This window comes from Mesoplodon bidens, assembly GCF_964165515.1.
Source record: "Mesoplodon bidens genome assembly, chromosome: 7".
NCBI classification, from domain to species: domain Eukaryota; kingdom Metazoa; phylum Chordata; class Mammalia; order Artiodactyla; family Ziphiidae; genus Mesoplodon; species Mesoplodon bidens.
This window is the reverse complement of record NC_138164.1, coordinates 49,033,934-49,106,022: the sequence shown is the minus strand read 5'-3', so window position 1 is coordinate 49,106,022 and position 72,089 is coordinate 49,033,934.

Sequence of the window (72,089 nt, the reverse complement as noted above, 5' to 3'; positions counted from 1 at the left end):
TGCAGCCCGCCACTGCCGGGGTCCCGGGATCCAGGGGCGGCTTCCCTGGGAGAACGCACGGCGCGCCTCGGGCTGGTGCAACGTCACGCCGACTTCTGCCACTGCAGGCTCGCCCCGCACTCCGTGCCCCTCCCTCCCGCCCGGCCTGAGTGAGCAAGAGTCCCCGAAGCGGCTGCTCCTTTAACCCTGTCCTGTCTGAGCGAAGAACAGACGCCCTCCGGCGACCTACACGCAGAGGCGGGGCCAAATCCAAAGCTGAGACCCAGGAGCTGTGAGAACAAAGAAGAGAAAAGGAAACCTCTCCCAGCAGCCTCAGAAGCAGCGGATTAAAGCTCCACAATCAACTTGATGTACCCTGCATCTGTGGAATACATGAATAGACAACAAATCATCCCAAATTGAGGAGCCAGGAGTCAGTGCTGTGCCTCTGAGGTGGGAGAGCCAACTTCAGGACACTGGTCCACAAGAGACCTCCCAGCTCCACATAATATCAAACGGCGAAAATCTTCCAGAGATCTCCATCTCAACAGCAGCACCCAGCTTCACTCAACGACCAGCAAGCTACAGTGCTGGACACCCTATGCCAAACAACTAGCAAGACAGGAACACAACGCCACCCATTAGCAGAGAGGCGGCCTAAAATCATAAAAAGTCCGCAGACACCCCAAAACACACCACCAGACGTGGACCTGCCCACCAGAAAGACAAGATCCAGCCTCATCCACCAGAACACAGGCACTAGTCCCCTCCACCAGGAAGCCTACACAACCCACTAAACCAACCTTAGCCACTGGGGACAGACACCAAAAACAATGGGAACTACGAACCTGCAGCCTGCAAAAAGGAGACCCCAAACATAGTAACATAAGCAAAATGAGAAGACAGAAAAACACACAGCAGGAGAAGGAGCAAGATAAAAACCCACCAGACCTAACAAATGAAGAGGTAATAGGCAGTCTACCTGAAAAAGAATTCAGAATAATGATGGTAAAGATGATCCAAGATTCTATTTCCAAGATCCAAAATCTTGGAAATAGAATAGACAAAATGCAAGAAACAGTTAACAAGGATCTAGAAGAACTAAAGATGAATCAAGCATCGATTAAAAACACAATAAATGAAATAAAAAATACTCTAGATGGGATCAATAGCAGAATAACTGAGGCAGAAGAACGGATAAGTGAGGTGGAAGATAAAATAGTGGAAATAACTGCTGCAGAGCAAAATAAAGAAAAAAGAATGAAAAGAACAGAGGACAGTCTCAGAGACCTCTGGGACAACATTAAACGCACCAACATTCGAATTATAGGGGTTCCAGAAGAAGAAGAGAAAAAGAAAGGGACTGAGAAAATATTTGAAGAGATTATAGTTGAAAACTTCCCTAATATGGGAAAGGAAATAGTTAATCAAGTCCAGGAGGCACAGAGAGTCCCATACAGAATAAATCCAAGGAGAAATACGCCAAGACACATATTAATCAAACTGTCAAAAATTAAACACAAAGAAATCATATTAAAAGCAGCAAGGGAAAAACAACAAATAACACACAAGGGAATCCCCATCAGGATAACAGCTGATCTCTCAGAAGAAACTCTACAAGCCAGAAGGGAGTGGCAGGACATAATTAAAGTGATGAAAGAGAAAAACCTGCAACCAAGATTACTCTACCCAGCAAGGATCTCATTCAGATTTGATGGAGAAATTAAAACATTTACAGACAAGCAAAAGCTGAGAGAGTTCAGCACCACCAAACCAGCTTTAAAACAAATGCTAAAGGAACTTCTCTAGGCAAGAAACACAACGAAGGAAAAGACCTACAATAACGAACCCAAAACAATTAAGAAAATGGGAATAGGAACATACATATCGATAATTACCTTAAATGTAAATGGACTAAATGCTCCCACCAAAAGACACAGATTGGCTGAATGGATACAAAAACAAGACCCATATATATGCTGTCTACAAGAGACCCACTTCAGACCTAGAGACACATACAGACTGAAAGTAAGGGGATGGAAAAAGATATTCCATGCAAATGGAAACCAAAAGAAAGCTGGAGTAGCAATTCTCATATCAGACAAAATAGACTTTAAAATAAAGACTACTAGAAGAGACAAAGAAGGACACTACATAATGATCAAGGGATCGATCCAAGAAGAAGACATAACAATTGTAAATATTTATGCACCCAACATAGGAGCACCTCAATACATAAGGCAAATACTAACAGCCATAAAAGGGGAAATCGACAGTAACACAATCATAGTAGGGGACTTTAACACCCCACTTTCACCAATGGACAGATCTTCCAAAATGAAAATAAATAAGGAAACACAAGCTTTAAATGATACATTAAACAAGATGGACTTAATTGATATTTATAGGACATTCCATCCAAAAACAACAGAATACACATTTTTCTCAAGTGCTCATGGAACATTCTCCAGGATAGATCATATCTTGGGTCACAAATCAAGCCTTGGTAAATTTAAGAAAATTGAAATTGTATCAAGTATCTTTTCTGACCACAATGCTGTGAGACTAGATATCAATTACAGGAAAAAAAAACTGTAAAAAATACAAACACATGGAGGCTAAACAATACACTACTTAATAACGAAGTGATAACTGAAGAAATCAAAGAGGAAATTAAAAAATACCTAGAAACAAATGACAATGGAGACACGACGACCCAAAACCTATGGGATGCAGCAAAAGCAGTTCTAAGAGGGAAGTTTATAGCAATACAATCCCACCTTAAGAAACAGGAAGCATCTCGAATAAACAACCTAACCTTGCACCTAAAGCAATTAGAGAAAGAAGAACAAAAACATCCCAAAGTTAGCAGAAGGAAAGAAATCATAAAAATCAGATCAGAAATAAATGAAAAAGAAATGAAGGAAACAATAGCAAAGATCAATAAAACTAAAAGCTGGTTCTTTGAGAAGATAAACAAAATTGATAAACCATTAGCCAGACTCATCAAGAAAAGAAGGGAGAAGACTCAAATCAATAGAATTAGAAATGAAAAAGGAGAAGTAACAACTGACACTGCAGAAATACAAAAGATCATGAGAGATTACTATAAGCAACTCTATGCCCATAAAATGGACAACCTGGAAGAGATGGACAAATTCTTAGAAATGCACAACCTGCCAAGACTGACTCAGGAAGAAATAGAAAATATGAATAGACCTATCACAAGCACTGAAATTGAAACTGTGATTAAAAATCTTCCATCAAACAAAAGCCCAGGACCAGATGGCTTCACAGGTGAATTCTATCAAACATTTAGAGAAGAGCTAACACCCATCCTTCTCAAACTCTTCCAAGCAATATCAGAGGAAGGAACACTCCCAAACTCATTCTACGAGACCACCATCACCTTGATACCAAAACCAGGCAAGGATGTCACAAAGAAAGAAAACTACAGGCCAATATCACTGATGAACATAGATGCAAAAATCCTCAACAAAATACTAGCAAACAGAATCCAACAGCACATTAAAAGGATCATACACCATGATCAAGTGGGGTTTATTCCAGGAATGCAAGGATTCTTCAATATACGCAAATCAATCAATGTGATACACCATATTAACAAGTTGAAGGAGAAAAACCATATGATCATCTCAATAGATGCAGAGAAAGCTTTCGACAAAATTCAACACCCATTTATGATAAAAACCCTGCAGAAAGTAGGCATAGAGGGAACTTTCCTCAACATAATAAAGGCCATATATGACAAACCCACAGCGAACATCGTCCTCAATGGTGAAAAACTGAAACCATTTCCACTAAGATCAGGAACAAGACAAGGCTGCCCACTCTCACCACTCTTATTCAACCTAGTTTTGGAAGTTTTAGCCACAGCAATCAGAGAAGAAAAGGAAATAAAAGGAATCCAAATTGGAAAAGAAGAAGTAAAGCTGTCACTGTTTGCAGATGACATGATACTATACATAGAGAATCCTAAAGATGCTACCGAAAAACTACTAGAGCTAATCAATGAATTTGGTAAAGTAGCAGGATACAAAATTAATGTACAGAAATCTCTGGCATTCCTGTACACTAATGATGAAAAATCTGAAAATGAAATCAAGAAAACACTCCCATTTACCATTGCAACAAAAAGAATAAAATATCTAGGAATAAACGTACCTAAGGAGACAAAAGACCTGTATGCAGAAAATTATAAGACACTGATGAAAGAAATTAAAGATGATACAAATAGATGGAGAGATATACCATGCTCCTGGATTGGAAGAATCAATATTGTGAAAATGACTCTACTACCCAAAGCAATCTACATATTCAATGCAATCCCTATCAAACTACCACTGGCATTTTTCACAGAACTAGAACAAAAAATTTCAAAATTTGTTTGGAAAAACAAAAGACCCCGAATAGCCAAAGCAATCTTGAGAACGAAAAACGGAGCTGGAGGAATCAGGCTCCCTGACTTCAGACTATACTACAAAACTACAGTAATCAAGACAGTGTGGTACTGGCATAAAAACAGAAAGATAGATCAGTGGATCAGGATAGAAAGCCCAGAGATAAACCCACGCACATATGGCCAACTTATCTTTGATAAAGGAGGCAGGAATGTACAGTGGAGAAAGGACAGTCTCTTCAATAAGTGGTGCTGGGAAAACTGGACAGGGACATGTAAAAGTTTGAGATTAGATCATTCCCTAACACCATACACAAAAATAAGCTCAAAATGGATTAAAGACTTAAATGTAAGGCCAGAAACTATCAAACTCTTAGAGGAAAACATAGGTAGAATACTCTATGACATAAATCACAGCAAGATCCTTTTGGACCCACCTCCTAGAGAAATGGAAATAAAAACAAAGATAAACAAATGGGACCTAATGAAACTTCAAAGCTTTTGCACAGCAAAGGAAACCATAAACAAGACCAAAAGACAACCCTCAGAATGGGAGAAAATATTTGCAAATGAAGCAACTGACAAAGGATTAATCTCCAAAATTTATAAACAGCTCATGCAGCTCAATAGCAAAAAAACAAACAACCCAATCCAAAAATGGGCAGAAGACTTAAATAGGCATTTCTCCAAAGAAGATATACAGACTGCCAATAAACACATGAAAGAATGCTCAACATCATTAATCATTAGAGAAATGCAAATCAAAACTACAATGAGATATCATCTCACACCAGCCAGAATGGCCATCATCAAGAAATCTAGAAACAATAAATGCTGGAGAGGGTGTGGAGAAAAGGGAACACTCTTGCACTGCTGGTGGGAATGTGAATTGGTACAGCCACTATGGAGAACAGTATGGAGGTTCCTTAAAAAACTACAAATAGAACTACCATATGACCCAGCAATCCCACTACTAGGCATATACCCTGAGAAAACCATAATTCCAAAAGAGACATGTACCAAAATGTTCATTGCAGCTCTATTCACAATAGCCCAGAGCTGGAAACAACCTAAGTGTCCATCATCGGATGAATGGATAAAGAAGATGTGGCACCTATATACAATGGAATATTACTCAGCCATAAAAAGAAACGAAACTGAGCTATTTGTAATGAGATGGATAGACCTAGAGTCTGTCATACAGAGTGACGTAAGTCAGAAAGAGAAAGACAAATACCATATGCTAACACATATATACGGAATTTAAAAAAAAAATGTCATGAAGAACCTAGGGGTAAAACAGGAATAAAGACACAGACCTACTTGAGAATGGACTTGTGGATATGGGGAGGGGGAAGGGTAAGCTGTGACAAAGCGAAAGAGAGGCATGGACATATATACACTACCAAACGTAAGGTAGATAGATAGTGGGAAGCAGCCGCAGAGCACAGGGAGATCAGCTCGGTGCTTTGTGACCGCCTGGAGGGGTGGGATGGGGAGGGGGGGAGGGAGGGAGATGCATGAGGGAAGGGATGTGGGAACAGATGTATATGTATGACTGATTCACTTTGTTATAAAGCAGAAACTAATAAAAAATAATAATATTTACGAAAAAAAAAATTTGGTATCATCCTTGCTTTTCTGTAGAGAAATGAGATGGCCTGCCATGTCCAATTTGTTAAGTTCTGCAAGTTTTCTTTTCTTTTCTTTCTTTTTTTTTTTTTTTTTTTGCTGTACGCGGGCCTCTCACTGTTGTGGCCTCTCCCGCTGCGGAACACATGTTCCGAACGCACAGGCCCAGCGGCCATGGCTCACGGGCCCAGCCGCTCCGCGGCATGTGGGATCCTCCCAGACCGGGGCACGAACCCGTGTCCCCTTCATTGGCAGGCAGTCTCTCAACCACTGCACCACCAGGGAAGCCCTCTGCAACTTTTCTTGATTAACTTTTTCAGGTTTATGTCATGACCACATCATGTTCTCAATAATTAAAAAAAATTCATCTGGGTTATTTTAGGAAAGATTTCATTCAACTTTACAAATATATTGCATTTTCCAATGTGTTAGTAATTAGGAGACTGGATAGGCTGAAATTTGATGGAAATTATTTTGGCCCCACTAAGGATGTTTGGGCCACAAATCCTGTACCCTGATCCCTCATTCTAACTGCAGACTACAAGTGAATGTTTGAATATTGCCTCTGAAATAACCAGAACTTCCAAATCCCAAGTCAGGACACAGAGTCTAAAAGGAACACTTTGTTTTTCCTTGTTTTTACAGTTATTTTTATTGAAACAAGTTATATTTATTGAACACTTAGTGATATTTCTTAATTAAAAATAATTAATTGCTGTATAAAATTGAAGCCCTCCTGGGAAGTTCTTCCTCAGGGTCACACCTGGAGATTCATGGATCACTTCTCCATTTCTGAACACTTATTAATTCTCTCCCTGGCCATGGAATGTTGGAGTTTCTTGAAGCTTTTTCATGTTTCTCTTCTAACCCTATGCTTTACTCTTATATTAAGTAATCTTAACCACACATATGGCTTCAGTTACCATCTATTTACTATATGAGTCATTTATCTTTTATATGAGTCATTTATCTTTTCAAAAATTTTTTAATTTTTCATTATTTCCCTGCATCTTAACACCTTCATATGGCAGGGATTGGGGGTGGAGGGGAAGCATTTCATAGTGTAAGTCTTGATACAATGGAACTTTCGACTTCCACAACCGAAGCTGGATGAGGGCAGTACAGAGTTCTGTACTGTGCAACTCCAAGGGGCTCTTATTCTCATCATAGCATCTACGAATAGCTATATACTGCATAATTCTAAGGAGTACAGTCTATAAATAGCTGAGTTCTGTAAAACTCCAGGACATGCCATTTACTGAAGACTGAATGTTTGTGTCCCCCCCCCAAATTCATCTCTTGAAATCTAATGCTCAATGTTATGGTATTTTGAGATGGAGCCTTTGGGAGGTGATTAATTCATGAGAGTGGAGCCCTCATGAACGGGATTAGTGCCCTTTTAAAAGAGACTCCAGAAGTTCTCTGCACCCTCCTCCATGTGAGGATATGATGAGAATAGAGCCGTCTACGAAGTAGGAAGCAGGCCCTCACTAGACACCAAATCTGCTGGCACATTGATCTTGGACTTCCCAGCCCCCAGAACTGTGAGAAACAAATTTCTATTGTTTATAAGTCACCTGGTCTATGGTATTTTTCTTATAGCAGCCCAAACTGACTAAATTAACATAAAACATGAACATGTACTCCAGATTTGAGCAATTCTGTGGCCCTGAGAAGATACTCCAGCCCACTGGTGGCTGGACTGTAGGTGTGTGACTTAAACTTGGCCAATAGTATACTCTCACCTAATGCTTTGAATCTTAACAAAGCGATGCAAAGATGCAAGGCAGTAGGGAATGTAACAGTAGAATTGTATGGTAACCACACCCAGGGGTGACAGCACTGGTACTCAGGGCCCAGCAGCAGCAGCAACAAGGCCCTGTGGCAGTGTTGTCTCAAAAGGGTGGTAACAGTGTAGCTGTGCCAGTGGTATCTTACCAGACTGATGCTGAAGCACCTTGACTGTGGGTTTTGCTGCTTCTCTCCTTTGCCTCTTACACACTGAGCAAGACCAGTTCTATAGCCTTTCTCTTGATTCTGTGGCCTATCTGGTATGCTTTCAGTGAATTGCTTTATGTTTAAATCAGAATTGCTTTATGTCTAAATTAGAATTGGTTTGCAATTGAGAACCTTGTTATAGAAATTGGTAACAGAAAGAGGCATATGTAGGTGTATTTGATTTCTGTTGTTGCACAACAAATTCCCACAAACTTAGCAGCCTCAAATAACAGATACTTACTATCTCACAGTTTCTGTAGGTCAAAAGTCTGAACGTGGCTTATCTGAATTCTTTGCTTCAGGATTTCATCAGGCTATAATCTAGGTATTGGCCAGGGCTGAGGTTTCATCAGAAGCTTAGCTGGAGAAGAATCTGCTTCCAAACTCATATTCAGGTTGTTTACAGAATTTTATGTCCTTGCAGAGGAACTCATGCAAGATTGCTTCTTCAAGGCCATTGGGGGGGTGGGCGGAGAGAGAGAGGAGAGACTTCTCCAAGTCATATACATACATATATATGTATAATATAGTGTGTATAGTGTATATAGTATATTGTAACAGATTCATGACAGTGAAAGCCCCTGATTTTTGTCATATAAGGTAACCTTATCATGCGAATGGCATCTCATCACCTTTGCATGGTCTATTGGTTAGAAACAAGTCACAGCTCCTGCCCACACTCAAGGTTACACAAAGATGTGAACACCAAGTGATCTCTGGGGTGCCACCTTAGGAGTTGCCACAGAAAGGAAGATGCTTTTGGCTATCTGGCTTGGCTAGGATAGAAGGCATTAAAAACTTTTGTTAGTATTCAAGGACGGAAAACCTGGAGGCTCACCTCACATAGAGGCAGAGCAGTTATTACCTATAGGCATGTGCAGTGATGTGGCCGCCAAGGCTTTGAAGACCATCTTCCTACTGACACACAACAGTACAAAGGAAAATATAAGATATTGGAGTGGAATGGCTACTTCTGAAGACACTGGACTGATTAATGAAGGAGAATGACATACCAAATCCCAAATTTTTGCTCAGATTTTTTGTTTTATGTATAGTCATACAGTGTCTTCAGGTAAATACAATTGGGGTATTGTATGACTGTGCTTTAAAAAAGTTATTATGAAGAGTCACAGGGAAGATAACCAAATTCAAGAGGGCCCTATCAGTTGAATATGGATCAGCTCTTTCATAACAATTAAAGCACTGATCAGTAAAGACTGAGTCTCTAAGACTTGGAAGGGTATATGTAGGAGGATTCAGAAAACATGGCATTGCCTTTATTATCCATGAGCTACTGTCCTCCTCTGACCCATCAAGCATCCCTTCCTCTTTGTCTCATGAGGCTATTTCTTCTTTATTTTTAGATTTTGAAAGAGGGATCAAACTGTCCTCATGTGTCACCACCCTTTATTATAGGCACATAACTAGAGTTAGATCCTAATATAACTCTAAGGTTCAGTTACAAATCAAACCTGTACCCACCACATACACATGAATTAAAGCACAAGATATCATCTCATAAGGAATGCCGAGTCCCATTTTTCTCACTTCCTCTGACCTATTAAGATTTTAAAACATAACTGCCTGATAGTGGTGAGAGTGTGTGTGAATAGACTTTCCCATATACAGGGAAAGAATGTTTAAATTTGCATAAACTTTCTGGATAATTTGGTAAAATACATAAAACAACTTAAAAATGTTTACACCCTTTGAATTAGTAATTCCGTTTCTAAAAATAAATCCTAAGGATATAATAATGCAAATGTGTAGAGATTTAGCTGCAATAATGTTCATCATTCTATTAAAATAGCAGAAAATTGGATAAACTTAGATTTCCAACAGAAGAAGATTAGTTGAATAAATTTTGGTGTATCTGTACAACCTGAGATTCTTTACAGCTGTTAAAACATTATTATGGAAGAATATTTATTGGTGTGGAAAGATTATGATATCTTTAAGGTAATTCAACAGGTTATAAATAGCATGCACATACTTACAGATATGATTTCTCGTGTGTGTGTATATGTGTGTGTTTGTGTGTCTGTGTGACACAGAAGTAAGCTTGAACATACTCACACCAAAATGTTCACAGTGGTTATTTTCAAGAGAGGTATTATGAGTGATTTGGATTTGCTACTTTTTTCCTTATGTTTATTTCTAAATATTTCCAGAGAATTTGTATCACTTTTGTGTAAGAAATAAAAATAATTGTAGCTACCCAAAGTCTCATTCTGCCAGAGAGATGATCAGCCTGTTCTTACTCTGATATTGGGTACAGTGGGAGGAGAGCCTTTCTGCTGCTCATTTCATCCAAGATGCTTATTTTACAAATGAGGAAATATAGGTCCACAGAGGGACTCCCACAGCAAGTCAGAACATATGGAAGAAAGGCAGGTCAGAAACTCTGTGATTTTACAGTTTCCTTTTCTCAGAGATATCTTCTAAAACAAAGGCTCTAGAGTGATAATTTCAGCTTCTTGTTTACAAAGCATGCTTTTAGAACTTGAGGTGACAGGGAAGCTGCCTCAGGAACTGTGGGCATGGGCAGGGGGTGGGTGGAGCCCAGCCCACTTTGATTTCCCAACCGAGCTGCATCAAAAGCAGTTCCATTTTGTATTAGTCAAGGTTCTCCAGACAAAGGAGGCTGAGAAGTCCAAACCCAGGAGAGCTGGTGATTTAGTCCCAGTCTGAGTCCAGAGTCCTGAGAAGCAGAACTGAAGGTGTAAGTTTCAGGCCAGGTCTGAGGCCTGAGAACTAGGAGAGCCAGTGGTATATGTTCCATTCTGAGTCCAAGTCTGAAAGCAGGAAAAGACCAGTCAATGTCCAGGTAGAGGAAGACAGTTAAGCGAGAGAGAGAGAGAATTCTTTCTTTCTCAGCCTTTTATTTTATTTAAGCCATCAGCTGACTGGATGAGGCCCACCCACACTGAAGAATGCAATCTGCTTTACTCAGTCTACTAATTCAAGTTTAAATCTTATCCAAAGCGCCCTGACACACACCCAGAAATATATTTCACCAAATATCCTAGCATTCCATGGCATAGTCAAGTTGACACATAAAATTAACCATCGCACATTTTTAGTGTTTTATTGTTTTTTTTTTAAATTGGGGAAAAACACAGTATTGTTTTCCTTCCATTAGTTAGTTAATATGATCTCTTAACATTAGTACGTGAGGATGCTTTAGGTTGACAGTACTAGTAAATCTAACTCAAAATGATTTATAAAATGGGAGTTTATTTTCTCTCATAATTATGAAGCCATGATTATGATGTGGGGCAGGCTTCAGGCATTGTTTAGTTAGGACTTCTTTCATTTTGGTTTCTCTGATATACTCTAGCTTTTTCCTTCTCTATTTACTGGCTTCTTTCTCAGCCTGGCTTTCCTTATGATTATTTCTTACTTAGGTACAGGGAGAAACAGTGAATTGCCCCTCTATCCCTCCTTCCCTTCTCCAGCACCCCACTCCATGTCAACCATCCAACCATCCAACTAAATTCCTGATATTCACTCTGATTAGACCATTCCAGAGCCAATCATTGTAACCACTGGAATGTAATGCATCATTTGGTTTAGGCATCATTTTGGAAGAGGATGGATGGGGTTACCTTGATTGGCTTAGACCAGCAGTCTATGGCCACAGGCCAAATTCATCTTGCTGTTTGTTTTTGTAAATAAAGTTTTATTGGAACACAGCCTTATTTTACTTATTGCCCAAGACTGCTTGCATGACGCAGCTGCAGAATTGAGTACTATAGTTGTAACCGTCTGGCTCACAAAGCCTAATCTATTTGCTATCTCACCCTTTACAGGAAAATTTGCTGATCCTTGGCTTAGGTTAATCAAGTCCCATTCCTGGAGCTGGGGTAGAGTCAATCCTATCCAGATTTTAAAGCTGCTATAGAACAGGGAGAGTGGATACAGAGGAGAGAACCCCACTCCATAGTCTGTAGAGAATAATTCCTTTTCTGATGTTTGCATTGACAGATAATCCTGCAGGTCCGCCTCACACTGCACTTTCCCACCACAACAGGGTGGTTGTGTTCCAAAGTCCTCTCATTCTACAATCCTACTTGGGGTTCAGTTTATCTCTAGCAAGTCCTGTCCCTATGCCACCTCCACCCCATCCCCTCCACTGTTGTCCTTTTCTTCTCTGGGTCTTCTGTTACTCTAGGCTACTCTGCTCAAGTGCCAGAAGTGCTTACTGAAAGTAAGACAAACACAGCTGGGATCACCCAGCCTTTCTTCCTTGCATAATGGGGCCGTAGACACCAAGCTACCCCAAATGCTCTGGTTGAGCTTTCTCTGCTGAGTTTACCACCACTTTGTTGCCGATGCTCTTAATACATTCAAATGTTGTTTCCTTCTCCAAAACCACTGTACCTGCTCTTATGGAGGTGTCAGTGAAAAAAGGTAATCGATAGTTGATCTAAGAAATAAATGGAACATTTTATTCGAGCCAACCTGAGGATTATAGTCTGGGAGACAGACTTTCCGAATGTTCTGAGGACTGTTAGAGATCAAAGCACAGTTATATAGGTTTTTGAGACAAAGGGTTATATGTCAAAGGAGGTATTGACAGCTTATACAATCTAAGTCTGAACTACACAGTGAGTAGTGGGTCATCCTGACCCTTTACAAGATTAAGAAGGAATGTTATCTCTTAAGGAGGCCTGGTTAATGCAGAGGCACAAGGGAGGGAGGAGACCCAAAAAGGCAAGGAAAAATCTGTTTAAATTTTTCTTGTCTTGTGATAAAATATGAATTTTATTCATCAGAGGTGACAATAGTGACTAACATTTGTTGTATACTAGGCTAAGTGTGTGTATGCCTCATGTCTGCACCTTCCAAATCTCTAGGAAGTAAATCTTATTCACAGATATCCATTTTAGAGATGCAGCAGTTGAGGCCTAACTAGATTTAATAATTTGCCCATTTAGTAATGGATGGGGTGGGAATTTGAAGCCAGGTCTGACTGAATCCACAGTGCTGTGTGCTTAAGCACTATACCATATTGTTTCTTCTTCTTTCCATCCACAAAAACACCTGCCCTCAAGATATTCATCTGGATCCTATCTAGTTTCTTCCCATTTCCAAGTCCCTCAAGTAGCCTAGGAAATTAGACTTGCAGCCATTCCATCCTTTACTATTGAGTTCTAATGTTGTCTTCTTACCAGGATTCAAGGGCACTCAGGCAAATAGGTTAAATCTCTTTGAACTAGAACTAGACTACGCCCTTGGAGATTTAATTTATAGACAACCAAATAAGGGAGAAACAGTTGACCAGAGGTAGTCATTGGGTAACCAAACAACAGGTCCCCTATGTCTATCCTTATTTGCACCCCAATATTCTCATCTTCTAGCAGGAGAGAAGCCCTGCCCAATGAGTCCTCAGTAGGGTTCCAGCATTCAGCCCACAGAGGGCTGAGGCAAGTCAGGTTCTCCAGAGAAACAGAACACATCTGTATCTATCTATCTATATCTATATTGATTATATAGATATAGAATATTTGGATGATATAGAATATTTAGATAGATATAAATATAGAGATATAGATATAAAGATATGGGGATTGAAAGAGGTTTTGAGCAACTGGTTCATGCAATTATAAAGGCTGAGAAATCACACCATCTGCCATCTGCAAACTGGAGACCCAGGAAAGCCAGTGGTGTAATTGCAGTCTGAGTTTAAAGGCCTGAGAGCCAAAGGAGCTGATCATGTATATTCCAATCCAAGGGCAGAAAACCTATGTCCCAGCTCAGAAGGCAGGCAGGAAGGAAACACATCCTCCCTTCCTCCTCTTTTTGTTCTATTCAGGCCCTCAGTGGATTGGGTGATGCAACCCACCTTGGAGAGGGCAGTCTACTTTACTGAGTCCACCAATTCAAATGCTAATCTCACTGGGAAACACCCTCACAGACAGGCTCAAAAATAAGTTTAATCTTGGCACTCCATGGCCCAGTCAAGTTGACACATAAAATTAACCATCACAGACCTGTAGGTTACATAAAACCCAGAAAAATGAAGCTCAGAAAAGCGAAATCTTGCTCTATGGATGCAGTGAGTTAGTGACAAAGCAGGAAAGCAGGATAGCATAATGACTAAGAGCATGGGTATTAAGTTCAGGTCCATATTTGAGTCCCAGTTCTGTTATTCTCTGGCTCTGTAAACTGGCAAGATACCTCAATTCTCTCGATCTCACTTTTCTTTAAAATGGGGATAGCAATAACATCTACCACATGGGGTTACTGGGAAGACTGAGTGAGGTACAACACATAGAGTCATTCCCTTAGTGCCAGGTACATACTGAGTGCTTATTAAATGCTAGCTGCAATTAGAAGCCAAGTACCCTCATCTGCTATTGAGGGTTCTTTCCACTCGCTGGGTACTGTCTTTGGTTGAGGTTGTTCACATCTCTCATTTTCTTCCCCTGGCTCACCATGGGGTGCAGCCTTGTACCACCCCTTAGTGTCTCCTTGAATTTTTTAGCCCTGCCTCTGAGCTTAGTCAGGGATTCTGATGACACCAATTGCCCATCATGGCTTCCATTAACTGTAAGCATTTGCCCTCTCCTCTTTCAGAAAGACCCTGTGACCTGGGAAATGAATGTCAAAACACCAGACTTGTTGCAAATGGCTATTTTTCCCCCAACTTTACATAAGAGTTCTCAGAGGTCAAAAGAGAATAGATTTCAACGTTTCCCAGTCAAGTGCAGCCCTCACAGGGCTCTACACTGGACCCACCGTGGGAGCTTTTTACAACTTTCCCCAGCCTCTATCTGCAAGTTGATCTAATAGTGACTTTGCTGTGAGGGAAGTCACTATGCCTCCAGTCACAGTAGTCAGGAACAGCAGAATGCATCTTCCATTAGTTCTGATTAGTGGTTAAAACTACTTTTTTTTTTTCTTAGAAGGCGAAGGAAAAAAGAGTTTCTCCCTGGAGAAGAGAATTGAGTGGAACATTCAGTCTGTGTCTTTTTTCCATGGGTTTGCAAGGTGTGATTGATGAAGTCAGCTCTCAGTAAAACCCATAACCAAACAGACAGGAACCTAAAAATAAGTTCAAAGAGGGATAGAGAGAAGAAAAGACTTTGGCCATAAATCACTCAGAGGGTTCTTCACACTAGCAGAATAGAAACAAGGCTGCCACTTTCTCAGAATCACAGACCACCACAGTCACAGGCAAAAACCTCTCACCCCTGCTGTTGTGGATGGCTAGACTGAGGCTTGGAGAAGAAGGGCCGGCTGGGCTGTGGACCTCTCTCTGCTCCCAGGCTTGGAGGTTGGTACTGCACTGAACTTTCTCCATCACCCTGGAGACGGTGAATCTGACACGTGGCGTTTACATTTTCTGAAGCTGCTTCCCTCTTAAATAGGTCTAAAACATTGATCTCCCTGGTTTACTGGTAGGATTACTGAAAATACAGATGAAAATGTGCCTGGCAGAATCTGACACCAGCACTTCATAGGTTGACAGAAGATGTGTATTAAATCTAGACCAAGAATGCTTTAGTTGGCAGTACTTCTGGTGGTGAGGGGGATTATCTAATATTTTGGATTACTTCTGGTACCTTTCTCCTCTGTGAAATGCGCCTTCATTTCCCTAATTGGATTTTGAGAACTCAGAGGTGCTGAAAACATTTATGGATTGTTTGAGTCCAGTTGTTTTGTCCCTGCTTCTTCCAGTGCCCACAGCTGACCTAGAGTGTTTCATGGCTTTATCTACTGGCTGATTCAGAGGAGGTAAAAGATACCTTTTAACACTTGGGTTTTCTACTGTCCTAGTTTCCCTACCACAACCCTGTAAGGTGAGTAGGGCAGATAGCATTCTCACTTTTATTTTTGAGGGATGAAACTTGAGATTCAGAAATTTTATTAACTTGTTCATGGTCACACAGCACTTGAATGGAAGAGCCAGGGGCTAAAACCCTAAATTTTCTGAGTGGTTGGCCAGGGATATGTCCACCACAAATGGGTCAAAAAACAGTAGCTTGTGTATGGCCTCCCCTGGCTGGTGATCTGTAGCTCTACTCTGAATGTTACTGCCAATGGACAAATCAAGTGAAATATTAACTGTCAAAATGCAATGTATTTGTAAATAGGAAGGTTAATTAGGTTAATGGAACCTAACATGGAGATGGTATTTTATAGTTTCTGAAATGCTTTCAGATGCATTATCTCACTTGATCTTAGAAACAGGCCTGAGGGTAAGTTTAATTTTTTATTCCCATTTACTGTTGCAAAAAATGAGCCTCAGAGTGGTGAAATGGCTTGTCCAAGAGCACGTAGACAAAAAAATGTTTGAATCTGTATTTGAATACTGTTCTTCCATCAATTCTATCATCTTTCCGCTAAACTAAACGGCATATAGCAGTGTACCTGTAAGTTGTTGTTAGTAATAACCACCAATAAAGTTACCTATTTAGCACATATTTATTGAGTTTCTACCATGTGCCAAATCCTGTGCTGGGTGGAGTGTGATTACATCATTAATGAAATAAACCGATTCACCAAATATGTACATTATGTTGATTAAATAAATAATACATTATGAGGTTATTATTATAAAAATGAGATAAATAACAGCTTGCACATGTCCCCTTTCATTTCCTGGGCTGTATGTTTTCTTGTTCTTTAGCGTCATCTACTGATTCCTTAATGGCTTCCTTCCTGCATGTGCCTGAAGCCAACTGTGCTCAGTGCAAGGAGAGAGGAAAACCCATTGGGGTTCTGCTTCCCCCGACCTCTGCCTCTAACCCTCCCACTTCCCTGTGATTCCCTGGGGAACTCTGGGGGCTCTTCAGCTGTGCTGTTTCTGTCCCATATCTTTGTAATGATGCCGGGCTTTGATTTCACATCTCCTCAGTATGCTGGCTCCTGATCAGCCCTGTTGACTCTATGTGCTAGTTACCTGGCTCTATGCCCAAGTTACCTAAACTCTCCCAAACTCAGTGTTCTTCAGCTCTACATTGGGGGTAATAATACCTACCTCTTAGGATTCTACAGAGGATTAAATGGTTTGATACATATACAGTGCTTAGAATAAATGCTCAATAATTGCTAGCCATTCATATTTCTTTTATAACCTTCATACAAGTGATCTCTTCTTCATGCCTTTCTGGGATCTTAGACCCAGGCTGGGTGTAACACACACCCCTGCTTTTCTGTGAAAGAATCTGAACAGGATCCATGAGTAGCTAATCTTTCCAAAACAGCCTGTGTTGTGAAATTGCATATATACTGGCTAAGTACCACCTGTTAACCTCTTGTTCTCAAAACCCACTAGAACCAACCCTGGGTGCTTATGCTCAGAGCTCTGAGACTAGATCTCATCTTCCTCTTCCACATTAGACAGGTTTCCCGGGATCCTATTTGCTCAGGACTTTGGCTCTTGGGTACAGCCAGCCCGTTATAAACATATAGGACATTCCCTACCTCTGTAAGGCCATTGGGAGTAGAGGGGTAGGGTGGTGGGAGTGGCCAGCTCTGTTTCCTTATATGGATTGCTTTTTGTTACACATCTGAGTTTATAAGGAAATGCAATTGAAGCTGCCATTATGTTTAAAAAAATCAAGACACTCAGTTATGAAACATAGAACATATAATTAACTTTATTGAGCAGAACAAAGCATTTTATAAAAACTCACTCAGACTGAATTAATATAAGGATACTTAGCATAATGTGTATAGTTTAAATTACCGCCTACTAATCATCAAGCAGTTGAGTGGTAAAGTTGTTAGACTTTCAATTTGCAAACAAGTAGAAGAAGGAAAGGCCTATTTTTACTTTCTGATGATTAGAGCATACATTTGTCCAACTGTGGTGTGGGTTCATGTCAGAGAGACAGGTTTCTGCTCTGAGTTTTGACATCTCAGGTTGGTAACATTGTTCTGCATGTGATGTTCATGTCTACTTTGCATTATTAGTCAGTCTGGCTTCCTGTCCCATGCAACCACTATTTCCTTATACCTAATATCACCTAAACCTCACAAGGAGCCAAGCTCCCCTTCCTCCCACCCATATCCTAAGACCAGTTCTGATCCCAGGTGAGAAAGGTTTTAAGAATCATAATTCAGTGGCTCAGGCTAACTGCTTGGACTGAGTTTCAAGTTACTCTTTCTACCTGCTGACATACTTCCTTATATGGCCAGTTCACCCTTGTGGGTTTCCATGTATTTCTGATTCCAGGTGCACCACCCTGAGATTCTTCCTTCTTGATCTCCACTTCTACCTTCTTCATGTGAAAACATTTCCATATCTCTTTTCTCTTCAAGAAGGCACACAAGGGATGAAAGTGTTACATTTTATCTTGTCCTGTTGGAGAGAGATAGGAAAGATTTGGAATCAAGTGGGTATAGACTAAGTTTGGGCACTGATCAGCCAAGTGAACTTGAATAAGTATATCAGAATAGGTGAATCAACTAGGAATCTTGGTTATAAGTGACGGAAAATACTGCCCATACTGGCTTAATCAACAAAAGGGAACTTTTTCATCAACTGGAAAGTCTAAAGGCAGATCTTGGTTAGCTTCAGCTGGGCCCATGTGATGTCATTGGGATTTGACTTCTCTTCATTTTTCCTCTCCGACATATGTTGTGATGACTCTGTTCTTAGGTAGGCTTGTCTCTCATGGATAGCTGAAATTGATTTTCACCTTACATCCTTTCAGCATAAGTTTCTCATTGGTCTAATTTGTTTTCAGGTACCCATCTATGAACCTTGGCCAGACATTTACAGTGCACTGATTGACATAAGCCAATCATGGTCACCTCAGGGCCTTAGTGTCCTAATCTATAAAATAGACATTGGACTTGAACAGATATGGCAAAGTCTTATTCAGGGATCTAGTAGTTCTGCAGACCCCTTTTAGTGACTGCTGAGACAGAGGGATGTGCTCCTGGCTTTTAGGAAGAGGCTGGCCTAAACCCTGTTTCCTTCTTCACTATTTCAATCATCAGGTCTTATTTCACCTGTTTTTGACGTTGAAATTTTCAGTGACTGTATTGGTTAGCTTTTGCTGCATCTTGAAATATGCTAAAGCATGGTGGCTTAAAACAGTAGCAGTTTGTTTAGTTCATGCTTCTAAGGGTCAGCAATTTGTACTGAGCTCAGCTGGGTGGTACTTCTGCTTGTCTCATCTGGGCTCCCTCATGAGCCTGAGGGCAACTGGTGGTCAGTTTATGAGAGCCTTGCCTGGGATGGCTGGGGTGTTTGGACCTCTCTTTATACAGCCTACTTTTCTCCAGGAGATTAGCCTGGGCTTATTTACATGGTGATCTTACGGTTCCCAAATGCAGGAAAATAGGACAAACTACAATGAGCAAATGCTTTCCAAGCATCTGCTTGCATCTTATTTACCAACATTCCACTGGTCAAAACAAAGAAGAGGGCCAAACAGATTTAAGGAGTGGAGACACAGACTCTATCTCTTGATAGGAAAAGCTGCAAAGTCACAATACAAAAGGCATGCATACGGGGATTAATTGGAGGAATATTTGGCCATTTTTGCAACCTACCAAGATAAACTTGAATATTCAAAGAAAGAGTGCCGTATTGTTAAAAAAGTTTGAGAACTCTGACCAGAGCATCTCTGAGAGGCTTTCCGAACTAATTGTCTCTAAATTTGATTACTCTTGTCTAGACCTTACTACTTGCCCGTTTTCCCCAGCCTCCCTCTCTGCTTTTCCCAGAATATGTCACAGCTTGGGGACCCAAAATATCAAGGCCAATTAGTCTGGTCCAGGTCTGTGACCTAATTCAGTATAAGCCTCCAGTTCATGCATACAGTAGGAAACTTGTTAATTTATAACCTGCCCCACTTTAAAAGTTCCAATCTTAACTTGAGCCAGATTTTATGCTTTTTTTAAACTGAGGTCTTTGATCTATAGGCAAGAGCTTCGCATCTTAAATAAATAACAGGTCAAATTCATATTTAGAGACATGAACCAGGAGCAGCTCAGTTTTCATTACTAATGCCTACTTTATGCTGGTTTCTAAATTAGAAACCCTTACAAGGGGCCTGCGGGTTCTTCTTTTTCATGGCTTAGAAAGATGCTACCTGAGTGTCCTCAATGTGCTCATCCATCTCTCAGCCTGACAATCTATAGGTTAGCCACACTGAACTGCTTTAGAGTTCCCTGAATGCCATGTTCTCTTCCCTGTCTCCCAACCTTTGTTGATATTTTTTCCTCTGTCTTCTAAATACTCAACGGGGTTCCCTTCATGTGGATATTTCATTCAGGTTCTCAAGGTCCTAGTTTACATGCTACCTTTTACAATAAGTCTTACTGACTTAACACTCTACCAAGCCATGGTTAAAAGCTCTTTCTCTTTGTAACCTCGACACCTTATACTTAACCAGTCAAAGCAATTGTAAATTGCAGAAGTACTGTACCATAAGTATTGTATACATAAGAGTATTTCCTCTTTTCTTGACTCTATTCCCCTCTAGTCTGTGAGCTCTGAAAGACAGGGATTCATTCACACCTGTTGTGACACAGTTAGACATACAGCAGGCATGCTCACCGCTAAACCAATCAATGGTAGGAAGAATGGGATTACATCTCAAGATTTACCTGGGAACCAGTGATAGGGCCACCAAACAGAAGGGTAGGCATGTAAACAAAATAATGGACTGCCAATAAGAAAATGCAGGGTAGGGAGAATGGAGTTTTGGGTAAACAACTCTCAGAGTCTGTTGAAGTTTGCGAGTGGTGAAGCCAACATTCAAAAAGTAGGCAGTCTGACTTCAAAGTCTGCATTTCTATATAAATTTTAGATTTAGCATGTCAAGTTATCTAAAAATCATGCTAGACTTTTGATTGGGATAACATTGAATCCATAGATTAATTTGGGGAGAACTCACATTTTAACAATATTGAATGGCATATTTATTTTTCCACTTATGTAGGTCTTCTATAATTTCTCAGCATTGTTTTTTGGATTTCTGTCTATTGAATCTGCACATATTTGTGAAATTTAACCCTAAATTTTGGTTTTTGGTGGTATTATAAATAAAATTGTTGGTTTTATTTTTTTAATTTCAAGTTTTAATTATTTCTTTCTAGACTGTAGAAATGCCATTAATTTTTATATTTGAGCTAATAATATCCTGTGACTTTACTAAGGTCACTTATTAGTTCAAATAATTTTTTGAAGATTTCTTGGGATTTTTTATGTAATTATGTCAACTATGAATGAGGACATTTTTATTTTGTTTCCAATCTACATAATTTTTATTTCTTTTTTCTTGTCTATTTCAACATCCAGGATGTCCAGTACAATGTTGAATAGAAGTGATGAAATCAGACACCCTATCTTAGGAGGAAAATATTCAGTTTTTCATTATTAAATATGATATTAGCTGAAGGTCTTATACAGATCCCTTTTTCAGTTTGAGGAAGACTCATTCTATTTTTATTTTACTCAGAATTTTTTGTCATAACTAAGTGTGAAATTTTGTCAAGTGCTTTTATTTATCTATTGAGATAGTCTTAGAAGTTTTCTTTTAGAATCTGTTGACATGGTAAGTTATGTTGATTGATTTTTATTGATAGATGCTGAACCAATCCCACATACTTGAAATAAACCCTACTTAGTCATGATATATTATCTTTTTACAGGATTTGATTTGTTAATACTTTGTTAAGAATTTTTACTTCCCTGTCTGTAAGGATTATTTTTCTGTAGTTTTCTTTTCTTTTAATATCTTTATCGTGTTTTGGTATTGGAGTAAAAGAAGTCAGGAAGTGTTCTTTCCTTTTCCAGTTTCTGGAAAAGTTTGTTTAGGCTTGGCATAATTTCTTCCTTAAAAGTTTCCTGTATGCTGGAATTTGGCAGAGAGGCCATCTGAACCTGAAGGGCTTTTTGGGGGATGGGGTAAGGAGGAAGGATTTTACTATAGATATAAATTTTTAATGGCTATAGAGCTATTCAGATGATCTACTTCTTCTTGAGTGAGCTTTGATAATTTGTGTCTTTCAAGGAATGTGTCCATTTGATCTAAATTCTCAAATTTATTGACAAAGTTTTTCATAACTTATCTTTTTAATATCTGTAGTTGTCCCCTCTTTCCTAACATTGGTCATTGTTGTCTTCTCTCTTTCTCTCTCTCTTTTTTGATAAGTCTGCCAAAAGGTTTAAGATCAATTTAATGATCTTTTCATAGAACCAGTCTTTGGTTTTATTGACTTTCCTCTCTGTAATTTTTCTTCTTTCGATATTGATGATTTTCTTTATTCTTATTATATCCTTTTTGCATGCTTCGAGTTTTACTTTTTTTATTAGCTTCTTGAGATTGAAACATGGATTATTGATTTGAGAATTTTCTTGGTTTCTAATATAAAGTATTTGTTGCTATTCACTTCCCTCTGAGCAAGAGGTTGAGAAATGTTTTATGTAAAAAGCCAGACAGTAAATATTTTAGACCTTATGGGCTATATATGGCCCCTGTTGAATAGTCTCCCCTCCTCCTCCTTCCTCTTTTTCTTTTTACAACCATTTAAAAATGAAAAAAAAAATTAGCTTGAGGGTTATACCACCATAGTTTGTGCACCTCTGCTCTAAACACTGCTTTAACTACATAATACAAATATTGATGTATTTTTATTTTCATTCAATTCAAAATATTTTCTAATTACTCTTGAGACTTCCTCATTGCCCCTTATGTTATTTAGGAATAGGTTGTTTAATTTCCAAATATTTGGATATTATGAAGATATCTCCCTGTTATTTACCTCTAATTTAATTTAAGTTTTTGTTATAAAGCATACTTTGCATGATTTTAATTCTTTTAAATGTGTTAAGGTTTGCTTTAGGGCCCAGAATATGGTCTATCTTGGTGAACATTCATGTGCACTTGAAAAGAATATGTATCCTACTGTTGTTTGGTGAAGTGTTCTATATAAATGTCAATTAGATCAAATTAGTTGATAGAACTGTTCGTGTTTTCTTTATCCTTACAGATTTTATGCCTACTTGTTCTATCTACTACTGAGCAAGTGGTGTTGAAGTCTCTAGCTCTAATTGTAGATTTGGATTTGGCTTTTTATCCTTTCAGTACTATCAGTTGTTTCTTTATATATTCTAAACCCCAGTTGTTAGATGGATACTGATTTGGCATTCTTATAGCTTCTTGGTCAATTCACTCCTTTTTGATTATTTAGTATCCATCTTTATCCCTAATAATATTCTTTGTTCAAAGTCTGCTTTTCCTGGTATTAATATAGCCACTCCAGCTTTCTTTTGATTAGTGTTTGCATGGTATATTTTTTCCCATCCTTTTACTTTTATAGTATCTGTGCTTCTATATTTAAAGTAGACATCATACAGTTGTTCCTTGTTTTTTTATCCAATATTACATTTTTTTGCTTTTTAATTGGAGTATTTTGATCACTTATGTTTAAGGTATTAATATTCTTAAATTAATTTTATCATCCTGCTTATTTCCTGTTTGTCCAGTTTGATATTTGTTATTTGATTCTTTTGTATTATTTTCTGGCCTTTTTTGGGATTGGTTGATTTTTTTTAATGATTTACTTTATCTCCATTATTTGTTTATTGGATATACCTCTTTGTGGTTACTTTAGTATACATAGTGATATATTCTGACCATATTTCTACCTCCACTGTCTGCCTCAGGCATAGGCAGAGCAAACACTCTCATCTGTGTTTCTATTACAGTTTTGGAAGCAACAAATATTAACTTGAATGCCTAGTGACCCTGGTACTAAGAGATGAACAAGAAATAGCTCTTCTCTTTCAAAATAAACTATCTTTATCATAGAATTATTGTAATGTACAATAATTGTTATCTGTCTTCATTACTAGAATATGGCCATCTCAAAATTAGAGACAGTGTCTTTCTCCACATATAATATAGATCCTAGCTGTGATGTAAGACAAAATTTGGTTCAAATTGCAGTACTGCTAACTGTGTCATTTTAGGGATGTTACATATGCCCAATGTCAGTGGAAATAATCAATAACCAATCTATAATAAAAATGGAGAAGAGTTTTATTCTAGCCAAACTGAGGAATGTAGTCAGGAGACAGCCTGTCAGATAACTCTGAGGAACTGTCCCAAAGAAGGATGGTTTTCAGCACAGTTTTATATTTTGTCAGAACAAAGAACATCAAATATCATGGGGGTACTACATTCCTTCAAGATTTCAAAAAAGACAGATCAGCACATACACAGCAAATCATATGGCTTTGGCACCTGGGAAGGAAGCCTTATCATTGCAGGAGTACTAGTATTAATGTCACAGGAAGGGAAGCATTTATTTCTAGCTTCAAAACAGATATTCTTTACTTGTAGACAATGCACCCTTTTCTTTAATGGTTAGAGCATATGTAAAATGTATGTTTGATAGGCTGCTCTATTTAGCATAAAGTTCAAGCCAAATAATGGATAAGCCAGAATGACTTCCTCATACCTCAATAGATTCAATATCCAGAGGTCCAAATTGGACCAGTAGATTCAAGTGGTAACAGAATTCAGCTTTATACTGTCACAGGCTGGTGTCTGTGATTCAAATAAGACATTTGGAAAATGTAGTTCATATTAGGAAACAGTATTAAGCATAACAGATTTTGGAAGAGATGGGTAAGTCTGTACAGTGGCCAGAGTCATGGTGCTATCCAGGCTTAGAATGTTGGTGTTATTCCTTTGTTTAAAGTGGTCTTCCTGATACAGATAAGAAAGCACTGGCTGATGTGTCCTCTGCTCAGAGATGGACAAAGATTGTTAACTAGGTAGGGAACTGAAGGTCAAGGGAGGTTGGAGGCATCACAACACTAGAAGGTTTTCTCTTTACTGAGGGAGCTCTATGACTCTTCCTTCTCAGCCCCGCCTTTCATCTCTTTCCCAGAAGTTTCCTTGACTACTTGCCTGTCATCGTAACCACCTTGCTCTGCTCTATTAATGCTTGTAGCTTTCCAAGGTGATATTTGCATAGTAAATACCTGTCTAGCTCAATCTGTCATTAGTATATAGACAGCAATAACTGAGCCAGACATGAAACCTTTTGAATACTGCTTCACCTGCTCACCAGAAGCCCCTCTGCCTGCTGGATCTGCCTCCTGGTTCTTCCCTCATCCTCTCAGGGTGATCTCATGGCAGCTCCCAGTTCTTTGTTTTTCTGTTGCCCTGAGTTGTTATATGAAAGCATCACTCTTCTATATTATCGTGACTGATACTGTCATGATTGTACTTCAGAAGAAGGTGCTAAGGTCCCAGGAGGCTCAGGAGCAGGAATCAAAAAACAGAAGAAACTGGGTTCAAACTTTGCAAGGGAAGTTGCTTTTGAAACAAGCTAAAAGGGTTGGCAAAGAAATTAGGGCCAAGTATGGTGGGTGAATTATAGGTGATAGTCCAGAATTAGAGGAGGAATGGAGATGACGAATGAGGAGCAGGACTTGAGATGAAATCAGCTGAGTGAGATTTGCCTGCTTCTGTTGTCTGCCCAGATCATTAAGTAAGCATAACCAACCCACACGTCATGTGCTCACTGCCTGTGAGGTAGCATTGCTCAGACCCTGCAACCACCCATCCCAGCCTTGTTGATGTTCGGCTCCAGTTCTGCCCAGTGTTTGTTTATTTCCAGTTCTGTATCTTTCTTGCCAGCATTAAATGATTAGGTACCCCTCCCTTTGTACTTCTTTATGCTGTTTTCTGGTTCTCAATATCTGTATCATACCAGGTCACTGCCCTGTTCTAGCTTTAAGGCTGGATCCAAATCTCCCTGTTGGTCAGCTGATCAGTTGGCTTTGTTGATGCCCTAACCAGTCCTATCCAAGCTTCTTTGAACAGAAGTCCAGACAGCTACTACTGACAATCATTCAGTATTTTTTTATACTTAGTTACAAGCCTGTACTTGACAGATATGACTGTATCATGGGCCCTGAGTGAGGGAGGCTAGGAAGGATGCAGTGGGCAGGTGACACTCATCTTTTCAAATTCTAATTCTTGCAGGAAGGCAGCAGCATAATGGCTAAGCCTGTGCCTCCTAGAATGCACCCCAGAAAGCCTCTAGGATTTCAGCCTCTAGGGTTAAGATTTTAAAGAAGTTGCTGAGTTCTGAGGACATAACCTCTTCATTAATTGTGGTGTCATGATCCAGAGGCTCTAGGGGAGATTCTAGTTTATCTGATTAGTTGTAAATCTGCTCCTAATGAGAGGGGCACATAAGATGATTGAGGGTCATGTGTGCCTTGGGCAGAAATATGATGTGAAGCTAGTTTACAAATTGGAGCTGGCTCCAAATATTTCTTCCTTTCAACTCTGAATTTGTAGAGGAGGTAGCTCACTTTAAAATATGTTGACTATATCTTCTAATTAAACTCTGAAAACTACTTTTTAATATATATTCAAAATGATAAAATAATTGCTAAATTATGTAGATTTTTATGGTGGGCTTAAAACACGCCAATTTTTTTAAATTGGCACCTTTTGCTGATTCAAAAATGTTAATCACGGGGACCCTAATAGGCCTATCAGACTTCCCTAATGTATTCAAATAAAATGAGCAAAATCATTAAATGCCCAAATATTGATTTAAAGTGCTCCAACTGGTAGTGAAATTTGGCTCTCCACTTGAGACAGGGCACACTGGCTGTGTACTTTAATTTCAAGGAAACTGCTGAAGTGTGAGAAGGGTGGAGATGAGTCAGAAAAAGAAGAGAGAGGGGAGAGAAGGAGAGCGAGCGAGCTGAGCTTAAGAAACGTAAGATGCCAGCCATTGGGCTAGAATGAACCATTGGTTTAGACAGAGAGAAGGTAACAGTTGAAAGGATATTATTAGCCCAATAAAATTGCATAAATATCCAAGGTTAGTGCTAAGACAGTAGGCTCAGGTTGCCTTTAAAAAAAGTGATGAAGAGAGAAGAAAATGTCAGACCTTGGGCTCCATCTCTTTCCCTTTCAAGACCAGCATGAAATGAAATTCAAAAAGAATGTCAATCACAGATGAAGCAAGTCCATTCACACCCATGACCCAAACAACCATGTATTAGTTTCCTATTCCTGCCATAACAAATTACTCCAAATACTGTGGCTTAAGACAGCAGACATTTATTCTTACAGAGTTTTGGGGAACATAAGTCTAAAATCAAGGTGTCTCCAGGGTCACACTGTCTCCAGAGGCACTAGAAAAGAATGTGTTCCGCTTCCAGCATTTGGTGGTTGCCAGCTTCCTTGGCTTATGGCTGCACCACACCAGTCTCTGCCTCTGCCCTCTCTTTGTTGTGTCTCTGTCTTCTCCTCTTCTGTCTGTCTTATAAGGACCCTTGTCATTGGATTTAGGGCTGACCTGGATAATCCAGGACGATCTCAAAATCCTCAGCCACATCTGTAAAAAACCCTTTCTCCAAATAAGGTAACATTCATAGTTTCTGGGGATAAGGACATAGACATACCTTTTGAGGGGTCACCATTCAACCTGCTACAATTCCTTTTGCTTTTAGCTCACCTTGGGCAAGTTTTTTAGGAGCCCCATCTATGGGATGAAGAAGAGCTAAGCGGCGTATTTTATGAAAAGTTAAAGGTCAAGGAAGAGCTAGTGCATTCATAAAGATGGATGAGGGAGAGTTTCTGGCAGAGGAAACAGGTTATGACTAGGCCCAGAGGCAAGGGTGACAGATGGTGGACATCTGGGAGAAGAAGGAAGAACAAGGGAGAGCAGAGAGCATGGGGGCTGTGGTGATTGAGAGGCCATGTAAAGCAGGGCCTGGCAGACTATACAGAGTTTGGTTATATCCTGAGGATAAGGGGAAGTCGCCGGCAGTTTTAATCTGAGAAGGGATATAATTTGCATCTTAGGTGTAAGAAGGAGCCATGGAGGTAAGAAGATCAGTTGGGAACCTATTATAGTTGAGGAAACCTGGGCTGGGATTGTGGTGATAAACTGAAAGGGATGAGAGTGTGTTTTTCTCATTGTTTAGGACATGAGATCAATAAGAGCAGGTAATTAGCTGAATGAGGGTAGGAGAGGGAGTGGCAGTAGTCATGGTGACTCCTGTGTTGTAAGCTTTGTAAGAGGTCTGGGGGCCAGCAACGCTGAAAGACCCTGTGCAGGGTGGGGCACCACATGTTCTTCCTGGTTCTTCTCTGCTCGATTCTGCTCTGTCACTGACCCTGACCTAAGGTCCTCTCTCAGATGGTCCAGTTCTTGTTTGGAAACTCACTTAAATCTGACCTATCCTTCTGTCTCTACCTTAAATTGGTCCCTCACTTTTGCCTCCCTGGAATAGGTCTTTAACCCAAGCCAGTTCTGGGCTTTGTTAATTTTTTTTGTCAACATTAAATCCTATCCCCCTCTTCTGCCATGAGTTTGACAGCAAATACCTAGAAACAGCAGCTGGAAATTAGAAGGATTGCAAGATCAGATTATGGCTAGATCATGAGTCAACTCTCCCCTGCCTTCTATGTTCCTATTAAAATTATCAAGAGAATAAATAAAAAACAGAAAAACAAGCATTGCTGCTAGAAATTAGGGAAAGGTTACAGACATACAAAGTGTTAAAGACACAGAGTGGTTTTTAAAAAGTTAATGAATCATTTGTTTGGGCAGTACAAAAAAACCCTCCACATTGTTTCCTTTTAAACAGAAAGTGGAACCTTTTAAATATAGAATTGACCCTTGAACGACATGAGTTTGAACTTTGTGGGTCCACTTCTGTGTGGATTTTTTTCAAAAATTATACTATATAGTACTATACTATCTGGAGTTGGTAGATGCTGTGGATGTGGAACCAGGGGTACGGAGGGCTGACTGTAAAGTTATATGTGAATCATCGACTGTGCCAGGTTGGTGCCCCAATCCTCCTGGTTTTCAAGGGTCAACTGTATTAGTTTTTCTCTTTTTTGACAGAATTCATTCCAATCTGACCCCAGGAACTGGTTCTCATTTTAAGATTCACATTTTAATAATGCATATACACCCATTACAGCCAAAAGAGGGTACTTGAATTCTGGACAGTTATTCATTATTGTGGTGTCCATACCTGCATACGGTAAAAACCCTCTCGCTCTTCACACCAAAGTCCTTCTTTTCAATCCAATTCTGGCCTTTTTTATACAAGCCAGATCATAGATAATCATCAACTTCACTATTATCTCTGTAGAATTTTGACGTCTTCATAATCTTTTTCATGTACTTTGGTTACTCTGTGAACTGTTGGAATGTCTTACCCTTCAGCTTAAAACAAAACAAATTCCCAAAACTATTCTAAATAACAGAGATAGATAAATTTAAGAAAATTATCTGAGAAAAAGAAATAATTGGGGAAGGGGCATGGCAAGCAGATTCTGGAGGTCCAAAATATATAGGGAAATTCAAGAAGGAGAGAATTGTGTAAACAGAAGAACAAGAGAGAAAAAAAAATACTCACGATGTAACAAAATTTGTCTTTAGATTAAAGGGGCCCGCTGTGCACCAAGCAAACTGAATAAAAACAATTAAACATCTGAGTTTATTCTTGTAACTTAAAAAAAATTCAGAAGTAAACAAAGCACAACAGGCATGTGGAGAAACAGTCATCAGAAAAGGAGGTAAACAACACAAGCTAGCCTGACACTTCTGGAAGAACAAGCAAACAAACAAACCCACTAAATTCCAATAGTCAAAAAATTACTTCTACAGAATATAAGGAAAAGAATTAGGATTGTGACTGGAGGATATATAACAAATTAAGAGGTCTTTCCAGGCTTCCCTGGTGGCACAGTGGTTGTGAGTCCGCCTGCCGATTCAGGGGACACGGGTTCATGCCCCGGTCTGGGAAGATCCCACGTGCCGCAGAGCGGCTAGGCCCGTGAGCCATGGCCCCTGAGCCTGCGCGTCCGGAGCCTGTGCTCTGCAACGGGAGAGGGCCGCAACAGTGAGAGGCCCGCGTACTGCAAAAAAAAAAAAAAAGAAAAAAAAGAAGTCTTTCCTATAGGAATGAAAGAAAAATGTATTCTTGGTTCTGGAAGAGCTGAGCTGGTAAACTGCTCTTGAACCCTCTCTGAGGAAAAACAAAATGTGTGTGGTGGTGAAGTGAGGTGATGTTTATGACTTGAGGAAGTGTTTCAGCCAAGATATGAACTATAGTATAAAGAACTCGAACTGAAATATCACAGTATAAAATAACTAATGGTGAACAAAGAAAATCAACAAAGTATAGATTTGTGTAGTATTGTACATAGACTATAGATAGATGTATATTGAGAGGAGATAATTTTAAAATGATATATACTGTCAGTAGTAATCCAATAATAATCAGGGTCTGAAATCCAAGATCAGAGCAGCAAAGGGAAAAGTGTACTCAGTTCTTCATCTATGAATCAAGAGCACATGGAAACAACCTAAATGTCCATCGACAGATGAACGGATAAAGGAGATGTGGTATATATATATACAACGGAATACTACTCAGCCATTAAAGAAAGAATGAAATAATGCCATTTACACCAACATGGATGCAACTAGAGTTGATCATACTAAGTGAAGTAAGTCAGAAAGAGAAAGACAAGTACTATATGATATCACTTATATGTGGAGTTTAAAATACGACACAAATGAACCTATCTATGAAACAGAAACAGAGTCAGGGACATAGAGAATAGACATAGACATAATTGCCAAGGGGGAGTAGGGTGGGAGAGGGTTGGATTGGGAATTTGGGATTAGCAGATGCAAACTGGTAAATATAGAATGGATAAACAACAAGGTCCTATTGTACAGCACAGGGAACTATATTCAATATCCTGTGATAAACCATAATGGAAAAGAATATAAGAAAGAATGTGTATATATATGTATAACTGAGTCACTTTGCTGTACAGCAGTAATTAACATGACATTGTAAATCAACTATGCTTCAATAAAAGACAAATAAAATTTTTAAAAAGAGCACTGATTCATTCTCAACACTGATGAAAAGTCTTAAATAAAATATAACTTGAGATAATTTCTAATAGAATAAAAAGTAATATATTCCTTTTGAAAGAGTAAAAAATAAAACTAAAAAAGACATTATTAGAAACAACAATCATCAATCATAGCTCCCCTCTTAAAGGTTCCCTCTCTGAAAATCTGTACCCTGCTCAGAGCCCCAGCAGCCAGAATGTGCCACTGGACCCACACAACAGGATGAGTACTGAACCAAGGGATGCAGTTCAGAGGCATCAGAGGCCTGAACCCCTCATTCTTCTGCTTGGGAATTACACTCCTGCTGGAGTAGCTCTGTGGGTCACCTAAGCCTCAGGTGAGCTGGTAGGTAATAAGAGGTCAGAAGGCTGTGTGTAAATAGGAAAGGTGGTTTGCCAAAAGAAGCGTAAGAATGGAGCAGGCACCCAGAAGGGAGAGGTGAGTGTTCTGTGGCCATAGATATTGTCTTTCTATACCCGTCAAGTAAACCTACTTCACCTCTTTCACCACACCATTTCCAGCATTTATTGTTTCTAGATTTTTTGATAATGGTCATTCTGACTGGTGTGAGGTGATACCTCATTGTAGTTTTGGTTTGCCTTTCTCTAATAACAGGGCGGGGGGGGGAGGGGGAAGCTGGGGCGAACTGAGAGTAGTATTGACATGTATACACTACTGCACGTAAGATAGAGAGCTAGTGGGAAGTAGCCGCAAAGCACAGGGAGATCAGCTGGGTGCTTTGTGACCACCTAGAGGGGTGGGATAGGGAGGGTGGGAGGGAGGGAGACGCAAGAGGGAGGGGATATGGGGATATATGTATGCATATGACTGATTCACTTTGTTGTACAACAGAAACTAACACAGCATTGTGAAGCAATTATACTCCAATAAAGATCTATTAAAAAACAACAACAAAGTACTACTTCACCTCTGAGAAAGTGTAGTGCTTTCTGTTCCTTATAAATAAGATCCTTAAAACAAGTCATTACCCTTAGCAAAAGAGAAAGCAAGGAAACATAAAAGCAACAAATATTATAACATTAGTGATATAAAACTTAATAGCCCTCATATCAGCTATAAGTGGGTTAAAATTTCCTAATAAAAATAACAACATAAGTAACAACTCTCAGATTGCCCTCTCACTCCCATGAAAGTTGAAGAACCATCTGATTATAAGAAAAAGACAGAGATGACTTTGGAAATTAAATGGCTCCTACACTCTGGGAGAGCTGGTATCTACTTCTATTCTGCTCTCCACCCTCCCTCCACTGTTTGGTACTTTTATTGTTATTAGTGCTTGAGCTCATCTTTTGAAAAACAATGAATATTTTCCTGATATGCTTCCTTCTTCCCATCCCTTAATGAATTTGTGGTTTCCAGTAAATAATACTTTGGTGTAAGGCGATGGATATCATGGTGAAGGCAAGAAGAAGAAACGGAGTCTCTGTAGATGTATTTTATTTTGGAAACACAGTGATGGCTTTTCAATGTGTGTTTGAAAAGTGTCCCCTGGGTCAGCTCAGTGGTTGCCAAGTGAACTTGGATAAGGAAGTAACAATTTACAGAGTGCCTACTAAGCATAGGCTCATTGCTTGGTCTTTTAAATACTTGTAACTATTCAGTATCAGTGATTTTAGGCATCTGATAAAAGGTTGCTGCAGCCTTCTAAACTTTGGCTCAAGGATTGCTAAGGGATTTCTTGCTGTTTGCTTTGAGCCTTTTAAATTTTGTCTTCTCTCCATTTCTGTCTTGTTTGCTTTTATATCTGGTTTCTCTCTCTCTCTCTCACTCTCTCCTTCCCTCCCTCCCTCCCTCCCATTTTCTCTCTCTCTCTCTTTCACTCTCTTGCTTGACTTGACTTGTATTGATGAGCTTTTGAAGGAGCATTTCCCCAGAATTCAAAGAAAAACATATTCCATTCATTGAGCAAGCATGAACAAGCAACTACTACATGCCATGAACATTTGGTGCATTTTTCCCCCCAAAAAGCCCTAAAGCATCAAGCACCACCGCTGTGAATGAGGAAGAAGGCCTCTCCTTCCATATCCTGCCCCAACCTCAGGGTCACTCCCCAGTCTTATCCAGGCCCCTGCTTGCCGGGACAGGGGGATGGCCATCATGGCATCTGCACCTTAGATTTCAGTCCTCATAATATTTAATCCTGAAACTTAGGTTTTAGTATCCCCCCTTTTACCAAGGAGGAACATGTGACCTAGACAAACAAAGTCAATTGCTCATGGTCCCACTGCTATAAAATAGAAGGGTCAGGATTTAAACCCAGATTTGCCTGATTCCAAAGCTTGTATACTTCATACTCTACCACAAAACATTCATTTATTTAAGAAGCCAAGTGAGAGAATCAAATTGAAACAAAGAGTTGTTGGTCCTCCTTGCCAATGGGTGCTGTCGAAGGAGAGCCTTCACAGTAGAACAACGAATGTAAGCATTAGAGTTCAGTGTTTCTGTGTTGTCTTCCTACCAGAAGGTGGTACCAGAAAACCCAGCCCGTGTCTCATTTTCTCTTGTACCCCTGGACTGTGCCTAGCTTCTGGCACTTGATAAATGCTCATGGATTTATATATGCCCTGTGTAGGCACAGTGAGACATGGGGCACACTGAGAAAGAGTGTAGCACCAGGCCCCGGGGTTCCACTTCTCTCCCCTCCAGTTACACACAACGCATGACCTGCCCCTCACCAGGCTGATCACATTCTTCAAGCAATTAATTATCATGGTAGATGCCCCCCTCCCCACTGAGCCTCATATCTGCCCATTGGCATATTGTTGAATTATAATGCATTACTAATTAAAGGTGACCTCACGCTAGGCTGCTGGGTCTCATGTCAGGACCAGGCACAAAACTGGTTATCAGAACGTTTCCTCCTCCCCCAACCTGCCCTGCTCCCCCTTTCAGTTGTGTGTGTGTGTGTGTGTATGTGTGCTAATTTCAAATCCTTTCCCTGCATCAGTGAGCAGATGAGATCCTCAGCCAGCTTTCATCTTTCAGAAAAATGAATGGTGCAAAGAGAACATTATCAAATGAGCTGTTGAAGAAGTCAGTGAATATGTCATTGAGTGTGACTGCTTCCCGAATGAATTTAGATTTATCTCTGTTATCTGCCCATTCCCTTCCACCAGCCCCCCTTGCCAGGCTAGCTAGCCCTCAGGGCAGGCGGGTGCCCACCATGAATCCTTACCGACAGCTGTCTCTCCTGGCTGACAGGTCCAATAGGGCCTCAGAGCTTGTTCAGGAATTTGATTTGTTAACATTAAAAATGAGCTCATTGGGTAGCCCTGTTAAACACCTTGTATCTCCTGCTTCTACAATTTCTTAGAGGATTCCATTTCCATTAGGCAGATGTGGGGACAGGGCCACACTCACTCAAAAATTGTTTTATCATGTCAAGAGCTGCTGAATGGCTGTGACAACACAAGCATCTATTTTCCTCTTACTTGGCTGTTTTATTGAAATTAGGGAACTCCAGTTCTTATACCATTCAGTCATTCATTTGTCAAATATTTTAGAACACCCAGTCATGTGAGGAATCATGTTAAGTATATATATTGTTAAATAGAACAGACATGGTCCTTGCCCTTTTGTAGCATACACTTTAGTTTATGATCTACATCAGGAAGCAATTGCAGTTGATTCCAGGTTCTCAAAGAAATAGACTATGATAACCAAGAAAATATGGTTTTGTTTAGGCAGAATGTCATCATCAGAACATGATCTTTGGGGCCAGGCAGGTCTATATCAATCTTCTTGGATAGGAAAGAGATATTATTGCCTCTGGAACAGGAACAGGATACCATGGATAAGAGTAGTCACGAAAGAAGGAAACTTTAGAAATTAAAGATGTAAGAATAATATAAAAATCCAATAAAAAGGTTGGAAGATAAAAGTAAGAAAGTAAAAAGAAAAGATAAAGAGGTAGAAATTAGAAAAGATAAGAATATTAGAGATTAAAAATAGGGGTCTAGCACTTGCTTAACATAAGTCCCAGAGAAAGAAAACAGAGAAAAGAGAGGAGAGGAAATTATCAGAAAAATCGTACAGGCAAATTTTCTACCATTAAAAAATATGTTTCCAGATTACAGGGGTTTACTGAGAGTTGAGAAATAGAATGAACAAAAGCCCAACTTGAGGGCACACCACTGTGAAATCTCAGGACACAAGGATAGAGAAGATTCTAGAAGCTACAGGGGTTATGGGAGAAGGGGAAGGAAGTCCCATACTGAGGACTGGAAATAAGGGCATCATGTGTCTCAGCAGCAGCCTGGGGAGCTGGAAGACTTGCAGAGATGCTAGAATTTCAGAGAAAAAATAGCTTCAAATTCTGACCAAGCCAAGTGATCATCACATATGAGGAGAGAACAGAGGTATTTTCAGACAAACCAGGTTTCAAAAAAAAATTGTCCTCCATGTGTCCGCTCTCAGGATGCTCCTGCAGAATGTACTTTGCAGAACCAAAGGAGTAAAGCAGAAAAAGAGGAAAATGTAGCATTCAGGAAACAAGGGCTTATAAGAGAAACCATAGGATTCTGAGCAAGGGCTTGGAGAGCCGTGGGTGCAGTATACAAAAAAATAGGCTTAGAATTCTGTCAGTCTGCAGATAAATGAGGGATATTAAGCACTACAGAAATATTTGTTAAATGTAAAAAAGAAAACAAATCACACACATGAAAACTGTACAGCCCACTTTCCAGGTATGGGCTCATCCCAGCAAAATCATCTCATAAAGGGCATATTCTACATGATAGAGTTAAGAAGCATCATCTCTGCATGGCAGTTGGAGACTCTGGGGGACTTAGGCTTCCCATCTGTAGGACTAGAATCCTCTTTTCCCCCAGTACTGCCACCTTTCAGAGTGTAGACCTGAGTGTAGACCCACAAGGGAAATATTACCCTGGAAAAATAGAGCAGGTCTCAGCAAACTATCCTGGGACAGAAAGTGGCAAAGTGACACACAGGGAATGCAGTGGCCTCATTCATTCATTTACCAATTATTGAGTACCTGCTGTGTGCCAGACCTTTTAGACAATATGGTGACCTCAGCTCCATAATGCCTGAATGTCTAGATGGAAAGTGGAGTTCATAGAACACAGCGAGGATGGTGAAAAGTCCCCTGCTTATTTTAGCCAAGCTGTGTGTGATCAGTGAAGATTCACAATGGAGAGATAGAAGGAAGGAATGAGGTAGAAACCCAGAAGCAGAGAGACAAAGACAGTAACAGACTCAGAGAGGGAGGTGGAGAGATATTAAGAAAGAGAGGAGAAAACAAGGATTTCGTCAGCAATGCATTCGGTAGTATAAGAGATAAAAAGGAATCTCCAATTAACACACCATATAATTGCTTGCAGACATTCTTTTTTATTTAAAGATGAAATAGCTAAGAGTTCTAATCAAAACTAGGGTTGCAGCCTACACGTTAAATGAAAGAAATTGATTGGGTTTTTATTATGCCCTGACTACTGCCAATGCGCCTAGATCACAGATTGCCATAAATTTATACTTATAAACTACTAATTGCCCAAGTCATAATGGTAACAATGGGATAATGAAATCATCCTGATCAAGCTGAAGCCAAATTCTGCTTGACAACATGGAGGCTTTGAGAGAGGGGACAGGAACGGAGGAATTGTGTGTGTGAACCCAGAATGCTTTATCATAATAAACACCAGCAGCAAAAGCACAAAGACCTCTGAAGGTCCTGAGTTCTTTGCTAGGGGGGGCTTCCCTTCTGACAAATGACTTAAGAAGGGGGGCGGTTACATTTATAATACAAGCACTCGTATCCTTTATTTGTCTTGAGAAACTAATGACTGACTTAATCGCATTTGATTAAAGGAGATGCGTTGATGTAGTCATGTGTTTCTGATTGCATTAGGCTTGATTGAAAGTGGCAGGGAGAGTATGTAATAGTCTAACTGCCCCCTATATCTTGTCACTGGGGCTTGGCAGGCATGACGTGGGAGAATCCTGAGGGAATCATTGTGGTGAGCAGTGTCATCTTTCAACTTGGGGGAGGGGGTCTGGGGTAGTGAACTTCAACAAAAAGTCAGGGCTCTTGTATCAGAGCTGATGAAGGACTCAAAACTGACCTGCCAACACTTCCATATTTAGAAAAAAAAAATAAGAGGAAGAATGTGCATGTACCCACAAAAACATTCTCTTTCTAGAACATGTGGATACTGAATGACAAGCTGGGAAGATTTTAAAATATTTTTTATATTAATATGCACAAGAAGGCAAGGGCTTAGATTTAGTAATAATAAGCAAATCCAATTTTTAAAATGAATTTATTGAGGACCTAACCTGCCTTGTTCCGAGAAAGATTTACATGGATGCAAAAAAATAATTGATTTGTAAGTCCTACATAAATGCAGATTGCCTTGATAGTTCAGAGGTCTGGGACTATCAGCTCAGCCAAACCCAGATGCTGGTGTGGCTGTACTGGGCTTCTGACAACCACTCTCCTGTGTATACCTTCTGAGGAGCTATGATTCCCACCCAAGGTCAGGCTGTCCTCATATCTCACCTTGACGACTAATGGGGAGGGCTTGTTAAAAATTAGATTTCTGGGTCCCCGACTCCCAGAGTCTTGGATTAAATCTGGTGTGGGACCTGAGAATTTGTGTTTCTAACAAGTCCCCCATGCTGGTGGTCCAGGCACTACATTTTTTTTTTTTTTGGCGGTACGCGGGCCTCTCACTGTTGTGGCCTCTCCCGTTGCGGAGCACAGGCTCCGGACGCGCAGGCTCAGCAGCCATGGCTCACGGGCCCAGTCGCTCCGCGGCATGTGGGATCTTCCCGGACCGGGGCACGAACCCGCGTCCCCTGCATCGGCAGGCGGACTCTCAACCACTGCGCCACCAGAGAAGCCCCAGGCACTACATTTTGAGCGCATTGTGCTAGAGGATATCTATTTATTTTGTTAATGCAGTCATGTTTCACACCTGCTTAAAATTCTTCAGGGTTTCCCAGACATTTACAGAGTTAAGTTTACACGTATTATCATTTCATCTACAGTCATTTTTGGAAGGTGACAGAGTTTGGGAACAGATAGACATGCCAGATACATAACTAACCCCCTTATCCTGCCATCCCAAAGTTCTTTATCGTCTAGCCTCAAATGACTTTTCTAATCAAAGTTTCTTAATATATTATAAAATAAATACTTCGAATGTATGAAGAGTTTGCAATGTATAGAAAAATATAAAGAAGGAAACGAGAGTACATTTCCTGGTCAAGAAAAAAGTGTCTGCGGAGATAGACACTCAACCATTATTTATGATTACCACTCGATGGTGGCATTCTGGATGATTTTCACCATTCTATTTAAACTTTTCTATATTGCTTTTTATGAAAAATGCTATTTTCTATGAAAAAAAAAAAAGAAGAGGAAATCATCTACAACCCCACCATCCAGAACGAAAAACAAAGCTAACTATTTAAACACTAATGCTTGTGCTTTTTCTTTAATGCAGCCAATATTTCCAAGTGAACAATACATAATTACCCAAGTTCAGCTTGACTCTTCTGCCCTTACCCTTCAGCTCTGTCCTGTTGGTCATGAGCATCAGTATCAATAGTGACTCAGCACTAATTGTTGAGGTCCCAGGACTTATTTCCTGAGAAGCTCTGAAAAGGTTTCTGGGCTAGAAGATGAATCTCCAGCCCCAACTCCTCCACAGGCATGCTGCAACACCTCATGGCAGACACAGGCTTTCGACAAGGCTTGATTTCACCTCACTCTCCAGCTGTGTACCAGTTAATTTGTCTGAACCTCAGGTTATAGAACAGTATCATAAATATTTAATGGCAGGGCTGACTATGGATTAAATAACATGTGGAAGTGCCTGGCCCACAGGAAGTATGCACTACACCGCACCCTGTTTCGTCAACCATATACTAGAGATGTTCCCACCTACCTCACTTCTGACAGGGCTGCATGATGTTTGGATGTGCCCTCCTACATTTTTTTTTTTTTTTTAAGAAAAAAGTCTTTGGAAGTGTGATTATTGCACCTGGATTTTCTTGATAATGAACAGAGTCTATGAAGATGAAAATTCTGGTTTCCTATTCTCATCCAAACTCCCTCTGACCCACACCCTGATCTGACCACTCCCTTACAAGATTGTTCGGTGGCCTTCAGCAGGCTGCATCCTCGCCCTAGCCCTCAACTGGCCTCCCCTCCCACCCACCCATCTTTACCATGAGGCAGTTGGATTTGATTTTTTTTTCCAAACCCCCTTCCCCTTTTAACCAGAACTCTCTGAGTTCTAGTATTCTCTGATGCTATGAGCTTGTGAAACTGACGGATGAATTAATATAGAAGGAAGTAGAAGATATGATAATTGAAAGAAGGGAGGGAAGGTGGTCAGTAGGAGAGAAAAATAAGTAAAAGAAATGGAAAGAAACATGGAGCAATGAACAAACAAACCAAAATGCAGCCTTGCACATCAGCAAAAGAAAGAGGCATCAGACGGCCCATCCGCAGAGAACATGGACATATATTTTTCTGTAAAGCTATTTTTCACCCTCCCATACAATGAAGGCAGAGCCATAGTTAGAATTTTTAGGAGCTTCAAGCTAATTTAAACTTCATCGTTCCGTTTGACTAGCATTAACATATCATATAGATTTTTCTCCAGCAGGTTTGTACATTGCCACATAATTGGCACCCTCAATAGCTGCTATTACTCTCTCTTCCACAATAGAGATGGTCAGAAAGTTCAGAGAAAAAAAAAATTCCCCTTCTGCATCTACTTGATTTCACAACACAGAATGAATGTGAGACATGGATCTGGTTTGAAATAAATTATTAGAACCATATAATTTCTTGTCATATAATCGAGGGTACATTTCATGTGGAAAAAAAGTGAGAAAATAATTTGCAAATAGGTTTCAGCATGAAAACATGCAAGAAGAATACCTTAAACAGAACTTTTGGTGATGAAAAATGTTTTATAAGATATGTGTTTGCTTAGTCTTGTCGTTTGTGCACTCTCTCCCCCCCCCTTTTTTTTTTCCTTAGGGAAAAAATCATTTGTGTTGCAGATAACTTCCCTTCACTCTAGTTATTTTTGCCATTCCTTGCATTTGAGGTCTCCACAGTGTATTCATTTCAGTTTTATTTTGCTGTTTGAGAATCAGATACTCGGAGTTAGGAGGAAGGTGTGGGTTCATCAGGGCTGATGTCCTGTCCAAAACTGAACACTTCTACGGCTTCTTGGGCACTTCTTGGCACCCCACTTCTTGGGTCACTCTGCCTCTGATTGCATAGTTCCAGGGACTGGTCACCTACACACTCAGCAGGGAAGCATCTATTGTGGGAGGAGATAGCCTCAGTCTGGCATCTGGGGCTGGACATGGATCCTAGAAATATCATTTACCTGCTGTGTGACCAAGGACAAGTCATTTAACCCCTGTGAGCATTGGATGCCTCATCTGTGAAGTGGGGATAACTTCTCTAATGCGTGGAGGAGGTGTGAGATTTCAAAGAGAAAGTGGCTATGAAGGTCCTAGCACAGTACCTGGCATACAGTAGGTGCTCAATAAAAGTGCAACCTATTCTGCAGCCTGGCACCATCCATTTCCTGCTTGACAGGTTCCCTATTCCCCAGTTAGCCTGAGGATGAGCTGAAATCTGTCCCCAGGGGACTTCTCCCAACTGGTTGTTCCTTCTTTGAAGACTACACATAACGAAGCTGCATTTCTGTTTCTTCCATATGAATGAAATTGTCAGATAAACATCATGTCTCTTTGACTCATCTCATCTCACTGAGCATCCCCAATGATGATTGAATGAGCACACTGAATAACTCAGATTGTGTTAGATATCACCAGAAACTAGCCTTAAAACATATCTAAAAGTTCATCTGTATGTGTATAATGGAAACAGATTGTTGGGGAGGTCTGTGAAGGTATATTCTACAGACATGTCTGGCTTCAGAGGCCCAGTCTAGGAGGTCTGATAGAAACTTCTAGTTGCAAGAAGTATCTGATTCTTTATCCTATCATATTTCTCTTGCATCTGTAACAGCTTCATCCTCCAAGCACTTGCTACTAATGAATTATGCAACATACCTAAAAACAAACAGCTAAGATATACAGTGACTTCTTTAAATGGTTTAATAAATACAGTATTAACCAAATGTTGATAAATAAAAGACTCATTTGGGGTCTTATCTCAAGAAAGGAAGAATCATCTGGAGGGAGTAGTGGTGATTAAAAGGTTGGGACAAATGACCACCCATAATTCAGAAGCTTCTCAGGGACTCGTAAGGGTCTACAGTTCCCCTCCAAGGGGGTTTTGTGAATATACCTGCTGATTTTCCCTCACTCAGATCTTTTATATCTTCTCCAGTCCCATTGTGACTGCTTTTTCTCAGGCCATTATCAAGTCTCTCTGGAAGAATGGAATAGCCAGTCTCTCTCCATCCAGGTGCAGCTGCCTCTAATCCACAGAGCTCCAGGATCACTTCTAAATCCAAGTGCATCACTCTTCTATTTAAAATCCTTTAAGGTCTGATTCCAGCTGATACCCCTGCCACCACCCTCCTTCCATCTAACTTCTTTCTCACTGCACACACCTGGCTTGTTTCTGTCTCTACTGTGCTCATGCCATTTGCTATGGGTGAAAAGCCCCTCCCTCCCCTTCTCCATTTGGAAAAATTCTTTTCCTCCGTACCTCAGTTCAAATGTCACTTCCCCTGGGGACTCTCCATGACCTCTGCAGGTGGCCAAATCTCCCTTCTTGGTACCCCACAGCACCTGGTAGACTTCTGTATTAGAACTCAATACACCATAGCATGTGGCTGTTTCTTCTCTGTTTGACTTTGAGTTCTCAGAGGGCAAATACGGTATTTTGTTCATCTAAATTCCCATCCCTGCTTCTCATTCTTCTAACTTTACATTTGACTACTACAGAACAAAGGATTTATTGGGGAAATTGAGATTAAGTGGCAAAATAGGGATTTAATTTATAGACCATCAGTCCTGGTAGGTACTGTATTTGATGCTTTAGGTTCACATTTCATTTAATTTGCTCCAAGCCCACGAGGTGGGTAACTTAGCACCATTTTACCAAAGAGGCCAGAGGTGGGGGGTGGAGTGAGGGATGTTACAGAGTACATTGGTGGAAAACCTTGTTCAAGAACGTTGAGTCCTGAATTTCCTGCCTTGGTATTCCACCTGGGTTCTATTCCTCTCTCTTGCTCCTAGATTCTCCCTTCTGTCTAGATTCTCTTTTCTGTCTAAACTTACCATTAACTACCCTTCTCTCTTTCTCATTTTTTCCCTCTGCTCTCTTTCTTTCCCAATCTTTCTCTCCACTGATTTTTTTTTCCTTTTGCCTCCATTCCACCTCTTGCTCCAATTCCTATTTCCTCTTCTCCTTCCTTTCCCTTCAGATCTCTATTGTACTTTTTTCAGCCCAGTAGCATTTTCCTAGGAAAACGGACTTAATCTGCTATCAGTCCTTTCTTGCTCTGTGCCCAGTCTTCACCCACTCCCAGTTCTTTGGCTGTGGATGAGCGTCTGGTCAGTGTGCTCTGCAACCTGACTCCCATTTTCAATACACACATGGCCCTCCTGACGTCTGGCTAGGTGGGCAGCTGTCCAAGCTCCACATCAAAGAATTACCCTCAGCAAAGAGAAGAGCTCAAAGACCAGATCATCTCCCTTTACCCAGTCAGTATCCCAATCCACTTGGATTAAGAGACGTATGCTGTGACTTTCCCTTGGGAGCTAAAGTCTCATCAGAGTGGAGAATGATACTTAACACACAGAGTGAATGCCGATCACTACCTAAGCCCCGGAGTAAAATATGATGCAAAGGGTTCCACAGGCCAGATAATCATCAGCTTCGGAGGATGGAAAAGTGATAGCTGCTTTTGGAACTCACTTGCTTGTAAAAACTTTTCTGTGAGGAAAGCTTGAAGTCCTATACGTTTAAAACACACTTGTTACGTGGTCTTTGAAATAAACACTAGAGAACCATTAAATGACACTTTTGGGGAGATGGGTTGATTATTTGACTGCAAACAGTTTTGTTCATTTAACTACTGATTAACATAAAAAGATGAAAAATTCTTGGAATGTATTTTGCATAGATTTGAACTTAAAGAATTTAATCAAAAGTAAATATAAGTTTGGGAAATTAAGCAATTTAATATTAGAGAGCTAAACACTAGACTAGTATGATTAATACTTGTGGGTATTTTTTTTTTCTTGTGGGGTAAGTCCTTGGTGATTAAAACCCTGCAAGATCATTAAGGACATAGCATGGAGGAGCTCAGTGCCCGGTGTCCAAAGGGAAGAGCAGAAGTTAAAGACCTGGTCCTGAAGAGTCTGGCTGGGAGATGTTTGCAGATAGAATTTGGGGATGGGGAAAGCAGAGGACCCCCCCAGAGAAGTAGGGACATGAGAGAAAACTCAGTCATGAGAAAGTATGCGAAGGAACATTCGGGAACTCTAGGAAAGGTATACTCTGTAGCTCTGCTCCTTGGGACTGTGAACTCCTCAAGGGCCAGCCTGTGTCTAATTCATCTTTGCTACCCCAAAGCCTAACACAGTGCCTGGGCGTAGTAGACCTTCAATGAATGTTCCCTGAGTAAATATTAGCTAATATTTCTTGAATGCTTACTATATGTCAGGCTGGCCTAAGTGCTTTATAGACATTAATTTGTTTAATTTTCACCAAATCCCTAAGACAAAGATACTTTCATTATTGCCATTTTAAAAGGAGGAAACAGGCACAAAGAGCTTAAGTAATTTATTCAAGGCTACATGGGTAGTAAGTGGCCCAGCCAGGATTTGAAGCTATAGAGTCTGGTTTTAGTGCTCACATTTTTGGTGATTTGTGGAGACTTGTCACCAAAATGTTAGGGAGTTCATGAACCATTAACCCTCTTGGTTCTTTGCCAGAGAAAGGGGAAATAGAATTCCATGATAATCTCGGGGGGGTGGAATAGGGTCTTCCAGAGGCTATACTTTGTTTTCTGCCAGAAAAACTGCCAATTTAATCTCATTTAATCTTCTTAATAATCCTATGTGATAGGCAATATTATTTTCATTTAGAAAGTTGAGACTCAGCAAGATAAAGAACATGTTCAAAGTCACAAAGCTAGTAAATAGCAGAGTCAGTGTTCTTTTCATTACACCAAGGTTCTATGTCAGGTAGAAACTATAGTTCCTGGATTATCTTTGATCAGAAAATGAGGTTGGACCCCCCGCCCTCCCTCTATGATACCCTCACCATCTGAAACTTGCTCAAGACAGTCCAGTGTGGTAGAAAGTGCAACAAAAGATAGAGGGACATTGCTTTACTGAAGAAAATGAGTTTGTTTAAAATAAATGCCCTAGACACTGAGCCAAATGGTTAGAGAGACATGAAGGTGATTCTAAAAAAGAATTGAGTTGCTGCCTTCTGGGCTGAGCCATCATCCTGTCTGAGAGGTCCAGAGACCAGGATCCCAGCCTGTATTGTAATCACAGAAGAGTTCAGCTTCCCCAAAAGAAGCTCCCAAGAGGAATCCTGGACGCCATTCTCTTTAAGCAGAGTTGCTCTCTGCTTTTACACCTGGGTCTGAGGAAGCCCTTTGCAAGTCTGATTGTCTGAGCCCAGTCACACGACCAAATCCTAGCTCAGAACCTGGGCTCAGCCAGTCTCACAATCCTTGACTTTGAACCTGGAGTGCAGAATGCAAAGAAGCAGGCGTCATGGAGAATTTGCTGAGCATGATTCTTCGGCAGTTTTCTGAGCTCCTCAATATGCTTTCAGTAAGATACTCCCAAAGACAGATGAGGTGGTCAGGCTCATTCTGCAGCCCCATTCTGCAGCCACGTTCAGGTTTTGCCCAGATTGTTGTCAGGAGCCACACAGCCTTTAAAGCCCAAGTTGAGAAACAGGGCTGGCAATTAAACAGGGAAACAAAAGCATCAGCTGAAAGCTGCCTTGGTAGTATGGTACCGTGATTCTCAACACCTGAGTTGACTTCCGTCCGTGTGCTCCTTTTGGAGCCACTAGCCTTCACTCTTGGAACTCATCCCTGGGCCTATATTCATCCAGGATGCTTAGTTTCTGTCCCAGTTTTAGGAAATTGCCCATATTGGTATCTTGAGTCTCCAGCCCTCCGCTCACTCTACCGAATGGACCTTCCAGGGAATCTGACCCTCCCATGCATATCCACTTTCAGCTCACAGACAGCTCTCTTGAGATGGACTAAGCTTAACCACAGGGGAAGAAGGACCATAAACCTTCAAAAGCCAGGAGGAGACTTGGGTAGAAGCTTGCTTTACCTCTTAGTAGTTGTTTGTCTCAATCTCTCCAAATTTCAATATCTGTAAAATGGGAATAGAAATGGGACCTGTCATAGGGTTGTACTTAAGCTTGAATGAGATAGTGTATTAAAAATCTGTTCAATAAATGATCTCTCACTTTCACTTGAATTTGTATCATCCATCTCTTTTCTGTCCATTGTGACACTAAAGAAACATCTTACTAGTGCTCCTTGAATCCCATAACTAATATACTTCATGTATACTAATATATTAGACTACATAATACACAATATACTTAGTTATTTTATACCTATTATTTCATTGGCTCTTAAGACGATTCTTTTGAAGAAAGCAGCAAAGGATTCATGTCTGTTCTACTGAGGTCTGCATCTTTCAGCCTTTAAAATGCAAACAGTCTGCTCATGGGAGTGACCTGTTATTTGCTTAGAGATGTTCCCCGTTGAGCCATTTCCCAAGTTACTCATACTTTGTTGGCTTAAAGGTTTAGTCCACTTTTTGGACTGATGCCTTTGGATTTAGTGAACAAACTTTGAAATATCTACTTGATTCTACTTCTTGGGTAATCCTGTGGATTACTAAATCTCCTTATCAGACCATCAGAATTTCCCTGTTAGAGGCTACCCTGCTGCTCACTGGTTCCACTCACAGCAGTCATGGGTAAGAGGCACCTGCCCCTTGGCAGCCCAGTTTCCAGCCTGACTTGGTGTTTCACCACTGGTGACCTCATTATACAGAAAACTCTTTCAGTTTAGACGGCTTTCCTAAGAGTTAATGCTGCTTCCTTATATTTCCTTATAGCTCTTATACTTTTTGTGTCTTCTAATTCTCTATGGTTAGATCTTATGTATTGCTATGGTACACACACACAATCCTTCCTTTCCTTCTCAGAAAGTAAACACATGGGCTCTGATGGCCTGCAGGCTCTTATCACTCTTGGTAAAATTGGAAGCCCGTCCAAAATATAGGGTCTCTCTTCATTCTCTGGTCTAGATTTCTAGTGGACAGTAGCTGATATTAACAATGGTCCTAGGCTAGTCTGGGTTCTGGTCTAAGCTTTGTCTCTAACTCCATGGAACTTGGGCACGTTATTTCACCTCTGTAGATTTCAGTGTTTTCATCTGTAGCACTAGAATAATTATATCTGCCTTGATTAATTCCCAGGGTAGTTGTGAAGATCCAAAGATATGTGAATATATTTTAAAAAATTATAAAGTAGCATATAAATGTGTGATGTTCATATTATTAAATTTAATGCTAATCAAAGTAATTGGCTAAGAACTAAAATGTACAGAGAAATGAACCATTTTAATTATTGGTCAGATGTTAACATTACCAGTTAATCGCTGAAATTCTGACTTTATGAAAATATTTTGGGAAGACTGGCTGATACTGAGCCAGTATTTACATTTTAGCAGAAATAACTAAGTAGATATTCAAGAAATATGAAATCAGGATTTCCTCTTTAGTGCTCTTTCCTCATCAGACAGGTAAATACAGAATGATGAATTATTACCCAGTTAAGAAATAACATGAAAGATTTTTTTAATAGCTAAGGTTAGGAAGGAGCTTGTCAAATTCCTAATATGTGCCTGTGGTGGGTTGGCTGCATGACATATGTTGCATCATTTAGTTTTGACAACTCTACTGTTCAGTAGTCATTATCGCCCCCATTTTACAGATGAAGAAATTGAGACTTGGAAACAAGTGACTTGCTTCTAGTCTAGTAGATGATAGAACTAGGATTCACACTCATGTCTATACTTCCAAAAATCTCTGGACTTTTCACCACCCCTTAGTTTCCCCCATCAGGTACTGAAGAGTCCAATATGCCACATAAGAAAGGATCTGGAGTGGTAGTAATTTCTGGGAAGGATAAGAAATTAGTGAGGACATCTGAGAAATCAGACAGACAGCTGCACAGACAGGCAGACAGATGGACACACACATACACACACATACACTCTTTTCCTTTCCCTAGTCACAGTTGTTAGTTCCACTTACATTCCAATCCAGTTGAAAGGAAGAAACTTTTGTCTGTATTTTTTACTCAGGCACTCCAAACATCTAGAACAGCATCTAATATATAACAGATCACAATAAATATTCGCTAAATGGATGAATGAAATTCATTAGTTTACTTGGTAAATAGATGGACATGTGAATAGATTGGAAAAATAGGTACCAGTCTCTGGTACTATGTTTGCTTGTTTCTGCGTAAGGAATTTGAAATGGTTAATGCTTGGTGCAGATGTTCCAGTTCAACAATGTACTGGTCCTTTTCACAGCTCTGTAATCCTTCTCCTGAGATTGTTATTGCAAGCTGGAGATAAACATACCACAGTTCAGTTCAGAATTGGGCTCCTCAGTCCCTTTGGTTCATTTCCTCCCAAATTCATGAATTCAGGAAGAGCTTGTCAACCCTCTGAACGAGACGACTGTGGCAGAGCAAATTTATGAATCCAATCAGAAATGAACAGAAGTGATTCCACTGGTTTGATGGATGTGCCTCAACAAATCCCTGCCTCCCCCGGAAGCCGGGCGGTTGAAGGAAGTTTGAAGAGAGGACATGAGAAATCTATTTGTGACGCACTATGCATCCCGACTGAATGGGCCTGGAGGTAAGGAAGGCAGCAGGCTGCATCCATCAGCATCGCCAACATCTGTCCTCCCTTCCAGCCACTCCACTGGGGCCCACTGACCACAGTCTGTCACTAGATCGAGTGCTCAGATGTTCTGCTTGAGCAGAATGTTCACAGCACTAGTATCAGGGTGAACCCAAACATTATAGGGAAAAATGGAACTAGGGCGGAGGAAGGGTACAGGGCAAGGCTTGCAAACTCCCCCAGTAATGGCCACCAGGTTGCTAAAGGCATCAGCGTTCCAGAGGACTGGATTCTGTGATGGAAAGACCTATTCCCACCTCCAACCCCCTTCATATCAGAAGTTGTGTTGACATGTGCCTGAGTTCATTCTACCCCAACTCAAGCATGCAGATTTTCCCATGCCTAACTGGTGCTGTTCAGCCACAAGCAGCTTCTTGGAAATCATAATCTCAGCCAATGTATTGGATACTTCCTGTGTACCAGGTTCTGTGCTAGGCACTTCAAGACATGATGTCTTTGGATCCTCATGATAAGATAGAAATCAGAATCACCTCTATTTCACAAATGAAGAAACTGATGCTTAAAGAAGTTAATTTATCTAGACTACACAGCTGGTAAGAGGGAGAGCAGAGATTCTGTCTTCCCTAGAGCCTGAACCCCAACTCACTGAGAATTGCCATTCTATGAACTTGAATAACTGTGGGAATGCCCCATTTTCACCCCCAATCCTACAGGTTTGGCCTTTTAGCTTCTCCCAATTCCCAGTCTCCCTTATCTCAACATGGACATTCAAATGCTTTGCACTTTGTCTACACCTATGATTTACCTCAACAACCATAGGTTCTCTGAGGCTTCTGGCCATGTTGTTCAATAGCTGCAATTTTTCATGCAGCTCCCAGTATTTCTGCATGATAGAAAAGCAAAGGGGAAGCAGAGAACTCTTTGACATTGGTGAATCAGGACTCACGGGAGTTACGGTGTCATTAGGAATGAGGTGATGGGGTCTCTGAGAAATATGTAGCTCAGAGGGTTCTAAGAACAGTTGTAGAGTTCACATCTTGATTTGACTGCTGTGTGACCTGGGCAAATTACTTAACTTCTTTGGTACTCTAACACCATGTCTGCAAAATGAGGAAAGTTGTTCTTACAAGACAGGACACCAGGTGCCTGTAAGGATGAAGTATGTGGGGTCCATGGCCCATTGCCTGATGCTTAGAAGATTAACCAACATTGATTTCCTTGAACCCATGTTATGAAAGGGATGGTTTCTAGAGAGTTCCTCACTGAGGAGTAGTCCCAATGAATAAAACATCAGGTCTTCTGTGCTAGTCTGATCCTCCTGCCCCAGAATCCGACCCCCAAAAGTACTCTCCTACCTTCCACCTGAGCTCAGATGTGCCAATAGCATGGAGCATACTGATCTTTGGCTCAGGGGACACTCTAAAGGGGAGAATGGAGCCTCCATTCCGTGCACACTCAAGAGGCCCTCAGAGGGCAGGCACTTCCTAGATATCCCCTTGGTGCTGCAGCTCCTAAGATAGGACCTCACGGACGTCTTCCAGCTCTTACCCAGACCTGTTTTTGCAATCTGCACAGACTGATGTCTCCTGGCTTGGCGCAGAACAGAGAAACTGAAGAAGTTTCCCTGCCGTGGGAGTTCTCAGCCAGGTCCAAAGCGAAGAAGGAAAGGCAGGAGAAGGGAACTACTACTGACTGCATTCTGTTTTGTGCCAGGTTCTGCCCTCCTCACTGCCTGCATTGTCTCCAGAATCCCTAACAACAAGCCTTGTGGGGTGGGTATTGTCTCCCCCTTTTTACCAAGGTAGAAACTCAGAGACCTTAAGTGACGTGGCCAAGGTCACACAAGTTTGAATCTAGATCTGTCAGAAGATAAGCCTTCTCCTTTAGCATGCTGCCTGACGTGGGAAGGGATGATAGGGAAGTGAAGGGACAGAGAGGAAAGGGACACTGGATTCTGATTCCAGGGCAGAGAACATGCGGCAGTGAGATCTGTGGTTCTGAGTGTCAGACTTGGGTCTCAGACACCCCCTTGCATGTACCTCTGAGCCTTTGTTTCCTTCGGCCAAGATTTCAGGAAGACAATTGTCAGGTGAGGCTTGGACACCTGGTCTCTTCTGCTTGGAACCAAGGAAGGTCATCTCATAATTAACTTGGTGACACAACTCATTGGAATGAGAAGGGTATTCTTCAGTTGTTTTGTGGTGCAGAACAAATGCCTCATTAATCAGAAATACATCAACCTGAGTCTAAGCACTAATAATGTGAGGGAGAATAATGAGTTGGCATCACCTGGGACACAACTGCCGCCACAGAGCCATTCTTCAAAGGAGCCCATCATGCTTGGACTTGCAAAATATTCACAGGAGGGGTGAAGGGCAAGAGATGGGGGAGAGAGTTGCAGAGAGAGGAAGAGGGGCTCTAGCAGCTCTCCTTCAGAGAAATTGGGGAGCAAGGGAAAGCACAGCATTTTGAGGTCCATGATCCTGGGGCTAAGAAGTAGAGTCAAGGACCAGACTATTTTGGGGTTTGGGACAACATCCCAGAAGCAAAAAATCTACCCCATGGGGCCACACTGCCATGGGCTCTTGGTTCCAGCATAGCCTCTCTGGGCCCATCCAGACAAGAACACAGAGATAGAGATGGGACCTCTAGGTCATGTGCTGGTTTCAAATCCATAAGCTATTACTTCATTTGTTCCTTTGCTCATTCATTCATTCACTGATCTTATCACCCATTCAATCAATAAATAGTCATTGTGGAGAGTCTTGACTTTGAACTGGAAAGACATGATGAATGTGACCTCCCTGGTTATCTCATACCAATCAAAAGCTCTGACTGACTGCTGGGTCATCGTAGACTTCCCATATGTTGAATCACAGGAGAATATCATCCCAATATCCCAATTAAATGAACCCAGTTTTAGCTATCTTTGCTTTATAAAGCTGAAAATAAATTACTACATAATTGGTGCACTTTATTTGCAAACAAAAAATTTGAAACATAAGATTTAGTGGGGCTGGTGAGAATAAGAGGTCCTTGGTGATAAAAAAAAGTAAAAATCATCTGAATTAGCCCTAATCCCTCATTTTAAACATAAAGAGACCAGTGCCTTCTGAGAAGGAGGTTTTGCCCAAAATCAGCACAAAATCTGAGACAAAGAAGGAATTGAAACCCAGAGAGTCTTGACTCCTGGTTCCACACACTTTCCATCACATCATGTCATGAAACCTTCTGATGCGAGGAAGATAGGTGATCTTCCCAGTCATGATAGGACTGGCCTAAGCCCTTAGGAGACAGGCCAACTTTCCCAAGCAGAGTACATCCAGCCACTTGTTGGGGTGTCCATACGCTTGCTGGCTGTGCAGGAAGCTGTCCTAAGCTTCCACACTCATAGGTCTCCTCAGCCTTCCTCAGCCTCATCCCAGGCCAGAAGCTGGCCCACCTCAGAGTGAAGCCACCCTTCCCTCTAACTCAGAACTCAGTCTCCAGCCATATGGGGGTCCCCTTGAAAGAACACGGGGCTCAGGAAAGAGCTTGGAGACTCTGACAGAAAATGTTGAAAGGCTGAGAAGATTTCACAGGAATCCAAAGTGAAGTAGATTAGAGTCAGCAGAAGAGAACCTTCAACTGAACAAAGATATCACCCGAGGAAGGAATTCTTTTTCTCAGTAGAAAGCATCTTTTATTTAGGTAATTATTTCACAATACAGTGATAAATACACCTGTTGGTTTTAATATATTGAGTGAAGGCTATTAGGAGTTAAAATATTTTTATTTTTAAAGTGCAAAAAAATGTTTATTTATATTTTAATCCAAAGGTCTAATGTGTAGTCAGTCAGACTTCAGCCCCCAAATATCACACATGGGAGAAGAAGTTGGGGAGGGGGCTTTGCTGTTGAAGTGATGGGTAGGTGCAAACAAATAGTCTTTAAACTATCTTCAAAGAGTCAAAATGTCTTCACCCAGGAAGGGATTCCTCTTTCAGTGACCTGGAGGGGAATGGAATGAGTGCTGACTTCATACTTTGCTCCATATTAGGGCCAAGTCTTATTTTACTTTGCGAGACAAGGCTTATTGTAGGAATGGTCCTAGGATGGGACCAAATCTCGTCAGTACTTTTCAGTCCTTACTCTGCAGTCCTTGACTCTTGAGCATTCTTTCCTTTTTAAACTCTTTTCTTCCTACTGCCACAGTGGTACTTAAATAACCGTGTGTGTGTGTGTGTGTGTGTGTGTGTGTGTGTGTGTTCCTGATGCTTTCCAACCCTCCACCCTTCTCCCATTCTCTTCATTCAAGGCCCTAGGACTATTCCATACTCTCTTTCCTCATCTCCAGTTAAAACCTTGTACTGTATCACCATCTCCCTTAACATATAGACTCCTTAAAAATGGCTTTTTCCCCATGGTCTGTTCCCTGCCTCTTTGGTCTCATCTTTCCCTATAGTCTCCTTGAATTATGTCTAGTATTTGGAATACACTTCTTTACTTCTTGCATCTAAGATTTTTCACATATAAGTCAGGTTTATAGATGAGGAAATCAGGGCTCTAAGAGATGAGATAATTTATACCTAAGGTCACATGATTGTTAGGAGGAGGCCAGAACACTGCTTTGGGTATCCTGGTTTCTTTCTTTGGAGTTTTGTGGGATCATGTAGCATGCAGGGTAGACAGATTTCGATAACCAGGCTCTCATCCAATATGGTGATGCTTTCTCCAGTAGTACCCATGATTCTTTGCCCTGCCAGCAGGTGAACTGAAATCCACCCTGCTCTAGATGCAACACTGGGGAAGAGGAGAGGCTCACTGGTGCCACCTAGTGGTTAGTATGCTCTATTTCACTGTGCCCTCCAGTGCAGGGGCAAAGGGTTTCCCTGTGCTTCACTCAAGTGCAAGAATAACTACCCATCTGTGACCACCTAGATGGGTGGGAGGGTGGTCCAAGAAGCAGGGGATATAGGTATACATATAGCTGATTCACTTCATTGTACAGCAGAAACTAACACAACATTGTAAAGCAACTATACTCCAGTAAAAGAGAGAAAGGAAAGAAAGAAAGAAAAGAAAAGAAAGTATGAGATTAAAAAAAAGAATAACTACCTATCTCACCCTCATCTTCTTCTCCTTTTTACCTGCTGTCTTGTCTCCATCTTCTTCCACTTCTGTTGTCATCTTTCTACTCTTTCTTCTTTCTCTTTATCATCCTTCCTCTTTTTTTCCTTCTTTGCCTTCTTTTTAAACATTCCCTTTTTCTTTCCCCTGAAGTCCTCAGCAGGACAGCACTTTTGATCCTGACTCTCATTGGTCCTTGGTCTCTCACTTGTTATAACAGGAAATCAACAGCTCTCTCTTTTCTCCTCTGCCTCGCATTCCCAGTCTTCTGCAAAGGTCTCATCCTACAGCACTGCGCTGTGTGAGGCGTGAGGATCTAAGTCAGGACACATGTGTTTGCATCAGGGATTGCTTTAATTACAGTCTATGAGACTTCAGGCAAGTCATTTCATTACTGAGTGCCTTTGCTGCCTTACCTATTGTAGGGATAACCAAGACTACTTTGCTAGACTGAGGTGATAAGGATTAAATGAGACAAGACATGATGATGGCATCTTATCAGCTACAAGTTCTCAAAACCACGGGGCCTGGGACACCTGCTAATTCCTGTGGGGTTACCATCCTCCACGTGCCCCACACCCAGCCTCTATTCTAGGCACCACTGGTCCCTCACTGCCATCCTGCCCCATCATAGCATCCTGACCATTGCATTCGTGCCTTCGCCCACATCCAACTTGCGCATTTGTCATCTGCCAGAGACCAACTCCTATGTCAGCTCTGCCAGAGGCCTTCCTTGCTGCAGCTCCTTAAACATCAGCATTCCCTCCAGCACTGTGTTCTTCACTCTATGCCTGTGGTAAAGGCTTTTCTACTCAGTTAGGTATAAGTAATAGATGAAGGAGAAATTATTTTCCTTTTAAATTCTCTGTGGCACTAACCTAGCTCTGAGTTCAGAGGTGACTCTCAATGAGTACTTGATTTATTGATTTCCTAAAGCTCTCCAGAGTGCTGCTTAATTCTAGTGCTGGGGAGTAGAAGCCTGAAGGCTCATGAGCTATGTCAACACCCTCAATTTTTTTCTGCAGAAAACAGTGCAGGAAAGCATTAAAGGATCAGACAGAAATGGCTTTGAGCCCTAACTCCACTACTCCCTGGCTGTGTGGTCTCAGGCATAATACTTAACTTCTCTGATCCTTATATTGCTTTTTTTCCTGTAAAATGGGACTATTACTAGTATCTACCTCATAGGTTTGTTGTGAGGATTAAATAAGATAATGGTTATTAGGTTCTTCCAAAAATTAGCAATAGATTCATTTTAGCTCCACCCTCTCTACTTTTTCCCAAATGATTCATCTGTCATGATTCCCTTCCTCATAGTAGAGACTGGTCTGTCAGATGAATGGGAGAAATGAGGAATCTGTAAATACTGATGGCTCAAAAAGTCAGACATATTCAGAAGGGCAATGACCTTACAGTCTAGTCATTTAGAGGCAGCCTTGCTGCTTTTTAATGCTAGGGACATTTTAACATGCCTTCTCCTCCCCATTTTCCCTTATCAAGGCATGGGTATAACAGATACAATCATTGCACACCTGTTCCTATCTCATCCTTGAGCCCAGCCCACATCAAAATGACCTTAGCAGAATCTCCACTTTTGTGCTAAAAAATGACTCAAGATGCAATCCCACCATTGGGGCAAGATGGGTTCCCCTACACCACCAAGCAATTCTTAGACACCAGCTGGGTATCCTATAATTCAACTCAATTCTGACACTATCTTTGCAGAGATATCTTCAGATTCCACAGGTTAACAGCTCAGTCCCACAAAACGGTCCCCACTTCAAATGCCGATCACAAGTCCAGATTGTTACCTGAACTTTTGGCTATAAATCACAGGTTCCCATAATCTCCTTTTGGGTTTGATTAATTTGCTAGAGCAGCTCACAGACTCAGGAAACCTATTTACTCACTAGAATAACAGATTATTATGAAGGACATTAAAGGGTACAAATCAACAGCCAGATAAAGTGATTCTTAGGGTGAGGTTCCAAACAAAGGAGTTTCTGTCCTCCTGAAGCTTGGGGCTCAGCCTGGTGGCAGGAGAACTTTTTCTAGTTCCCAACCTGGAAGCTCCCCATGTGCCCTGCTTTTGGGTTTTTATGGAGGCTCCATTACATAGGCATTGTTGATTAAATCATTGGCCATCAGTGACTGATTCAACCTCCAGCGCCTCTCCATTTCCCAGAAATCAGGAGGCAAGACTGAGTTCCACCCCTCTATTCATGGTTGGTTCCCCTGATAGCCAACTATCCCCATCCTTAGGTGTTTTCCAAAAGTCACCTCATTAACAGAAACCCAGTAGTGATGGTGGAAAAGGGCTTGCTAGAAATAACAAGACACTCATTTCAACTTTATGGCTCAGAAGGGTTTTCAGGAACTGAGGACAAGAGGCCAAATATCATAACAAAAGATTGCTTTTATCACTCAGGGAATTCCAAGGGTTTTGGGGAGTTGTGAGCCAGGAGCTGTGGACAAAGACCAAATATGTATTTCTTATAAGTCACATTATCACCCCTGCCAGGGAAGGCAGTGCTCAGACCAAAAGGAGGCTGCTGGTGAGGGTTAAATACTGTTGAGATAGGAACCAAGCAATTCTAGTAAGGGGCCCAGGCACAGAAATGCAAACTAAAATAACAGAGGTGCCAAAGCAGAAGTAGTTGCCACCTAGGAAGGCAAGTTAAGAAATGGCCACCATCTCTCAAAGCAAGTAAAGTGGCTGATACCCCAGTGGGAAGGAAGTATGGCCCCCAGAAATTCCTATTAACTTATTTGGCCCCTAAATTGCAATTTTGGCAAGGTTTTTAAATTCATTTGCTCCGTGAGAAGGAAGAAAAGAATTCTTTTTTTAATTGAAGTATAGTTGATTTACAATATTGTGTTTTAGGTGTATAGCAAAGTGATTCAGTTATATATATATATATTTTTTCAGATTATTTTCCATGATAGATTATTATAAAATATTGAATATAATTCCTTGTGCTATACAGTAAATACTTGTTGCTTATCTGTTTTATGTATAATCACTTGTACTTGTTAATCCCATACTCCTAATTTATCCTCCCCCCTTTCCCCATTGGTAACCATAAGTTTGTTTTCTATGTATGTGAGTCTATTTCCGTTTTGTATATAAATTCATTTGTATCACTTTTCAGATTCCACACATAAGTGGTATCATATATTTGTCATTCTCTGTCTGACTTACTTCACTTGGTATGATATTCTCTAGGTCCATCCATGTTGCTGCAAATGGCAATATATCATTCTGTATTATGGCTGAGTAATATTCCATTGTATATATGTACCACATCTTTTTTTTTTGTAACATCTTTATTGGAGTATAATTGCTTTACAATGTTGTGTTAGTTTCTTCTTTATAACAAAGTGAATCAGCTATATGTATACATATATCCCCATATCTCTTCCCTCTTGCGTCTCCCTCCCTCCCACCCTCCCTATCCCACCCCTCTAGTTGGTCACAAAGCACTGAGCTGATCTCCCTGGGCTATGCGGCTGCTTCCCACTAGCTATCAGTTTTACATGTGGTAATGTATATATGTCCATGCCACTCTCTCACTTTGTCCCAACATACCCTTCCCCCTCCCTGTGTTCTCAAGTCGATTCTCTAGTAGGTCTGCATCTTTATTCCCATCCTGACCCTAGGTTCTTCATGACCTTTTTTTTTTTTTTTTAGATTCCATATATATGTGTTAGCATATGGTATTAGTTTTTCTCTTTTTGACTTACTTCACTCTGTATGACAGACTCTAGGTCCATCCGCCTCACTACAAATAACTCAATTTCGTTTCTTTTTATGGCTGAGTAATATTCCATTGTGTATATGTGCCACATCTTCTTTATCCATTCATCTGTCGATGGACACTTAGGTTGCTTCCATGTCCTGGCTGTTGTAAATAGAGCTGCAGTGAACATTGTGGTACATGAATTGTTTTGAATTATGGTTTCCTCAGGGTATATGCCCAGTAGTGGGATTGCTGGGTCGTATGGTAGTTCTATTTTTCATTTTCTAAGGAACCTCCATACTGTTCTCCATAGTGGCTGTGTCAATTTACATTCCCACCAACAGTACAAGAGGGTTCCCTTTTCTCCACACCCTCTCCAGCATTTATTGGTTGTAGATTTTTTGATGAAGGCCATTCTGACTGGTGTGAGGTGGTATCTCATTGTAGTTTTGATTTGCATTTCTCTAATGTTAAATGATGTTGAGCATTCTTTCATGTGTTTGTTGGCAATCTGTATATCTTCTTTGGAAAAATGTCTATTTAGGTCTTCTGTCCATTTTTGGATTGGGTTGTTTGTTTTTCTGATATTGAGCTGCATGAGCTACTTATAAATTTTGGAGATTAATCCTTTGTCATTTGCTTCATTTGCAAATATTTTCTCCCATTCTGAGGGTTGTCTTTTCAGCTTGTTTATAGTTTCCTTTGCTGTGCAAAAGCTTTTAAGTTTCATTAGGTCCCATTTGTTTATTTTTGTTTTTATTTCCATTTCTCTAGGAGGTGGGTCCAAAAGAATCTTGCTGTGATTTATGTCATAGAGCGTTCTGCCTATGTTTTCCTCTAAGAGTTTGATGGTGTCTGGCCTTACATTTAGGTCTTTAATCCATTTTCAGGTTATTTTTGTGTATGGTGTTAGGGAGTGTTCTAATTTCATTCTTTTACATGTAGCAGTCCAGTTTTGCCGCACCACTTACTGAAGAGGCCGCCTTTTCTCTATTACATATTCTTGCCTGCTTTATCAAAAATAAGGTGACCAGATGTGCGTGGGTTTATCTCTTGACTTTCTATCCTGTGCCATTGATCTATATTTCTGTTTTTGTGCCAGTAGAATACTGTCTTGATTAGTATAACTTTGTAGTATAGTCTGAAGTCAGGGAGCCTAATTCCTCCAGCTCCGTTTTGCTTTCTCAAGATTCCTTTGGCTATTCGGGGTCTTTTGTGTTTCCATACAAATTGTGAAATTTTTTGTTCTAGTTCTGTGAAAAATGCCAGTGGTCATTTGTTAGGGATTGCACTGAATCTGTAGTTTGCTTTGGGTAGTATAGTCATTTTCACAATGTAGGTTCTTCCAATCCAAAAACATGGTATGTCTCTCCATCTGTTTATATCATCTTTAATTTCTTTCATCAGTGTCTTAATAGTTTTCTGCATTCAGGTCTTTTGTCTCCTTAGGTAGATTTATTCCTAGATATTTTATTCTTTTTGTTGCAGTGGTAAATGGGAGTGTTTCCTTAATTTCTCTTTCAGATTTTTCATCATTAGTGTATAGGAATGCAAGAGATTTCTGTGCATTAATTTTGTATCCTGCTACTTTACCAAATTCATTGATTAGCTCTAGTAGTTTTCTGGTAGTATCTTTAGGAATCTCTATGTATAGTATCATGTCATCTGCAAACAGTGACAGCTTTACTTCTTCTTTTTCGATTTGGATTCCTTTTATTTCTCTTCCTTCTCTGATTGCTGTGGCTAAAACTTCCAAAACAATGTTGAGTGATAGTGGTGAGAGTGGGCAACCTTGTCTTGTTCCTGATCTTAGTGGAAATGGTTTCAGTTTTTCACCATTGAGGACGATGTTGGCTGTGGGTTAGTCATATACGGCCTTTATTATGTTGAGGTAAGTTCTCTCTATGCCTACTTTCTGGAGGGTTTTTATCATAAATGGGTGTTGAATTCTGTCAAAAGCTTTTTCTGCATCTATTGAGATGATCATATGGTTTTTATCCTTCAGTTTGTTAATATGGTGTATCACATTGATTGATTTGCATATATTGAAGAATCATTGCATTCCTGGGATAAACCCCACTTGATCATGGTGTATGATCCTTTTAATATGCTTTGGATTCTGTTTGCTAGTACTTTGTTGAGGATATTTTCGTCTATGTTCATCAGTGATATTGGTCTGTAGTTTTCTTTCTTTGTGACATCTTTGTATGGTTTTGGTATCATGTTGGTGGTGGCCTCGTAGAATGAATTTGGGTGTGTTCCTCCCACTGCTGTATTTTGGAAGAGTTTGAGCAGGATAGGTGTTAGCTCTTCTCTAAATGTTTGATAGAATTCACCTGTGAAGCCATCTGGGCCTGGGCTTTTGTTTGTTGGAAGGTTTTTAATCACAGTCTCAATTTCAGTGCTTGTGATTGGTCTATATTTTCTATTTCTTCCTGGTTCAGTCTCAGAAGGTTGTGCTTTTCTAAGAATTTGTCCATTTCTTCCAGGTTGTCCATTTTATTGGCGTAGAGTTGCTTGTAGGAATCTCTCGTGATACTTTGTATTTCTGCAGTGTCAGTTGTTACTTCCCCTTTTTCATTTCTAATTCTGTTGATTTGAGTCTTCTCCCTTTTCATCTTGATGAGTCTAGCTAATGGTTTATCAACTTTGTTTATCTTCTCAAAGAGCCAGCTTTTAGTTTTATTGATCTTTGCTATTGTTTCCTTCATTTCTTTTTCATTTATTTCTGATCTGATCTTTATGATTTCTTTCCTTCTGCTAACTTTGGGGTTTTTTGTTCTTCTTTCTCTGATTGCTTTAGGTGTAAGGTTAGGTTGTTTATTTGAGATGTTTCCTGTTTCTTAAGGGAGGATTGTACTGCTATAAACTTCCCTCTTAGAAGTGCTTTTGTCGCATCCCCTAGGTTTTGGGTTGTCGTGTTTTCATTGTCATTTGCTTCTAGGTATTTCTGGATTTCCTCTTTGATTTCTTCAGTGATCTCTTGGTTATTAAGTAGTGTATTGTTTATTCTCCATATGATTGTATTTTCTACAGATCTTTTCCTGTAATTGATATTTAGTCTCATAACGTTGTGGTCAGAAAAGATACATGATCGATTTCAATTTTCTTAAATTTACCAAGGCTTGATTTGTGACCAAAGATATGATCTATCCTGGAGAATGTTCCATGAGCACTTGAGAAGAAAGTGTATTCTGTTGTTTTTGGATGGAATGTCCTATAAATATCAATTAAGTCCATCTTGTTTAATGTATCATTTAAAGCTTGTGTTTCCTTATTTATTTTCATTTTGGATGATCTGTCGATTGGTGAAAGTGGGGTGTTAAAGTCCCCTACTATGATTGTATTACTATCTATTTCCCCTTTTATGGCTAGTATTTGCCTTATGTATTGAGGTGCTCCTATGTTGGGTGCATAAATATTTACAATTGTTATATCTTCTTCTTGGATCGATCCCTTTATCATTATGTAGTGTCCTTCTTTGTCTCTTGTAATAGTCTTTATTTTAAAGTCTATTTTGTCTGATATGAGAATTGCTACTCCAGCTTTCTTTTGGTTTCTATTTGCATGCAATATCTTTTTCCATCCCCTCACTTTCAGTCTGTATGTGTCCCTAGGTCTGAAATAGGTCTCTTGTAGACAGCATATATACACATCTTGTTTTTGTATCCATTCAGCCAGTCTGTGTCTTTTGGTTGGAGCGTTTAATCCATTTACACTTAAGGTAATTATTGATATGTATGTTCCTATTACCATTTTCTTAATTGTTTGGGGTTTGTTTTTGTAGGGTTTTTCCTTTTCTTGTTTCCTGCCTAGAGAAGTTCCTTTAGCATTTGCTGTAAAGCTGGTTTGGTGGTGCTGAATTCCTTAGCTTTTGCTTATCTGTAAAAATTTTAATTTCTCCGTCAAACCTGAATGAGATCCTTTTGGGTACAGTAATCTTGGTTGTATGTTTTTCCCTCATCACTTTAAATATGTCCTGCCACTCCATCTGGCTTGCAGAGTTTCTGCTGAGAGATCAGCTGTTAACCTTATGGGGATTCTCTTGTATGTTATTTGTTGTTTTTCCCTTACTGCTTTTAATATTTTTTCTTTGTATTTAATTTTTGATAGTTGATTAATGTGTCTTGGTGTGTTTCTCCTTGGATTTATCCTGTATGGGACTCTCTATGCTTCCTGGACTTGATTAACTATTTCCTTTCCTATATTAGGGAAGTTTTCAGCTATAATCTCTTCAAATATTTTCTCAGTCCCTTTCTTTTTGTCTTCTTCTTCTGGGACCCCTATAATTTGAATTTTGCTGCATTTAATGTTGTCCCAGAGGTCTCTGAGACTGTCCTCAATTCTTTTCATTCTTTTTTCTTTATTCTGCTTGGCAATAGTTATTTCCACTATTTTATCTTCCAGGTCTATTATCTGTTCTTCAGCTTCAGTTATTCTGCTATTGATTCCTTCTAGAGAATTTTTAATTTCACTTATTGTGTTGGTCATCATTGTTTGTTTGCCCTTTAGTTTTTCTAGGTCCTTGTTAAACGTTTCTTGTATTTTCTCCATTCTAATTCCAAGATTTTGGATCATCTTTACTATCATTACTCTGATTTCTTTTTCACGTAGACTGCCTATTTCCTCCTCATTTATTTGGCCTGGTGGGTTTTTACCTTGCTCCTTCATCTGCTGTGTGTTTCTCTGTCTTCTCATTTTGCTTAACTTACTGTGTCTGGGTTCTTCTTTTTGCAGGCTGCCTGTTTGTAGTCCCCATTGTTTTTGGTGTCTGCCCCTAGTGGCTAAGGTTGGTTCAGTGGGTTGTGTAGACTTCCTGGTGGAGGGGACTAGTGCCTGTGTTTTCGTGGATGAGACTGGATCTTGTCTTTCTGGCGGGTAGGTCCACGTCTGGTGGTGTGTTTTGGGGTGTCTGTGGACTTATTATTATTTTAGGCAGGCTCTCTGCTAATGGGTTGGGTTGTGTTTCTGTCTTGCTAGTTGTTCGGCATGGGGTGTCCAGCACTGTAGCTTGCTGGTTGTTGAGTGGAGCTGGGTCTTGGCGTTGAGATGGAGATCTCTGGGAGATTTTCGCCGTTTGATATTTCGTGGAGCTGGGAGGTCTTTGGTGGACCAGTGTCCTAAACTTGGCTCTCCCACCTCAGAGGCACAGTCCTGGTGCCTGGCCGGAGCACCAAGACCCTGTCATCCACATGGCTCAGAATTAAAGGGAGAAAGAAAGAAATGAGAAATAAAATAAAATAAAGTTATTAAAATGAAAAATAATTATTAAAAATTTTAAAAATTTAAAAAATAATTTAAAAAAAAAGAAAGAAAGGAATTAGAGAGCAACCAAAACAAATCCACGAATGATAACAAGCGCTTGAAACTCTACTAAAAAGAAAACAAAAAAAACAGCCAGACAGAACCCTAGGACAAATGGTAAAAGCAAAGCTATACAGCCAAAATCACACACAGAAGCATACACATACACACTCACAAAAAGGGAAAAAGGAAAAAAAAATATATATCGTTGCTCCCAAAGTCCACCGCATTAATTTGGGTTGATTCGTTGTGTATTCAGGTATTCCACAGATGCAGGGTACATCAAGTTGATTGTGGAGATTTAATCCACTGCTCCTGAGGCTGCTGGGAGAAATTTTCCTTTTTGTTCACACATCTCCTGGAGTTCAGCTTTGGATTGGCCCTGTCTCTGCGTGTAGGTCCCCTGAGGGTGTTTGTTCCCGCTCAGAGAGGACGGGGTTAAAGTAACAGCTGATTAGGGCGCTCAGGCTCACTCAGGCCGGGGGGAGGGAGGGGTATGGAGTGTGGGGTGAGCCTGCGGCGGCAGAGGCCGGCTGATGTTACAACAGCCTGCGGCACGCCGTGCATTCCCCCGTAGAAATTGTCCCTGGATCACGGGACCCTGGCAGTCCTGGGCTGCACAGGCTCCCAGGAGGGGAGGTGTCAGTAGTGACCTGTGCTTGCACACAGGCTTCTTGGTGGCAGCAGCAGCAGCCTTGGAGTCTCATGCCTGTCTCTGGGGTCCATGCTGATAGCCGCGGCTCGCGCCTGTCTCTGGAGCTCCTTTAAGCGGCTCTCTTAATCCCTTCTCCTCATGCACCACGAAACGAAGTGGCAAGAAAACGTCTCTTGCCTCTTCAGCAGCTTCAGACCTTTCCCCGGACTCCCTCCTGGCTAGCTGTGGCACACTAGCCCCCTTCAGGCTGTGTTCACGCAGCCAACCCCAGTCCTCTTCCTGGGATCTGACCTGCGAAGCCCGAGCCTCAGCTCCCAGCCCCCACCTGCCCCGGCAGGTGAGCAGACAAGCCTCTTGGGCTGGATTGCTGGCCGGCACTGATGCTCTGTGCGGGAATCTCTCTGCTTTGCCCTCTGCACCCCTGTTGCTGCGCTCTCTTCCAGGGCTCCGAAGCTTCTCCCCTCCGCCACCCGCAGTCTCTGCCCTCGAAGGGGCTTCTAGTGTGTGGAAACCTTTCCTCCTTCATGGCTCCCTCCCACTGGTGCAGGTCCCGTCCTTATTCTTTTGTCTCTGTTTTTTCTTTTTTCTGCTACCCTACCCAGGTACGTGGGGAGTTTCTTGCCTTTTGGGAAGTCTGAGGTCTTCTGCCAGCGTTCAGTAGGTGTTCTGTAGGAGTTGTTCCACATGTAGATGTATTTCTGATGTATCTGTGGAAAGGAAGGTGATCTCCACGTCTTACTCTTCCACCATCTTGAAGCTCCTCCTCTACCACATCTTCTGTTGATGGGCACTTGGGTTGTTTCCATGTCTTGGCAATTGTAAATAGTGCTGCTATGAACAGTGGGGTGCATGTATCTTTTCAAAGCACAGTTTTCCTCTTTTTCGGATATATGCCCAGGAGTGGGATTGCTGGATCATATGGTAACTCTATTTTTAGTTTTTTTAAGGAAACTCAATACTGTTTTTGTTTTTCATAGTGGCTGCACAAATTTACACTCCCACCAATAGTGTAGGAGGGTTCCCTTTTCTCCACACCCTCTCCAGCATATATTATTTGTAAACTTTTTGGTGATGGCCATTCTGACTCATGTGAGGTGATATCTCATTGTGGTTTTGATCTGCATTTCTCTAATAATTAGTGATGTTGAACATCTTTTCATGTGCCTGTTGGACACCTGTATGTCCTCTTTGAAGGGATGTCTATTTAGGTTTTCTGCCCATTTTTTGTTGGGTTGTTTGTTTTTTTGATATTGAGTTGTATGAGCTGTTTATGTATTTTGAATATTAACCCCTTTTTGGTTGCATTGTTTGCAAATATTTTTCCCTTTCCATAGGTTGTATTTTTGTTCTTTTTGATGGTTTCCTCTGCTGTGTGAAAGCTTTGAAGTTTGATTAGTCCCATTTGTTTATTTTTGCTAAAAAAAGAACTCTTAATTGAATGCCTGCTATGTGTTTGATATAACCATATACATGTTATTTAATTACAAATATATCTATAAAATATATTTATAAAAATAGTGTGAAATAACCCCACTTCATATGACTCTGCCCTCATGTTACCAAACCAAACTCAGGTCCACTTGCCTGTGCACAGCAAAGCCAATCTGCTGACACCAGGTTGTGGTGAAGGAAAGTACAGTGTTTATTGCAGAACACCAAGCAAGGAGAATGGGCAGCTCATGCTCAAAAGACCTGAACTCCCTGATGGCTTTCAGGGGAGGGTTTTTAAAGGTAACATTTGGGGTGAAGGTTGTAGCTTGTATACTTGCTTCTGATTGATTGGTAGTGAGGTGACAAGGTGATGTTTTGGGAATCTTAACCATGAAACTTCTGGTCCATCCAGTCTGGGGTCTACATGCTTGTGGTCAGCACGTAGTCACTGTCCTCCACCTGGGTGGGGCATCTTTATTTCTGCAGAACAACTTGAAGATATACATCAGATTGTCATGTATATCCCTTGAAGAGGAGCTAGGACTCTGTTCTGTCGATGAGCTATCGTTGAAGCTATCACTACACTTCTTGCTTGACTTTTTCCTTTGTTTCTGTGTTCCCTCACTTCCCTAATTAGTTACTCCTTGAGTCTGCTCTTTGGAACTCAAAGAAGGCCAGGAGACTAAAGCTGTTTTACACTAACAAGAAATGGGGGACATGGAAGGGGTTTTGTGCCCAGGAGAGCTCCACAGGGTCCTGTTCTGTTTCAGACCCCCTTTTCTTTGATCTTCTCAATCCTGAGGGGAAAAAGAGTGGGACACAAAAGGGAATAGAGTTTTGGATAGAGATGTTAATCATAAACTCAGCAGGGAACTCGGTTTTACGGGACTCGATTTCACTCTCCTGTACTCTGCTCTGCCCTCCCCCTCCCCAACTCTGCTCCACCACATTGGCCTCCATCTTGTGCTTCAAACACTCTCACTCCTACCTCAGGGCCTTTGCACTTGCTGTTTCCTCTGCCTGGAATATTTTTACCCTACATGTCCTCATGGCCTGCTCATTTCCTCCTTCAGGTCTGCATTTATATGTGCCGTCTAATGAGAGAGGCCCAAATTATGGAGCTCACCCAGTACTCCATATCCCCTTCTCTGCTTTCTTTTTCCCTCCATGGTAGTCATGGCTGTGTACACACACACACACACGTATATACTAGTGTGTGTATATATATACACACACATATATATGTGTGTGTATATATATCCAGAGTAATACATATATATATTTTTTATATATATATATTACTTCTTATATACATTATATATATATATATATATAACTTCTTTATTATGCTTTTTATATTTTATCATCCTCTGTTAGAACCTAAGCCCCTTTGAAGCAGGTCAGGGATATGTGCCTGGCACTTAGCATAATACTTGGCATATAGCAAACACTTGCAGAAAAGATAAATGTTTGCAGAAAGAATGAATGGATGGATGAATGAATGGGGATTATTCTTGTCATGTCATTGATGAGGAAACTGAGGCTTAGAGAGGTGAAACACTGTGGCCATGGGCACCTAGGCAGGGAGTGCCTAAACCAGGATTGAAGCACAATCTGCCCAGCCTGAGAGCAGCCATGGCCCTGGCCTCTCCATACCTCCATCACCCGGGGCAATGAAACAGAGGTAACAGGGCATGGGATGCATTGGGCTGAAGTTAAGTGGGAAGGAGAAGTTGAGATGTTCCCACAAGATAAGTTTGAAGAAATAGAAATCAGTGCTTTGAACTCATTCCTACAAATTGTGTTGGGAGGCAAAGCTGGGGCAGCTAATGCCATAGATTGTTTTCAAATTGAAAGCCAGAAATTACCAGATATGAGGTTAATGGTTATGCAATCCACTTCATCCTCTGTGTGAATTAAATATTATCATCAGTCTCATTTTATAGGTGGGCAATTATATGCTCAGAGCATTTGAAACTCTTTCCCATGGCTACACAATCTGGGTCCTGAGACCCTCACCCCACATCCTTTCTTCTTCCCTACCCTGCCTTTCACCTGGTGCCTGATCCCTCTGACCACAGAGAGTGGTGTTCAGGCTGACCCCCAGCCTGCCTCACAAGCTCACCCCTACATGACTGGACGTGAGCTGCCAACTGGGCTCCGGGCTCCCAGCATGTGGCCAGCCTCTCTGGGCCAGTTAGCTTATTTTCTCCAGATGCAGGGAGGCATGGGAATCTCCATGGCAGGACATTCAGGTGTTTTATCCTGTGAAATATCACAGAAAGCCCTACTTTGAAATCCTCACCCTCACCAATATGCAGAGGTGCTAGAGTCATTCCCATTAATCTGAATCAAGGGCAGGACAGCTGATGACACGAGTGTTGCTTAACCTTGACCCTGGGGAGCTGGAGAGGGCATTCCCTGGTCCACCAGAAGAAATCACCTCCACCAGGACCTTGGAAAGTAAGAACTTACTTACCAAGTTTGCACTTACTTATTACCAGGTGCTCATTTGATTGGGGAATGGGTGGAAGTCTGTTCTGACTGTGAAGAAAGTGTTTACAAAGCTAACAAGAAGTACAAACAAGGACTGGAGGGGAATGCTGCTTCTTCTAATGTGCTTGATATGCTAATTACAAATTATGTGCCTCTTTTTGTGTTAAAGCAGGTCCCCTCAGGAATTTATGTTAGCTAGTTGTTCTGAGTACTTGAAAGATGGTCGATGGGATTTCTTTATATAATTTAGGCAAGTGTTACCATCTATTTAATCATTCAACCATTTATTCAATAAATGTTTACTGAATTCTTATTCTGTGACAGGGACTGCGCAGGACACTGGAGTGGGGGGAGGAAGTAGGGAATGAAACAGAGGAGGTCCTGCCCTCAGGAGCTTCTGTTGGGTGGGGAGGGAGGGGTGGACACTGTTCTGGCTGGACAGGGATGGTGTAGCCTGCTACCATTTCAGAAGCGGAGTGAGGACGTCTCAAAACATGTTGAAACATGGTGTCCATGCTCTTCCAGGCTGCAGGAGGTGGGGCTCTAGGCCATACATTAATTGGTGCCCAGGTCCTGATAAGCCTCCCTTGCAATGCCAGAGAAATCTAGGTTCACATCCTAACCCTGCCACTTAGTCGCTGTGTGACATGGACGAGTCACATGACCTCCAGGAGACTCAGAGGATTTATCGGCAAAACAGGGATGCTAACTTGAACCTTAGGGGACTTTATGGATTAAATGAGAAAATGGACGTAAACGCTTGTCACAACATAGAAAACAGCATGTGATTGCCAGTGTCATCAGCCTTTACCTCCAAAGGGTAAGATATCCTGTAATATCCTGAGCTTTGATGTTATTACCTTTAGCACAGGTGTGCATATGCATATATAGAAAAAACGATATATACTTATTTGTGTGTCAACACTTGCATATATCTTCACTACACACAAGTATATATGCCCATGAACCTGCAGGATAAATATGAACGTATTCACAGATGCACACACATACCCACATGCATGTACACTTTATGGCCATTTTGCTCTTTAATGCTTTCTTCATCCACATGGACCTGGGCCTCCTTTAGTTTTCCAAATTCCAAATGTGAAGAACAGCAGTTACAAGTTACTGAAGATCCTCTATGTTTCTTTCTTTGTCTGCTTTCACTCTCTCATTCATATGTGTTTCTTTATTTTCTCCCTGTAGCTCACTACCTTTCTCCACTCCACACTCACCTCCCCTACAGGGAGACAGTCCACAGAAGACAGACATTCCTCTATCACTAGGAGTCTAGGGTTCTGAGTTTACTCAAATTGGGAACTTTCACTCCTGCTTTTCAAGCTTTGCCTCTGGGATACCTTCTGGGATTGCTCAGTTTCCCTCCAGTGAACTCCAGGTTCTAGCTCTATGGTGGGAGGAATTTGTCAGCTTAATTGTTGTACCCTATTCAAATCATTCTCTGCCATCAACATTTCTCTTCATCCACACAAACACTTCTGGGCTTCTTCAGAATATTTGTAACTAAAGTTAGAAAGCTATCCTCTCTCTTCAGCTGTGAAATTTGCAAGATGGATTCCCCTCAGACCTTTAGCCATGCATAGATGGAAGTGTATGAACTTGCATTCAGAGACATACACACACACTCTCACGTACCTTCTTTATTTTATCGTTGTTTCTTTCTACTGCCCTTTTGCCCCGTTACTTCAAGTTCATGTGCTAGAACACGGAACTTTGGTGAAAAAGCAAGTTGAACTTTACTACTTCAATGATGTTTTTTTTTTAAACTTTGAGGTTTTCTTCATGTGTATCTTTTTAAAAAATATTTATATATTTGGTTGCACCAGGTCTTAGTTGTGGCACATGGGCTCCTTAGTTGTGGAATGTGAACTCTTAGTTGCATCATGCATGTGGGAACTAGTTCCCTGACCAGGGATCGAACCCAGGCCCCCTGCATTGGGAGCGTGGAGTCTTATCCACTTCACCACCAGGGAAGTCCCCAATGATGTATTTTATTCTGTTTCTCATTAAATCTTTATTTCCACTCAAAATGAACCTGAAATCCTCACTTTTTTCATTCTTCCTTGCATATATTTAGTGGAGATTGACATGTGAGGGAAATAGAGGACTGGTTCCCTCTGCAGAAAGGTTCTTAGGATCTTCCCCAGTGAGAATCAGGCTTGACTGTGAAGATTCCCTGGCGTCCTCCAAACCCCTGGAGTTGGCTCATGTAAGACACAACTCTTCCCATGTAAGGTAGGATGTAATTCTTACAACCATCCATCAAGCATCTGGAGTGGAGTTCCAGTTCTAACCTACTGGGCAGAGGTTAGCTGTAGGAATCAGAGAACAAGAAAGATGCCTTAATCTGTTCAGTAATTCAGCAAATATTTATTGAGCAGACATGTTTTGCAGCAGACATCACACTAGGTATTAAAGTTGGTTGACAGACAGACTCAATTCCAGATAACACTTACAATCGAACGAGGGACATGGGCATTAAATGCAACAGCACACTAACAATGTTCCAAGTACAACTGTGATAAACACTAAGAAGGACAAAAGTGGGGTCTATGGCAGTGTAATAGGGATCTTGGCCAAGTGAGAGTTGCGATAGGGTGGGAGGAGTGTTACTTAGGGAGAATTCCCTGAGGGAGTGACGTTTTATACTACTACTTGAAGGATACACAGAAGTTGGCCAGAGGAAGAAGTGAGGAGAACATTCCAGAAAGAGAAAGTAGCACATGCAAAAACCCTGATTCACTAGGTGTCTAGCTCATCCACAGGGCATAGATGTCAAAGTGGTTGGAACATAGTGAGCAGGGCAGGGTGGTATGAGATGGAGCTGGGGACAGTGGTGGGGAGCTGAGTGCTCTGTTACTTCCATAGTTCACCCTGACGACTCCTGGTGCTGCGGCCATGTCTACTGGATAAATGACACCAGACATATGCAGAGCAAAGGACAGCCTCTTGGATGCGAAGGTCCATCAGGATAAAAAAGATAAATATTTTATGTTCCCCTTTAGACTTGTGCAAAATTATTTTTTTGTGGAAAGGCTGTTTTCAAATGACAACTTTACCTTTTTCCCTGTGTCAGAAGAGCCACATCAACATATCATTTACCACATCCCCTCTCTAGCTGTTGAAATGACCTTCTTAAATGGCTTATCATTATCTCAGAAATTCCACCACAGGGCAGAGGCACCTAGAAGCCAAACCTTTTACTTCCCAGGTTACTGTGTATGTTTAATCCTCATTATAGCAATACAACTGTAAAGCATTTTAAGTAGTTTTATATCTGATCAAGTTGAACTAGTCAGCATAGAGACCTTTAACCTGATTTACTTTCCAACAATCAACAAGCTAAAAATATTTGTTAATGAAGCTTTTTAACTACTTGTTAATGTGAAAAATAATTCTTTAAATTTATATTATTTGTATGATAAAAATGACAGAATACTAGCCTGAGGAAGTTGAAACACATTTTCAGGAATTGGCTGCTTTACAAAAATCCTTGGGTTCTTTGAATGTGACAGTTAGGCCAGTTGAGGTTCTTCATGCAAATGCTGAGGAGATTGATGGCATTGTGAGAGAAGACAGAACATTAAACCCACACGTGCCCTGGGCATTTTGTCAGGCTCCAAATTCCCAGGCAACTCTTTCCCTTCCTGTCAGCAAAAATGAAGTTTTTGACGCAAGCTAGTAATTACAGAAGATACCTTAGGTAGAACAAAGCCTGATCTATATTCACTCCTTAGCTGTGGTTCCAAACCTCAACACCCATTTGAGTGTTATCAGTTTTGCCTCTAACAACTGAAAAACTTTGTACAAAAGAGACCTCTGCTTCTTGGACTGGCTAGGAAAGAGCAGTTGAAATTTGTGGAAGATACAAATTATTGATCTATTTTTTAAGCAAACGCAATTTGATTATTTATTTATAAACTTATTTCTTTTATTTAATTATTTTTGGCTGCATTGGGTCTTCGTTGCTGTGCGCGGGCTTTCTGTAGTTGTGGCGAGCGGGGGCTACTCCTCATTGCTGTGCGCGGGCTTCTCATTGTGGTGGCTTCTCTTGTTGTGGGGCACGGGCTCTAGGCGCGCAAGCTTCAACAGTTGTGGCATGCGGGCTCAGTAGTTGTGGCTTGCAGGCTCTAGAGCGCAGGCTCAGTAGTTGTGGTACACAGGCTTAGCTGCTCCGCGGCATGTGGGATCTTCCCGGACCAGGGCTTGAACCCATGTCTCCTGCATTGGCAGGTGGATTCTTAACCACTGTGCCATCAGAGAAGTCCCTAATTTGATTATTTAGAGTGCAGACCAGAATAGGACTGACCCGTGGGAAACGAATTCTGTAACCTCTGCTGTTTTCTCTCCTGGGCTCCCCAGCCTCCTGGCTCATTTATCACAGCCCATACTATTTTTGCATATGATTTTTGGTTCACCTGTGTATCAGTTAGGAAAAAGATGACACACTTGGAGTGGGTAATTTGAGGAGACTTTAACAAAACACAGGCATTTACAAAGATGGGGACAGGGATTAAGGAGAACAAGAGCTGGTGCAGGACCCCAGAGCTGGTAATGATGGGGTACTCTTCCCATGCCAGGCCTGAAGGGGCAAGGGGAGGGAGTGGCTACCTGCCAGGAGTTTGACCTCTGATAGAGGCACTCAGCCAACCCTCGGTGTCTCTGCTTGGAGGGAGCTGGGAATAAATACCTGATCTCCTTTCCCTTGCACTCTCTGACTCCCAGTGCTTCTAGTTGACCAAAGCAAACCAGAAGCCGGTAGACAAGGGAACACCCTGAAGTTCAGCAGCCTTCCAGAGCAGAGTGGGGTCAAGAAGAGTGGAAAGTGAATCTCAGGGACGTGGGGGTAGAGCATGGGTGAATGGAACGTCCTGCACAAACTGCTGGCCTCCTGCACTCGACCGTGAAAGCCTTTTCAACAGGGGATGTGTTTTTATTTTGTAGCCCAAGCTCCAAACTCAAGCCCTGACAAACAGAAAGGACTTAATAAATTCTGAGTCAATGAATGGATGTAGGGATGGTGAATGGATGGATGATTAAATGACTGGATGAATAAGCAAGTGACTGAATGAATGATGGTAAGATAAAGTTTTCCCTACTGGAGTCCTTTCGATGATCTGCTCTGGTAACTACCTTGGAACAATTTGTAATTAACATATCAAATTCTTCTAAAGGTCTTGAAAGACTCTGTCTCTTCTGCAGCTTAAGCAGTCTGCACAGAAGCTTGCGTACTGGATGAAATTGCTTCCTTCATAGCAGAGATAAAGCACCCCCTACCTCCTGTTCCAAAGACCTCAAATTCTGAATTAGGAGAGACATGAATTAATGAGCTCTGCATGTAACAAGAAAAACCTCTTTTAATAACTGGGAGTTAACAGAGTTTGGATCCCTGCTGATCTTATTGGCAAAATTAAATAAAAGTGACATTCTGCTGGCCCAAGCAAATTAGCAGCCACCCTGTGTAAAGGC